This window comes from Lithobates pipiens, unplaced genomic scaffold, assembly GCF_037356315.1.
Source record: "Lithobates pipiens isolate NorthernLeopardFrog02 unplaced genomic scaffold, aLitPip1_a1.2 Scaffold_1, whole genome shotgun sequence".
In the NCBI taxonomy this organism is placed as follows: Eukaryota; Metazoa; Chordata; class Amphibia; order Anura; family Ranidae; genus Lithobates; species Lithobates pipiens.
The window spans coordinates 204122032-204194120 of NW_027507685.1; the positions used below are offsets into that span (position 1 = coordinate 204122032).

General features: G+C 44.6%; 1 protein-coding gene across 1 annotated transcript; it reads right to left on the bottom strand.

Moving 5' to 3' along the window:
* Positions 1 to 21082: 21082 nt before the first annotated feature.
* PSMD8 (proteasome 26S subunit, non-ATPase 8) lies at positions 21083 to 40314 on the bottom strand. Its single transcript, XM_077480725.1, has 7 exons — positions 40147 to 40314; positions 33192 to 33264; positions 29036 to 29138; positions 27076 to 27241; positions 26860 to 26960; positions 23586 to 23697; positions 21083 to 21518 (listed from the first exon to the last, which is right to left on the bottom strand). Exons 1-7 carry the CDS (start codon positions 40273 to 40275, stop codon positions 21381 to 21383), a joined length of 822 nt encoding a protein of 273 aa, XP_077336851.1. The 5' UTR covers positions 40276 to 40314; the 3' UTR covers positions 21083 to 21380.
* Positions 40315 to 72089: the final 31775 nt, after the last annotated feature.

The following is a 72089-nucleotide window of genomic DNA, read 5'->3' on the forward strand; positions in this document are numbered from 1 at the left end:
TAGCGGACTCTCCGAACGCCACTTTCCCAAAAAAATCCCTCCCAAACCAACAGGCCAAAAACGGCAGAAAAAATGCCAGGTGTGCTCCAAAGGAGGAGTGAGAAGAGACACCACTTTTTATTGTCCCCAATGTCCTTCCCAACCAGGCCTCTGCATAGTTGACTGTTTCTGCCGTTACCATACTTCACTACATTATTATTAGTAAAGTATGGTAAACATAACCCTCACTTCCTGCCATTTACCTTCACACCCCTTATGCCTCTACTTACTCTAACTGACCCTAGCTTGTTATTCGAAAACGCTTCTGCCTAACGATTCTGTACATACCTCTGCCTGATCTGGAACTGACCCTTGACCATCCTTTTTGCCTGCCTCTTGGACTGATCTTGTACCCTGCCACTGGACTAGTGGGATTTATAACACAGGAGTCTCACATATGTGAGGGGCTCCAGAATTGTTTTTCTGGATGAAGAAAACATTTTTTTTGTTTTCTCATTCCTAGATTAGGGTCTGGAGACTCGGAGGCTTCAAAGAGATTTGGGTGGGAGAAGCCTCTACCCCTGTCCTCATTCTGTCCTGAATGAAGCCCTACTTCTGCCTGCTGCCTGTAGGACCTATGCCATCATGCATCTGCCTGTCGCATGAACTGACCACACCACATGGATGGACCACCAAATACCACCAAAAGAAAGCTCTATTTGTATGAAAAAAAGGATAAAAAATATTAATGTGGATACAGTGTTGCACTGAGTAATTGTCATTCAAAATGGGAGAGCACTGAAAGCTGCAAATTGGTCTGGTCACGAGGGGGGTTTAGGTGTCCAGTTGTCAAGTGGTTAAGTACTGTCATTGCACAGAAAGGGGCCAGAATGGTGTGAATGGGCCCTTTAGCAACGTTCACACTGTTGCACTTGTTATGCATGTGTCTTTTTTGGTGCATTAGGCAGCTCCTTCAAATGAATGCTTGCTGCCTTTGTGCAATGCATGTTTATGTACTCTTTTGCCGTGCACACATGATCGGAATTTTGGTCAGAAAAAGCTCTGATGGTTTTCCCGACGGAATTCCGATGGAATTTCGCTCAAGCTGTCTTGCATACACATGGTCCCACCAAATTCCAACCGTGAAGAATGCGGTGACGTACAACACGTATGACGGGACTAGAAAAAGGAAGTTCAATATTCAGTAGCCAATAGCTTCCGTCTCGTAGTTGAATCTGAGCATTCGTTAGTTTTTGCGCGTTGGAATTGCATACACACGAAAGCATTTTTTGGATAGGAACTTTTTCCGACCGAAAAATTGAGAACATGCTCTCAAGTCTGATGGAGCATACACACAATTGCATTTTCCAACCAAAAGTTCTCATTGGTCTTTTGCTGGCCGAATTTACGATCGCGTGTACACGGCATTAGGCCACATTCACATCTGGCGATTTTGGATCGCAGGTGTAATCGCCGTGATTCTGCCCGCAATTTTTGCCACATGGTGCAATTTTGCCAGCATTGTCATGTGACAGAATTGCATGGCAATTGCAGTAAACCAGATTGTGCAGAAGCTTCTTTTGGATGACAAGATTTGCGTGATATGGTTTGCCACGACTGGCGCACAATAAATTGGGTGACAATTGCAGCAAAACCGCATTGTGTATGAGGTGCCATTACAAATGACTGGCACACACTGGTGCATTTTGCCAGGATTGTAGTGCGATTTGTAATTGTGGGCAGAATGGTGGCAATTCTGCCCATGATTCCAAATTGCCATATGTGAACACAAGATAACTGTTATGGTGTGTTTACATGCGTTAACACATTGCAACAGTATGAACCCAGCCTTAGACCTCCCCCACGTGGCATTTATGTGCCAGCTGCGGCATAAATCCAGCATATTCCTTCAGCTGGTCCATGTGGATACTTGCATCCGCTCGCACCTATATAAAGCAATGACAGGCTGACAGCGGCTGTGGGTGTTCAGCTGTAATCACCCACGGAGCAATTACCTGCTTTTAAGGACAAATGGTCATCCCTGAGGAGTGGTCATCACTCGCTAAGCTGCAAGTAATCTCTCTTTGTGCGTCCAAAACCTGAGAGCGCTGTCAGCTTATCATTGCTTGGTATCCAAACCTAAAAATAAAGCACACTTTAGGGGATCGTTCACACCAGTGGTCACTGCAGCTGCTGGTGTGTGCTCAGAAATAAACAAATAAACAGTGGTGCTGCTCAGATTACAATGCATCGTACTGGTTACTCTTTTTTTTAAACTTTATTAAAATGTCACAAAGTGACATTTCATTCATTTTATTCATTGTATTCACAAATGTTGCTTGTTTAGTGCGTTGCACTTATTTCACTTTTTTTTCACCATTTGCAGCATCGCAGTGGTATGACCTGAACACATAGGACACAAGGCAATTCGCCTTATCTATGTGCTGGGAGTGCAGTGGGCAAACTACCCCATACAGCCTAACACATATGTATGAACAGGCCCTTAAGCCCAGCTTTACCTTGGTAAGTAATCCCCCCTCCATTTCTTTGCAAGACTAAAAATTACTTTATTGTAAATATGATGATGGAAGAACAATCAACTTTAAAAAAGTTTCCCTGTCCACATTTTACAAATATTTACCATGCTGTTCTCTATCATGCTTTTTTAGACCCCTTTCACACTGTGCCACCCATAGCGTCGGCGGTAAAACGTCACTATTTTTAGCAGCGTTTTACCACCGGTTTTGCAGTGTATTTCGGACGCTAGTGGGACACTTTTAACCTTCGCTAGCAGCCGAGAAAGGGTTAAAACCACCCGCAATGCGCCGCAATAGCGGCGTTTTGCCGGCAATATAGCCACGCTGCCCATTGATTTCAATGGGGAGCAATTGTGGAGGAGCGATAAACACACTGATCCTTCACCGCTCCTAAGAAGCTGCTGGCAGGACTTTTTCTGACGTCCTGCCAGCGCCGGTGTGAAAGCCCTCAGGCTTTCACACTGGAGACAATGAAGCAGCTGTTTGAGGGCGGATTGCAGGCGCTACTATTAATGCTATAGCGCCTGCAAAACGCCCTCGGTGTGAAAGGGGTCTTAGTGGCAAAAATGGGTAAAGCAAAATCTTAGAAAATCCAAACTTTTTCAAGAAAATTCGAAGAATTAGGGGAAAGCATAAGAAGCCCTGTAATGACCAAAATGCAAATGTACGTGAATTATCACCAAGTGCAACAGTAAACCCTACAGGGAATACTATCATTGGCTTTGAGTGGTTACCAGAAAACCAAAAACATAATGGCAAAAAATAAAAAGTGATTGCTAATACACCTAATGAAAACCTAATCCAAATGCCTATACCAAGTCAAGCAGAAAACAGTGCAGCCAATGCTGCTGATGGTTCAAAGGGGTCACCAGAGATTCAGGAGCAAGACAACAAAGAAATAGTTGGTAACATGCATGCTGAAAACCTACCCCAAAACCTTTTACCAAGTCAAAAAGTAAACCGTGTAGTCGATACTGCCATCAGTTCAGAAAAGGTACCAGAAAATCACAAACAGAAGGCCAAAGATATAGTTGCCAACATGCATGCTGCAAACCCACCCGAAAAGCCTAAAATAAGTCAAGCAGTAAACCATGCAGACAACACTGCTGTTGGTCCAGAGTGGTCACACCAGCAATTCAAAAGCAAGACACCAAGTAAATAGTTGCCACTACGCATGCTGAGAACCTACCCCAAAAGCCTTTATCAAGTCAAAATGTAAACCCTACATTTGATCCTAAAGTTTAGGATGGTTACCAGAAACTCAGAGACATAAGGCCAAAAAAGCAGATGCTGCTATGGGGCATGTGGCAAACATAAACCAAAACCCTATCCCCATTTAAGCAGTGGGACGTGAAGCCAAAAAGAATAACAGAGGTTTTGCACCTGCTGCCAAAATATTATTATTATTATTATTATTATTATTAATATCCTATGCAGATGCCCTCAAGAAAAACCTACATCAAAAATCTTCTGAGCAGCATTCGAAAGTTCAATCTGTGACCAAACAACAAGGGCCATGTGGCTGAAAAAAATTTTGGTTTGAAAGCTAAACATACAGGGCAAGTCATCCCAGCAAAGCAAATATTAAAAGGGTGTCAGAAAATAGCCAAAGTGAATGAAACGATCACAGGAAACAGAAAGTGTGAAACAATTCAAGAAACAGCTTTTCAAAGCTCTGGCAAGATAGACAAAGGAAGCATTCTGAAACGTAGCCATGGGGTCCAGCGCAGAAAAAAAATTAATCCATTAAATGTTGGCTGTGCAAGCAAAAATCCAAGTGCCCAAAAAGCAAAAAAATGTTACAGAAGTTCTTGGCAAAGTACTCCACACTACTCTGTATTAATACACACAGATGATGTAGAAGAGGCACAACCCCCCAAAAATCTGAAGACTTGCCCAAAATGTCCTATTCTCTCAAATCCTCAAAATGTTTCAATTGAAAAGGTACAAAATTAAGAAAACTTTAATTTCTCTAAATGTTCAAACAAAAGTAAGAGTTGAGACTAGTTTTGGTTAAGACCAAGGTGAACCAAATGCACCTGACTCTAAGCCCTTGTACACACGGTCGGAGAATCTGTCGGAATGAGTCTTATCGGACCGTGTCGTCAGATAATCCGACTGTGTGTGGTATGCATCGGACTGATTCCGTCCGAATCTCCATCTGACCCAATTTTCCAACATGTTGGAAATATTTCCCGACCAACTGGGCCGGTCGGACCTAATCCGATCATGTGTAGCGAATTTTGATCGGACCAAGTGCCACGCATGCTCAGATCAAATTCCTACATCAAAGCTATTGGCTACTAGCCTGAATGTAGTCCCATCGTAACGAAATTACGTCACTGCGTTCTTGGCAACCGCTAAATCAGACAACTTGGCCCGACCGTGTGTATGCAACAGTTTCGGACACAATCCGTCAGACAAAATCCGACGGATTTGGTTGCCAAAATCTCCGACCGTGTGTACGTGGGCTAATACCCAAATGCAACTAGAAGTGAACATAGTTCCTGGTCACCATGGGGACGATAAAATTGACACCCGCCTTACCCATGAATTTATTGAAGATACAAAGGCAAATCCACCACACTCTAATACAAAAATTCAACTAGAAGCGACCATAGTTCCTGGTTACCATTCTGAGGATAAAATTTACACGCAACTTACCCAGGAATTTATTGAAGATAGAAAGTCAAATCCATCCGACTCTAATACCAAAATGCAACTGGAAGCAAACATAGTTTCTGGTTACCATGTCATGGAGGTACCTGGACCTTCACCAAAGAATGGACAGTGTGATATGCGGGCCACCAGTCCTGATCAAGATGGAAGCCCAAAGTCAGAGAAAGCCAATGTGATTCCAGCAGTAGATGTCCAGTCAACCAAAAGGTATAATTACTTTTTTGTCTACACAAATTGTTCAATGATTTGTAGTTGCAAACATCATCTAGCAAAACTTCCTACGAATGTAATCAGATGGTAAGTTTAATAGCCAATGTAACCATAATTAGTGTCTTGATCATTCACATTATGATTTTTTTTTCAACTTGAGGTGTTACTAAATACAGGACCCTACATTCACTAATCTGGTCTCACACAGTACACAGAACATGAAAATGCAATTATTTTCGTAAATATAAACTGCTAAATACCTATTCTCATCCGCAGTATATAGCAGTCTTATGATGTCTATCAGTGTCTGGTTAAAGCTTGTAGGAGGTGTTTTCATTCTACTCTGACTGTCCTATGAGGCTGCAAGCTGTTGACCCTCTGTCTGGAAAGTGCTGATTGGCCCTGTGCCAATCACATGCACCCTCTCAAGAAAAAAACAACAACTCTCTAGCGATATACACCAAACTAAGCATGTGCAGAGTGCCCCCGAGCCCCTGTACTATCAGGAGATGGATTGGAAACAGTGGAAGAATGGGAGGATCAGGGAAGACAGGAGCAAACAGCCTTTTTACACAATGAGGAGGATTAACCCCTTAGGTTCCACAGTGAGTATAACAAGCATGCTTTACTGTATAAACAGACTGATTTTACTGTTGTGGGTTTACTAACACTATAAGGTCAAGCTCCCCTACTCCCCAACACACCCAAAGATACTTCCCTTCCCTGTGCCTTACCTCTCCATCAGAGCCAAGCCCTGTGTATAAGCTCTGTCTGATCTTGCCAGTGACTTCCTGGATTGACAGCACTACTTCTGTTACTGAAACCATCCCACTGTGAGCTGCAGTGTCTAGGAGGGGGAGCATGTGAGACTCAAATGACGGAGGTCTTGGCTTTCTCTGGGAAGATGGAGCTTGCATGTCTCAATTTGGGACTTGTTAAGACTGTTCTAAAGGAGACTTTAGTTGTATTTTATGTCCGAAACTTCAATTTACTTAAATTCGAATTCTGTTTAATTCACTGCAGCAAAATTACAGACAATTCCTCACATGAGGTCAGTTTTGTCTGATTATTGCATCACCTGTCTAATAGAAAACCAATTCAATTGAAATTTCAAAGGCAAGTATAAACCTGACTGATAGCTCTTAAGCCTGGTACACACTATGACCCGCTGGGTTGAATGAATAAAAACCATCAGCTCTGGTCGGAGTCGCTGTACTAACCACGCAGAACACTCCGATCAGCGCTCTCCACCATTGGTAGAAATCGCTGATTGGGAGTCAGTCGGCTGATGGTTTTCCAGCATGCTCGTCCGAAAGAAGTTAGCCAAATGCCTGGCTTCTTTCAGACAGGGTGGCCTACACACGGGCCAAATATCTGACGTTCATTTTTTTTTAACCGACTCCTGACATTCTGCCCCTGTGTTTGGGGCTTTAGGCTAGGTTCACATCTGTGCTGCAGCTGCAACCATCTGCACAGAAAAATGTGCTGCTGCTCAGAAGGTGCATGGGGGGTGGCATTAATTCTAATGGCACCCCCACGCAATGGAAAACACACTGAACGGACTCCCACACTGGGAAGCACACTGCGCTTGTGGTTTCAAAAAATGGAGCAAGGAACTTTTTCCTGCTTTTTCCAGAGGCACTGCCACCCATCCTAATGTATGGGCTGCGTGCCTGTGCAAAACACTCACAAAGCTTCAGAAGTGTGAACTTAGTCTTACAACAGACCTTCACCCTAAAGTAAAAACTTGTTTCTCTTTTGCCTTTTCCCCCCTTCCCTCTCTCACATTTGGATTTTTTTTTACTTTATTTTTTTTAGTGCTACAACGCAGCACTTCTGTTTTTCTCACCTAGGTGACCTTTGGTGTGATGTAAAAATATAAACGCAAGTTACTCATTAGGGGGAGAACCCCATGCGGCTTCCAGGATGGAGAAGGATCCAGGGGTCCTAGTAGAAGACAGACTGAGCAATAGCATGCAGTGTCAAGCTGTGGCTACCAAAGTCAGCAGAATATTAGCATGAGTTAAAAAGGGAATTTACTCCAGAGCTAAAATGATAATCCTGCCACTTTATAAAACTCTGGTTCGGCCACATCTGGAGTGTACCTGTTGGTAGGGATATTGGCGGTCTGGCAGGCTGGACTTTATGCTTACGGGGCATCACATCTAGATTCACTTTGACACTCCTACCGCATTCCCTTTCACATTGGCTAATCCAAGCCATAGGTAAATTCACTTTACTATTTGCTAATTGCTGCCTGGTGGATCTATATTCTTCAGAATCCTCTTGTTCTACGTTCATTCCCCTTTACCCTAGGGTGTGGTTTAATTATTTTTCCTAACTTCTTTTTCACACTTTTTTCTCCAGTATTTATTTTCCCTGTTAGTCTAGACATATATACTCACCTTGCTCACCATACACATTTTTTCTTTTTAGTATACCCCTTGGGTTCACACTGGTCATCCCAGTTGTAGAAGGGGGACCTTACTTCACCTTCATCGTTCCCTGACTTGTCCCGTCCTGTTGCCGCTTTGTCGCCGCCTCAGCTCCCGGTGGGATGGTTTCTTCATCCCCTGATGCTTACCACCAAGTATATCTACAATTTATATGGCTTTTACACAATCCTACCCATACCCACAGGTAAGAGGGCTAGGACCATAGATTTTGATATCTCTCTTCCTGTGTTCATTTATTATCATTTATTATCTATCGATTTTTCATTTTAGATATTCCCAGATAGCTGCTCCTGACGAGTGGATACTACTCCACGAAACGCGTAGAGCTTTAATATTTGATGTTGTGTCACAGTTACCATGCTTTTTACCATGGGCTTTATCCAGCTGAGCCATTGAATTATTATATTATGTTCATTAAGTCTGTGTATACTGTGGGTGTATTTTTGATACTAATTATAATCATGTTGTATATAGCTTATTATATTATGAATTTTTTTACAAGACTTGCATTTATCATGTTTGTTGTACCTTGTTGCGATGAATTCTATTACAATATGACGTTACTAATCATGTTTATTTATTTTGTATCATATTCTTGAATTAAATATATATCAATTATTGAATTATGCCCATTGTTGCTACTATACAGTACCTCCCTTTATCATGTTCAATGTCTCATCCTGCGCGAGTGGTGTGTTTCATATAAAGTCCCAATGCCCCTCTGTCCCTTATTTTTCCCCCTTTTTATATTTTATGCAACACAGGGGATCTGCTCCCCACATGCACTGTCACAATTGAGAAAAAAAAGCAAGCAGCAGTGCGAGACTTTGCCCACACAGCTGTCATTCAGTGACCGCTTCCTGTGAATGAATGCCTACAAGTACCATCAGACATTGCGGCTGATGGCTTGTAGTTCTCAATGGACTGCGAGGGTGCTGGTGAGCGCCCTCATAGTCCATTGATTCTTCCTGCCATTCATTAACTGGCTGTCCATACCCATAAGGTATGGGCAGACAGCTAAATGCCTGCAGGATCCAGGCATTGTACTCGCGATCTGCTGTAAAAAATAAATATGCACATTTATTTACCTGCAAAAAGATGTGCATTTATTTATTCTTTTATTTAAAAGGGAACTTATGCTATAAAGCCCAAACAAATGCCTGTTCCATAGGAAACCATGTTCCATAGGAAACCATGTTAAATGGACTGTAGTGCAAATCTGCAAAAAGCACTAAAACTGCATAGGTGTGAATGCAGCCTGACAGAGCCCTTAGAGCACCCTTCAGCTCCACTTTGTAAATGTTGAACACAGATCCTAATGGGAGTACTAATTGCATCTTCAAACAAGCTGCTAGCAGGTTTCAGCATTACTTAAAGAGGAAGTAAACCCTGATGGGTTTACTTCCTCTTTGATTCCCTGCAAAGGTAAAGCATAATGGACTACTATGCATCCCTTTGTGCTGCATTAGTGGCCCCAGTGGCAGTGTAAATTACCCCTTATGCTGCATTAGTGGCCAGTGGCAGCAAGAAAGCCAGAAAGGACCCTGCTGAGGTCCTTCAGGAGCTAGAGGGAGATAGTGGCTTGATGAACATTTACTACCTACATTTGTGAGTAGTTATATTTTACCTTCAATACATTTGTTGTTGGATAATGCACTGGGCCATTTTCTCCACAGTGTTCTGAGGACAACCCCAGTCCTAGAGGGCAGCAAGGCTTTAAAGTAATATCCACTTCTGACTACAGAGTTCTTTCACACCCATGCGCAGGAGAACATTGTTGCTGCCAATCAGCACTGTCCAGACAGAGGGTCAGGGGTCCCGCAGCCTCATAGGAAAATCAGGGGAGAATGAAAATTCCACTTACAAGCTTTAACTAGACACTGATAGCAGTCTTGTGACTTCTGATGGGAAAACATATTTAGCAGGTTATATTTACTAAAATAATTGCATTTCTGTGTACTGTGGGAGACCAGATATAGTGAACTTATTTGCATTCATGGTGCCAGTGCCACACTCTCTTCCTCTCCCGCCCTGTGAATGACAGCCAGTCAGAAGCCAGGACTAGAAATCATCTGTCCTGTGGAGATCACCTGTCAGAATGTATAACTTCCCACACTAGTGCAGGAGCGCGCTCAACCACCCCGCTGCAGTTTTGCATGTGTGCTATGGGATGTGTGATGTGATCAGGGCAGCAGCACGGCTCGGCTGTTGTATCTACAGTTGGCAAGTGCAATCAAGATGTCGGGATACAATCTACCTGTTAGATCACAATCAGCCGGTTGCTAACACCCAATATAGGTTTTCTGATAATTCTAATGCATATGAAAAAGGATACACATATATAGTGTAAAGCAGGCAACAAGAAGTATTATGCCTAATACTTGCTGTGTGACTACAGTAATGGTCACAGAACTGGGAGACCCCGACTTATAGGCTTCGCCAATCACAGTGGGTATGCCCCTGAAAGGGTCTTCAAGGTCTGTGTTCGATAGGGAAGGACCATGGCCCTGGACCTGTATAGCTCCCTATGGCTAACTACACGCATTGCACCAAGTGCCATGGTGAGCATCCATGCTGTATGCATCACTCCAAGCAACATTTCACGCCGACTCCACGGTTTGTGGTTGGAATACAGCTCCCAGGGTTTAATCGATTCAGATGCACTGCTTCTGTTGTATTATGAAGACAGTACAGAGTTGATTGAAGTGAAATAAAAAAACAAAAAAACACACCACTAGTTAAGCCAGGATGATTTCCCCCCCAAGGCGGGCGGAAGAAGTCAATTATGTTAACATCTTCCCGCCCGACATACGCTTATAAGCGACCTCTCAGCGGGTGTGTTTTAACACAGAACTGTGCTAAGAGTACTCGTGATTGGCTGTCACATGATCAGAAAGCTCCAAATCATAGCGGTCACATGACCCAAATGCCTGCATCCACCTCCCAGCATCTTGGAGTGCTTAAAGGGCCAGCAGGTAGCAGCAGGAAGGGGTTCAGACACTAGCCTAAAAAAAAAAAAAAAAAAAAAAAAATTGAGCACGCAGAGTGGGGTAGGGTTTTAGGGGCAATGTCCAGGGGGATGTTTCCTCAAAGCTTTGCCAGTATTCAATCCCCTGAAGGTGCCAGTTTAGAACTCAGGGTCTAGGACGATCAAGTCTGTGTCCTGTACTGTATAATTAGGAGAACGACTTTAGTTAAACTTTATATGGAATTTGTTGCCTAACCAATCCAATCCTCCATTTTCCAACCTGAGCTTAAAGAATGGCCATTGAAATTGCTCTGCCTGTTAAGGACAAGTCAGATGTATTTTCCTGCCTCCAATTTGCACAGCTAAGCACCAACTTTGTAAATAGGAACAATGCTTTTGACAGCAATACAACATTGTTCTAATCAATAAGTTAAAGCAGAAAGTGCTTTGTTCTATAAAGATTCTTTTTTTGAGGTCTGAAATGGAGGTGGTGGCCATACCCTTGACTTTTGGGCTGCATACTATTTTTTGGACAAAAAATAAAACACAACAAACTCATGTGTTGGTAACCTCAATTAGCCACTATTTAGTAAATGGCCTGCCTAAGAAAACACTCCAGGAGCCTTATTACCATCACCAGCCATAGCCTCTTTGGCTGTAGCCAGAACAAATATCTAACATTCTTCCATCTACATTAAACAGCAAGGACAAATTAACCCATTTGGCAGCACCAGTTGTCAGAATACCCAAACGTTACCTACATCAGATTGGACGCAGGTGTTATCTGGCCAACAAGTTATGAACAGGTTTCTCTGACAAAAAAGTTAAATGAACAATCTGCTTTTGGTTGACCAAAGGGGTACTAACACTGCTCGAATTTCAGCCGAGCCAGCAAAAATCAGCCAAAAGGTGAGCAGTGTATGGCAAGCTTTAGACCCACTTCCAAAAGAAAGCCTTCTTCCATAATGTACAGTATCTCGGGATGGATGGATGATGGCGTTTAAGCTCAGCCACTGGTCAAGTAGAACCATTATCAAAGTAAAGCCAGAATCAGAGGAGCACAAAAAAGGACGTTTTGACAAAAAAAAAGTCAACGTTAAGCACTGTGCAGTGCCTGCTCTAAAGGCATGAATATTTTAAACAGATAAAAAGGGCTGGCAGGTTCTCTTTAAAACTGAGACATTGTGTGACACTTATGTAAAAGTAAAAGACTGGGCTGATTTTCAAAAGACCATCAGAAAAACGGGAAACAGAAAATGAATGGGTCTAAATGTGACATGCAAACTAATTTGCAACCTGTGGGTGAATCTAATTTTGCACATGTGGAACATTATTTGCATATTTCATAGAACATGCATGTGAAGGTTTGCCAGGAAACACAAATAGGTGTAAAACCATGTCACATGTCAGGCATCATCACTTGCACATTCAATTAAACGTACATCAAGTTTTCACTGTTCAAAGAGTGGTTTCTCCAACCGGTTGGTAAAGACAAACCCCAAGTTAATTTTATTACCTATAGGAAAAATATTTCAGTGGAGTGGAGAGAAGGTTCAGAGTGTCATTATGAGATCCAGATGTATAGAATTCTGACATTTCTGTAGATCAGAATGGGTTTTAACATTTTTCCCAAATTTGTATAGGATCACACTAAAGGTCAGATCAGAAGACCGTATAAAAAAATTCTTTAGGGTTCTAAGCTTCTGTCTTATTTTTTTAAAGATATATAAGCTCTGAGCATCCAGCCTCATCCTTGCTAGACAATTTGAGTTACATACCCAGGAAAAGCATGTGGCCTGTGAAACCAAGACTACCGCTACGCAAACGTGACTCAAGATATGTTAAGACTGAACTAGGGGCAACAGCACTTTTGAAGGGACCTGGTCACAAACCTTAAAAAAAGAAAATGGGATTTTTGTACTGTAAAATCCTTTTCTCTGAAGCTCATTTATGGATATAGCTCCTTTAAATCTTGACCTTAAGGTTATACCTCCACCTTCAGGTGAGGACTAGGCAGAACATGTAAAACCAGCAAGACTACACAGCACCACCCAGGGGGCAGTCCCACTGGCTATAACCCCTCGCTACTTTCTGCAGCGGTTCGTCAAAAAGCAGTACAAAACATAACTAGGAGGGGTGGGTGCTGTGTCCGTCGATGAACTTCAGAGAAAAGGATTTTATGGCGAGTACAAAAATCCCATTTTCTCTTTCGTTCATTGACAGACACAGCTCCTTTAAATCTTGACCTTAGGGATGTCCCCAAGCAGTGTAAAAAAAAAAAAAAAAAAATAACAAGGGGTGGAAACAACAAAAAATAACTTCACCCACAACAAGAGGAACTCCTCAAACAGAGAAGTTGCCACCTTAAACGGCCGCCATCTTATGCATCTAAAGATGTGTTCACAACAAACTTGTAACCGAAGATGCGCTTACGTCAGCTTTGTAGAATTTAGTGAAAGTGTGAACGGACGACCAAGTCGCCACCTTACACACCTGGGAAACAGACGCTGGATGTCGGAAAGCCCAGGAGGTTCCAATTGCCCTGGTGGAATGAGCCGTGACAGGAAAAGGGGGCACCCGCCCCTTTAAGGCATAGGCACGAACCACGATCTGTCTGATCCACCAAGAGATGGTGGTCGATGAGACCGTCAGACCTTCCTTCGGACCAGCCACCGAGACAAACCGAGTCTAACCTCCGGAAAGGAGCCGTAGCAGGCAGATACATCCATAGAGCCCTGACCACGTGCAGGGAATGTAAAGCAACTTCTTTTGGATGTTTCGGCTTAGGACATAGGGGTGGTAACACGATGTCCTCATTAAGATGAAAGGTCTCAATCTGTCTGTTGGCCCTTGTTGAACAGCTGATTCCTACTGTTGCAGGATGCACCATGGTGAGCCTTTTACTGTTTTATGCCAGAAAAAGTATTGCACTCCATTGGAAAAAGTCGGCTCCACCTGCGATCGCTTATTGGAAGAAGCTGGTGAACGAGAACCTACCCCTGTACAAGGATACGTATTACAACAGAGGCTGCTCCCAGAAATACCAGAAAGTTTGGTCAAAATGGTTAGAGGAATCATCCACGGCTTAGATGGGTGTAACAAACTGAATAAGCGACAGCACCTTTCTAATCTAAACTCCTAAATAACTTCACCTCCTTCATGATGGTTCATAGTTGTGAGCGGGAAACACTATATATTATCTGTTTTATTTGCACAGATGTGGGAGCATAAAAGTTTGGCGTTTATGCCATCTCCCCAACCTCCATGCACAGGATCCACACCCCACCTAGAGTATTGGTGACTGATGATTGAATGTAATATCGAGCTGTACTGGTATGCGCATATATTACCCATGTGAGTCACTATTGTGCCTTTTACTGTGCTTTGTGTTGTTCATTTGTCTGTGTCTTTAACACCAATAAAAAGTATTATTTTTTTTTTTTTTAAATAAACAGGATGAAAAGGTCAAAACCACCTTTGGAAGAAACGAGGGCTGCAGACGTAGCACCAAGTAGGGAGACTTGCATGGCAAAGTCACCAACTCAGAAACCCTCCTGGCAGATGTAATTGCCACTAGAAAGACTACTTTGAGTCAACAAGGGAATCTCCCTAATATTTGCAAACGGCGGTTTCTGAAGAACCGATTTCAGATCTCACAGAGGTAGCGGTGGTGGAACCCCTTGCACAAATGTACTCACCAAATGAGCGAGTCGCCAAGGGATGTTGGAAAAAAAAGTTTCTGATCCACTCCTCGCTGTAAAAACAGCAGGATCCTGGAAACTGAGTATGTGTGCGGACATCACCCCATCTCCTCCCACATGGAGATGTAAGCCTTCCACGTACGATGGTGAATCTTCTCCTGGGTCCCTTAGTACCTGGCTTTCAACAGCCATGCCCTTAAAACCAGCGATGGTAAAGCAGGATGAAGTATCAAACCTTGCAATAGAAGGTCCCTTCGCATCGGCATCCACCACCAGTCGCTCTAGGTCGGTGTACCAAGGACACCAATGCCAATCTGGGGCAATTACTAGAATCCCCTCAGCCTCCACTCTGTAGCAGACATAGCAAGAGCTTTAGTTGGGAGGGGGGGGGAGGGAGGAGGCATAAATCAGCCGATAATGCCCTCATGGAGTCACCAATGTGTCTGCCCAGGTGTCTCTTGTCCTGGACACAAACCTTTGCACCTTCCAATTGAGCCCAGAGGTCAAGAGATCCACTTCTGGTGTGCCCCACTTTAGGCAAATGAGCTGGAATACATCCGGATGCAAAGAACATTGCCCTTGTTCCAGCATCTGATGACTTAGGTAGGCCACCTGCCAGTTTTCTACGCCCAGAATGTATATGGCCAACAGGGCCGGCACGTGCCGCTCTGCCCACTGTAGGATATGAGCTACCTTCTATGCTGCAAGCCAAGCTCCTCATTCCTCCTTGATGGTGGACATCTGACTGGATCCTGACTGGACACCCCTGCAGGCTCCGTGACCATGTGGCGAGGCACCACCTGATCGCTCGAAGCTCGAGCACATTGATTGGCAGTTTGGATTCTTCCCACGTCCAAAAGCCCTGGGCCGACTGTACGCCCAAAACTCCCCCCCAACCGGTCAGGCTGATGTCCGTTGTGATCACCGTCCAATGGAGGGGAAGAAATGATCTCCCGGACCAAAGAACCAGAGACCTCAGCCACCAGGGAAGAGAATCCCTGACTAGCTGGCTCACCCAAATTTGACAATTCAGGGATAACGGAGATTTGTCCCATTTTGACAAAATCTCTTTTTTGCAAGACTCGAGTGCCAAATTGAGCGTACAGTCCCACTTCAAAAGTGGCTACCAATTGGCCCAGGACTCGCAAGCACAGCGTCAACCACCTATGGTCCACCAACAACTTTACCGCAGCTTGAAGAGTCTGCAGCTTGTCTGAAGGGAGAAAAACCTCACTTCTGATGCATCCAGCAGTAAGCCCAGGTACACAAGGTGTTGAGTCGGCACTAACACCGACTTTTTTAGGTTCAGTACCCAACCAAACTCCCGCAGAGTCTGTATAGTGATCGTTACATCCTCCCTTAATTCTGAGGCGGAAGCTGTCCTCAGAAGGAGGTCGTCTAGGTAACCCACGATTGCGATCCCACGTTGCCTTAACAATGCCAGAATTGGGGCCAACACCTTGGTGAAGACTCGGGGTGCTGACGCCAGGCCAAAAAGGGAGAGCCACAAACTGGTAGTGCTCTTCCACGACTGCAATCGCAGAAACCTCTGATGCCTGAGGTATATGGGTACATGTAAGTATGCGACCTTGATATCCAAGGATGCCAAGAAGTCCCCCTGGTGGAGTGCAGCAACCACGGAGCGAACGGATTTCATCCTGAACCTTTGGACCTTCACAAAGCTGTTGAGGGCTTTGAGGTCCAGGATTGGACATACCCCTTCCTTCTTTGGGACTACAGATTGGGGTAGAATCCCTGAAACCTTTCCAGCGTCGGTACAGGTACTATCACCCTGCAGGGCAGGTCATTTACTGTCCCGAACAGGGCTTCCCAACGAGCTGCAAGCAGATGAAGGTTGGCGGGAAAGAATCAGTTTGGTTGACAAGAAAGAAACTAACTATCTTGTATCCCGATGAAACTAGTTTGCAGACCCATTGGTCAGACAGTAGTGAGGTCCACCGAGCTGCAATCTCCCAAAGGTGACCCCACCCCACCCCACCCCCCCTCCCCCCCGAGAGTCAGGTGGGGGAAACCTTCATGCGGTAACATTTTTGATCGCAGACTTGTTTGGCTTGCGAAACCAGGGAAGCTTTTGTCCTTCAGCCGGCACCTTGTTGGACTGGGAACTCTTACCTGCTGACCCGGGCGGGCGAAAAAGCTTTTTCCGAGCGGAAAAAGAGGGCCCTTGCCTACGGCGTGGCTCTTTACCCTTTCTGGACTGTGGGAGCAACGTGCTGTTCCCACCAGTAACATTTTTTAATAATGTCATCCAGCGAGGCTCCAATTAGCCTCTCACTTTGGAAGGGCAAATCCGGCAGTGCTGTTTTTTTTTTATTTTTTTTTAACATGCCTGGTCTGCAGACCAGTATTTCAGCCAAATCGGGCACCATAGCACCACTGCTGATACTGATGCTCTACAGAGCAGGGGGACCATATCCAGGGATGCATCACAGACAGACATAAGGCCATGCACCAACTGATCTGCCAGTCCTACACAGACCGGGGAAGTCTGTTTCTTCAATTTACGGTGCAACAACTTGCGACACCAAGGCAGTGGCCAGAAGAGATCTTAACGCGGAGTACTGAAAAGGCACCGAGAAGGAGGGCCTTGGCCACTCTAAAAAAAAAAAAAAAAGAAAACAAAACACAAACGAGATTTTATAATCACTTAAATGCTAGTTGGGTTTAGGCTGGAATTCTACTTTAAAAAGGATAAGTTCACCTTTTTTGAACATGTCACATGTTCCCAATGCTGCAGCTGCTGCCTGCCTTCACTGCCTGTGGCAGCAGTACAGGAAGAAGTCCCGTACTAGCTGTCACTTTTTAAAATGAGCGTGGCCACGCGGGGCTCCACCCATACGGCCACATCATTCATTCACTACAAACTTGTAGTTCTCAATGAACTACTATGGTGCTGTGGACCGCCGTGATAGTTCATCGAAATGTTCCCGTCAGCGTATCTGCTTGCCCGTACAGGATGTAGGGGTATACAGATATACTGACAGGGCTGCAGGTGACCTGCATGGCACCAGTGATCTTCTGATTGCCGATGCAATGTCTTACAGGCTCCAAAAGAAAAATAAATGCACATTTTTTTACATGCAAAAAAAAAAGTGCATTTATATATTTTTTTTCTCTAAAAGGTGAACATTCTTTATGACTGATGGCTTACGTCCATTAAGCTTGCCTGTTTAAAGTTATATACCGGGATGGTGCCTGCAGCCCCAGGTATCATCCAGTATTGTTTTTTTTTGGCAGGCAATGCAGTTTTTTGTAAAAGCAATCCTAGCGGCTAATCAGCCACTGGATTGCTTTTTATAGGTGGCAGAAGCGGGTCCCTCCTCCTCTACTATGCCTCTCTGCACTGATGGCCAGTGTTATTTCAACCTACTCTCCCTATTGGTGGGCAGCAGCAGTAATTAACCCCTTTGTGTTGCATGAGTGGCACCAGTGTTTTACTGCACCGCTTTACTGCATATACAGACTGATTTTTCTGTTGTGGGTATAGTAACACTTTAATAAAAAATGTCAGTGTTAATTACCCCTTTATGTATAGTGATCGTTACATCCTCCCTTAATTCTGAGGCGGAAGCTGCCCTCAGAAGGAGGTCGTCTAGGTAACCCGTGATTGCGATCCCACATTGCCTTAACAATGCCAGAATTGGGGCCAACACCTTGGTGAAGACTCGGGGTGCTGACGCCAGGCCAAAAAGGGAGAGCCACAAACTGGTAGTGCTCTTCCACGACTGCAATCGCAAAAACCTCTGATGCCTGAGGTATATGGGTACATGTAAGTAACCCCCCCCCCCCCCCACCGCAAACATGGACCGGGCCACTGCCTTCTTGTAGATGAACTTATCAAAATAAGTCAAATACGGAAACACCTTAGGCGTGCGGGCTGGTTTGCAGGACCCAAAAGGGACCACCACCTCTGCAGATGCCCCTGCTGCATCCTGTATCTTCAGGGTATCCCGCACCACTGTGATAAGTGCTCCTACTAGCGCTTTTTCCTGCGCTAACCTGGACAGAGTCATTCTCACTATCCGAACGGTCCCGGTCTGCATCCTCCGACACGTCAGAACAGGGGCCGCCTGTTAGGCTGATTTAGAGCTTTCCCCTAGAAGACGGGGGCATTTTTTTTTACCCCCCTTGCACGCCGCATTCACCCAGGCAACAAAGGTCGCCTGGACCGCAGACAAAGTGTCCATAGGCACCGCGTTTTGTGAGGGTGAGCCGGTTGCAATAGCAGGGATGTCTGGGGAAGAAGCGCTGGCTTCTGACACCATGCTGACCCTCACTCACCTGCCACAACTTAGGGACTTAAGGCAAGGTACACAAAATCCCACCCTCCTAGCTGCTCGCAGACTGAGAGGCCCCCCGCAGGACTCACCAACCTAACCGAGTACTGCGATGTGCTGCTGCTGTCCGATCTGCCCTGTGTCAGTCACGAAGTGCCACCGTCCGTTCTAGCAAAAATCACCAAGAAAATGGCCGCCGAAACTTCTAGAAAATGGCTGACAGCGATACACTGCATAAGGCTACAGAAAAATGGCCGCGGCCCATGCTGCGGCCTCCCCTCATGGCAAACAGCCTGAACACCTCACTGTGACAGGAAAAAAAAAAAAAAAAAGAGCGGACCCTGACAGCCAGCGCAGCCCCCCCCCCCCCACCAAGGCCTGGAGCCCCCCCGGCCAGGTACATGCACCGCATAACCAGGTCACACAGCAACCTGAGCAGGGGGAGGAGGGATAGGAAGAGAGGAAAGGGAGCGTGAGAGACCCCCTAGCCTACCTTCCAGGGAATGCCCAGCTGCTCCATCCTGCCGAGGCGGGGGGCCATACTTACCCCTCCTGTCGGGACTGCTGGACGCATCCCCCACAGACCCATCACTCGAGAAGTACGGGGTGGCTGTTGGCCACTGCACACTGTGACACAGACAGCAGTAGCCCAGTCATATGTGTGCCCCAGAGCATATAGCTCACCGGCCACCCCTGGACCAGAAGGAGCATGTCATGGCCGACCCAGTGCGTAGCTAGGGTCTGCTCATGCTTGATGGCCAGGCTGGGGAGACTACAAGGATCTTTATTATCCAGCCTGTCACCAAGCCCAGCTGTTGATTGTAAATCACAGGATCAGAATTGCAGAAAAAATAAATAAATGAAAAAATTCCCAGGACTAATGGTCCCCTCAGGGAGCCAGGTCCTTCTACACTAGGCAGAAAAAAAAAACTGGGCTACAGGAAGCAGAGTGAGGGGTTATAGCCAGTGCTGTGCAGTCTTGCCGTTTTTACACGTTCTACCTAGTCCTCTCCTGAAGGTGGCAATATAAACCTAAGGTCAAGATTTAAAGGAGCTGTGTGTCAATGAACGAAAGAGAAACAAATGCAGGCGAAAAGCACAGAAAATCATGGTTTTAAAAAAATACTTGCAGTATTTTTCCTTTCAATAAACTTACCTTTTATGTACTTGCAATGTGCCTTCGAACGTGCTAAGGAATTTGAACACTTCAGAAAGAGCAAAGCCATAGTCCTTCTCTTTAGGGAGTGTAGTTAAGCGACTAAAGATTTGTGCATTTTTTTTTCCTTAAAATAACAAACACGTCATACTTACCTGCTCTGTGCTATAGTTTTGCAGAGCAGCCCTGATTCTCCTCTTGTTGGGTCCTCCACCAGCACTCTTGGCTCCTCCCACCCACTGAGTGCGCTTGCTCCTGAACCCAGCTCTGTGTGTCCATAAGACATAATAGCAGGCTCGGCCCTGCTCCCTACTCACTGGCTCCGATTGACAGCAGATGGAGCCAATGGCTTACTGCTGTATTTGAGCCAATGAGGAAAGAGCCTTGGCTCTCGTGAGCATCGTTGGATCGAGATTAGGTATGCAATTAGGGGATCTGCATACAGAACGTTTTTTTTTTTTTTTTTTTTTTTTTAACCTTAATGCATTCTAACCTTCTGCCTTTACAACCACTTTACCTTCTGTGCTGGCCAAACTCCCTACATAAATGTTCATGTAGCTGCCAGGGGAGGAGTGAAGGGTAATAGTATAGACCATGGGTAGGCAACCTTGGCACTACAGCTGCTGTGGATCTACAAGTCCCAGGAGACATTGCAAGATTGACTGGCAGAGGCATAATAGGATTTGTAGTTTCACCACAGCTGGATGCCAAGGTTGCCTACCCCAGGTATAGAAGGTCACATGAATGACAGCTCAGGGGGCTGCTGAGATTACATGGCGGTGCTCTGCAGAAGCCCCAGGGCTTCTGGATATCTATACAAGGGACATAAAAATGTGCAAAAAAATTGACATTAAAATGTGTAAATAATCTTATAAGAAAATGGTGGGAAATAATGGTCTGGCACCCGTGTCTCTTTAAAAGCTATATTACCAAAAAACACTCATCTATAACCTACCAGCTGCCCTTTACACTAGTGTTATGTCTAATGACCACTAGATGGGGGTAATACATAAACCCTAAAAGCCAGCAAACTCTGAAAAGTCACCTACCTTTAACTACTTTAGCAACCAGCAAATTTAAAACAAATACTACAAACGGTTTGTATTTTGGCTCCTTTACTGAGCAAAAGTAACAAATACATTGTTATCGCTTTAGAAACAAAATAATAACTCCTGTGTGCACCAGGTTCCTCACAAATGAAGATTTGTTTTAAGTCACGGTGTAAGGTAAGTTCTTCATCAGTCAGGCCTGTTGAAGGATGTTTCCGCATTATTTTAGAAAAGATCTTCTGCCCCAACCTAAATTGTCTATAAAATACGAATAAAACCGGCGAGTGAGCAGAGAAGACCAGAAAAGAGAACACAAGTGGGAAGTTGGCTGCGCTGACATCCTGTCTTTATACGATCATCTCCAGCTGGCGAGCGTACTCGATCACTTGCTTGGCTAGTTCTGTGGAAGGGATTGTGGCCTCCTCCGGATTCTGCTGTTGACTGCTGAAACTGTAGTAGTTGTTTGGGCCCAAAACCCAGCCGCGCTGTAGACCACAAGAAAAAAATAAAAAATTACAATTGAGGTAAAAAAAAAACTGTTTTTGTTTAAGATATCAACCATTAGCCCTACACTAGTTGGGTTTAAGGCTGGGTTCACACTGCTGCGGGGGGAGATCCGGATGCGATTCGCACCGCAAATCACATCCGATCTCCGTAGCGATGAGAGTTCAGCCATACAGATAGTACGGCTGAATTCGCATCGCTCCCGCAGCAAACTCGCACGGGACCCTTTTTTTGGTCCGCAAAAGAATCGGATCGCATGGGGGTTCACACCATGCGATCCGATTTCTGTGCGAGTCGGCAGATCGCACTGCGATATGCGGACGGATCTGGGGGTGTCATTAACATATCATTGACACTCCCAGCCGTCCGCATAGGGCAGTGTGAACTGCCGGCGGGAGTAATGCGATGCGGGAAAACGCCGCGGATTCGCGACGTTCCCGCATCGCAGCGGTGTGAACCCGGCCTTAAGGAAACAGGATTCTAAAAACACCACATTTCAGTGAACACATCTATGGCTTGCTTGTGCATCTAGTAAGTTACTGTAGAGAGATCTGCAAATTAGCCACTAGAGGGAGATCTGCATTTTACGATGTTCTGCCGTATAGTGTCCGGCCATCAAATAGTGTCCGGACCGTACTGCGCATGCGCAGTATGGAGCAGACGAAGCTTCGGAAAATCTCTGAAGCTGAACGGCGCCTGCGCCGTGAGTGGAGGTGGTAGCCCCACCATCCAAGCGAACATAGGGTTGTGAATATTAAAGGGCCCCTCGCGGGCGAGCTTCGCTCGCCACGCTTCGGGCTCAGCCTCACTGCGCTCAGCTCTTTTTTATTCCTACTCTATGTCCACTTGGATAGTGGGGATAGAACCTGGACTCAGGGCGCAGGCGCCATTCATCCTCGGCAATTTTCTGAATCTGTGTTGCTGTCACTTAGAAAGGAATTTTTTTTTTGTGTGTAGTGGTGTAAAATTGGTGGGCGGAGGGAGAACCAGTCATAAACCAGTGTAGCTGGCTTGTAAAAGACAAATTTCACTTTTTGCACCATGTTATGCCTCTATTTAGTGGGTAACCTGGTGCAAATGCCTCTCCTCCCACTGTCAACCCTGTGACATTAGTCCTTCTCTGCTGCTGCCAGGGTTACATTTAAGAGGAATCAGTGAGTAATTGAACTACAAGTCCTGTCTGCCACAGCAGCAGGCTGGTTCTCCTCAATGACAAACTGCTATTAATCAGCAATAGCTCACTGAATCTTTCTTCATCTGAAAGCATGTACAGAGGTATCAGCAGAGAGCTGGAGAGGAGTTTACAGGAGCTCAACATTGCACCCACGATCCATTGATCACATGTGCAATGCTTTGCAGGCTCCTGAGAAAAATACATTTATTTTTATTTTTTATTTTTTTTTAAAGGTGAACCTAGTCTTTGAACATATACATTGGTATAGAAACATTTACTCATTACATACTCTGGTTCTACTTTCTGTGTTTGTACTTTGATGCTTCATCAAATCTGGGTCAACCAACTGAAAAAAATGCAGTTCATGTGGTCCATATTTTATAACAATCATTTCAGTAGACCATCTGCTCTGCCTCTAGTAGGTAATCTACATTAAAGGCCATATATAAAACCTGTGAAAGTCAGTCATACATACTGTGTATCTGCTTCTGATCCCCTAGATGAGGGGCCAGTTTATTGTCATTCAGACTTTAAGGGGGCTGGATTGTGGCCATTGGATTTAGAAATTGTCCTGGTATCAGTGGGAATAAACAGGACATCATTGGTGTCTGTGGGAGGAATGGTGCACCATCATTGGTGTCCGTGGGAAGGGGGGGGGGGGTGGGAAGTGTCACAAGGGCTGGATAAAGGCAACCAAAGGGCTGCATCTGGCCCTTGGGACACAGTTTGGAGACCATGGCCCTAGATGATATTTTATGCATCACGCATGATCTCACTACTGCAAAATTCCCTGGCTCTATGCAATTACATCTAGATATTTTCATCACCTAGAATTGGAAATATACAGGAGGTCAATTAATGTAAAGTAATGTACCTTCTTTGCATAATCTGTCATTTTCTTAGGAGTGTTGAAAAATAGTATTCTGGTCGCTTCATTAAACAGGATCTTCTCATAGGCCTTCTCAATGCAGCCCGCAATCTCATCCCTGAAATATTAACAAAGTCATCACATCACCTTACAAATTCCAAAGTAAGCCTAGACTCGAGTAACAAAACCATGGGAGAGAGAAAAAAAAAAAAAAAAAAAAAAGGGGAGGAGGAGGAAGGGCTGAAATATTGACTTCCTTTGATATAGGAAAAGAGTGGCAGAAGAGCACAGGGAAGAAGAATCAGGGAGAGGGGGTATAAGATAGAGAATTGGTCACTCCAAACAAGCAATGAATCTTTGTTAGAGTTTATTTTTTTTTGTTTCTAAAACGTAAAATTAGAACTAAAAATGCAAAAACTTCTAATTTTGCATGGAGAAAGGGAGAGTGATAACCCCGCCTATGCCATCTGTGCCCCATTGGGGAGCTTTCCCGTTTCTTCCTACTCCAAAGCCAAAACAAGAGGCGATAAGGACTCCCCAGTTGTCACCAGGGTCACAGAACCAATGTCCCCGCTGGAATATTTCCCTGCTACTACTGTTGTGGTGTCAACTTAACATTTCAGATTTTCTTTCCCTTTCAATTTGGATAATAAAACTAAAAACTAAAGAGGAATCAATACAAAGCCTACAAGCAAGAACCCCAATTTTGACTATATGACTTTTTATATGACTATTCAAGTGGTTCTAAAGCCAAAAGGTTTGAAGAGAAAAAATAAAAACATAAATAAATAAAAAAATAAAAAAAACACCCTTCCACTAGTTGTGCCCCCCCCCCCCCCCATATCGATCCAGGGCTGCACCACCCGTCTGCAGCAGCTCTGGTTCTCACTCTCCCCTTTCGCAGGCTCAGAGATGACAGCAGGGACTATTGGCTCCTGTTGCTGTCAATCAAATGCTACAAGGATAGAGCAGGTGGTGGGCCCAAGCCACGATGTGTATGTGTATAAACGCACATAGCCTGACTCAGGAGTGAGCCCGCATGTGTGCCACCATGAGAAGGTGTCTTCCTCCTATGGTGGTACAGAGAAGAGAAGCCAAAATTGCCAGCATGGGAGCCCAGAGGAGGCGGTCAAGCCTCTCTGTGCAAGAACGTTGCACAGAGGAGGCAAGTATAGAACACTTGTTATCTATAAAGAGAAAAAAATTAAATAAAGCTTTGCAAACACTTAATGTTTTTACAGTAACAGACCCTCAAATGGATTACTGCCACAGTCAAAATCCATCACTGAGGGGGTAACTAGGTAGAATTACAAAAGATTTCAATAGCTTGGTTTTACTTTACATAAATACAAAGAAAGAAAACACTGCGCTATAGTTTGTGAAAAGATGGCCACAACGGCCACAACAGCAGCCAACACCAAAAACAAACGAAGTTCAACAGATAAAATAATAAAAACAGTGTAGCGCTTCAATAATAATAAATGTAATCAACATAAATTAAAAATAATAATAATGTAACAAAAATCGCATGAATCTAAGTGCCTGAAATTAAAAGTCCAACATTAGGCGTTCAATCCACTATGTTGATGGCATAGGAGTGACCAAACTGTCACAGAGAAGGGAAATGGTGTACTAGACGAATGTGTTCATGCGGGTATACTTGATTGTAAACATCAGAGAAAAGTAGATAAATACTTCTTACCGGAACAGTTGGACTCACACAGTCATATGACGGTTGAGTCTAGAAGGCTTGAGGTCACAATCTGGGACCAAAGAGTGTAAGGAGAGAGGTCAGTTGAGCTGATGGAGGGGCTCCGGGCGGTTGTAGGCTCAATGATGGATCCTTTCAGATGGAACGTCAAGGTGTTCAAGCTCAAACGCAGCCCGTTGTACCAATACTCCAACCTCCCCCAAATGAGGAGGGGGGTGTTTGTGAAGTTTTAAACCAAAGCAATGGAAGAAAAGAAAAAGAGGCTCCACATGGTGCGGGTCAAACGATAAAAAGACGTTGATTTATTGAAGTCAAAAGGTAATAAATGACTTGGTGATCACATAAAAAACAAAAATAAGATTAAAAGCAATGTGGGGTGCCAACAGCTCGCCCGACGCGTTTCGACATATGTGTCTTCAACTGGGGCATGATGCCCCAGTTGAAGACACATATGTCGAAACGCGTCGGGCGAGCTGTTGGCACCCCACATTGCTTTTAATCTTATTTTTGTTTTTTATGTGATCACCAAGTCATTTATTACCTTTTGACTTCAATAAATCAACGTCTTTTTATCGTTTGACCCGCACCATGTGGAGCCTCTTTTTCTTTTCTTCCATTGCTTTGGTTTAAAACTTCACAAACACCCCCCTCCTCATTTGGGGGAGGTTGGAGTATTGGTACAACGGGCTGCGTTTGAGCTTGAACACCTTGACGTTCCATCTGAAAGGATCCATCATTGAGCCTACAACCGCCCGGAGCCCCTCCATCAGCTCAACTGACCTCTCTCCTTACACTCTTTGGTCCCAGATTGTGACCTCAAGCCTTCTAGACTCAACCGTCATATGACTGTGTGAGTCCAACTGTTCCGGTAAGAAGTATTTATCTACTTTTCTCTGATGTTTACAATCAAGTATACCCGCATGAACACATTCGTCTAGTACACCATTTCCCTTCTCTGTGACAGTTTGGTCACTCCTATGCCATCAACATAGTGGATTGAACGCCTAATGTTGGACTTTTAATTTCAGGCACTTAGATTCATGCGATTTTTGTTACATTATTATTATTTTTAATTTATGTTGATTACATTTATTATTATTGAAGCGCTACACTGTTTTTATTATTTTACTTTACATAAAGTTAGGGGGAAAAAAAAAAAAAAATGTAAACTACAATCTCTCCTCTACCTTTGAAAGCAAAAGATAGTAAAAAGAAGAGGGAGCCGTCTCCGCCGAGAGGAGACAATGATTACCGCTAGTAGCCGCTTGCAATAATCAGAAGCAAATTGGGCAGGTTGTACCCAAGTTTACTGATCAATCAACTTGGTACATTCAGCCTGCCCATTAATGGTTCGAATCAGCAGGAACCGGCCAACATTTGAACCGTGTATGGCCGGCCTAAGAAGCAGATTCCAGTCCAAATTCAGGTACTTTCTCTACTTGTAGAGCGGTATTGATCTGTGTCATATTTGCCTGGAGCTCAGCTTTAAAGTTGCAGTAATCCTTTAAATAAATCTGACTGTGTGAAAGCAGAAAAACTAGTACAGTGCAATCCAGATACTCAACTAACCTTATGGTGTCCAGCAGGATGTCAATGAAGAATGTGTAGCTCTCTGCAGGAATGTTTCCTTTGGCCAGAAACACTTTGTTATAACTTCCCTCCATCAAGTACTGAAGAACAGGAAGAGACAGGTTAGAAGTGTGATGCTGCTGTGTACAAGGTGCAGTCTCACATGCAGGGATGACTGCTATAGTTTATTAGGAGAGAGGGTAATAACAGGGATACCTGCTCTAAAGACACTGGGTGCTTTATGTACACATTGGCCTGGATATCTTTAGCAGGTAACCGTTCCAGCTCTGTATGAAACTCGGCCACTCTGTTCTGTGATAATAGGAAGAGGAGGTTCAATCCGAGCAGCTGGTGTTTATAGGCAGATTCTGGAAGCTCGTCTCTACAACAGCAAAAAACAGAACCAACATTAAAAAGATGAAACATGTCAGTATATAACAATGGATAAGTTAATGTAACATAATTAGATTTATCATATCAGGAGTCTGTAAAGAGAATGAAAGACAAAAGCACTGGCAGTGCATTTTTTTTTGGATAAGAAGATTAAAGCCTTGTACACACTACTATTTTTTTTTTTTTTTGACTGAACAAAACCGACGGTTCAGGTTGAAGCCACTGTACTAACAACCCAATGTTAGTACAGCGATCTCCCCTGCTTTTCTATGGCATTCTGACAGGGGACCCTTTCCCCCAGCCAGAACACACTGGTCAGCGCTATCAGACATTGGCTGAGAGCACTGATTGGAAGCCGGTCCACTGATTTTTTGTTCTGGCATGACCCTTTGACAAACTGATCAAATCGGACTGTCTAACCATGAAACCGCCCGATGTCGCCTGACATTCGGCCTGTGTGTACTAGGCTTTATGTATAGATGCACAGAAGTGTTTCCACTGCCAGCAGATTACTGCACCCACAAGTTAAGCCAGCCATAGACAGTTCAAATCTTGGCCGGATCAGCAGGAAACAGCCAAGATTCAAACCATTTATTTTTGAGTAATAGACATATTAATAGAGCAGAGCGCCCTTACTATGTATGGGCAGGATGAATGTACCCAAGTTGATCGATCAACGTTAGCAGCTGGCAATAGTCCTTGTCTTGTCCCTGCAGAGACAGCTTCCCCCACCAGGAGAACACTATGTTTATTGGGGGGGGGGGGGGGGGGGGAGCGCGGAAGAGATCAGATTTTTTCCCTGCAACTCATGGTTGCGAGAAAGAAATTCGCACAGTCTATGGCCAGGCTTATGAATGCTTGCATACAGCCACAGCCAGTATCCCAGACAAATCAGTGACAGGCGCCGTGTCTCACATGTATAGTCACAGGATGAAGGATCCTGGGCATGACCTGTGTGTCCAGGGACACTCATTCATCCCTGTGCACATATATTTGCCTGAATGTGCAGTTACATCTATCTGTGCCACCTCTCTGTGGCTGTCGATTTAAACTGTCTGCTTGCCTCGGCTGTAGATAATCTACAACTCCCTGGTGCAGAAATACGCTGAATTCTATGCGCCCGTTTGCCTGAGCCCTAAATGTGACCTTGCTTTGGGTGCAGTTTTATGTTTTTTTAAGAAAACCTGTCAGACGACCTATGTAGGCCATAGTTGCTGACCTTCTGTAAAAAGTGCTAATTGACCGAACGTTGTGCTGATTGATTAGCTAGCTATAAATGGCTCAGTTGTCTCTAATAAGCTTGTGGATGGAGGAATCCCCACCATCAATTATTTATTCTGCTGAGGTGGTAGCCAAGGCTATCTGCATATGATAGGATACAGTCACGATTTGGCCACCAATTTTTCCACCAAGCTCAGTCGATTCTTAAATCTACTTTTGTCAAACCAGCTTGTAGGGCTACCTATGGCTAGAATTTCAGATAATTCAGCAAGAATTGTCTGGGATTTGAGCCATCTATGCCAGCCTTTTTAGGTCAATATCTTGAAGAATCGGCTCGGGTGAGGACATTGGTGGAGGGGGGATCTCTCTGGACAGGTAAGTAATGTCCTTATATTAAAAGTCAGCAGCTACAGTATTTGTAGCTGCTGGCTTAATTTTTTTTTGGGGGGGGGGGGGGGGGGGGGGCTCCTCTTTAAGGTGCCTGCTGTACAGTCAGGCTTGCTTTTTGTGCTTTGTATTTTTTTTTTTTGAGCAGCAGTTGCATGTAGCAACCTTTTCTTACTTGTAATCAAAGTAATAACACTTCAGCTGTGCCATGTATCTTTCAAATGATGGGATGTCCTTCTTTAGAATACTCCACTGTGCGCCAATCTCCAAAACATCCCCTATAAACAAAAATGGTAGAACTGTAAGCATAAAAAACTTCATGAATAATCTCAACCGATTAGGGCAATAATTTGACAAAATCTAAAAATTTCTCTGTGTAGAGAGCAACAACTCTAATTGTCAATCAACATCAGATCATCAGGGTTTAGGTCATCAGTGGCAGTCCTACAACGATACACGAGCACCTGTCTGGAAATAAACTGATCAACTTCAGGTTATTACTATAGGACCACAGCTGAGTGACACCATATTATTGTATCTCACCTAACATAAAATCACAGCCCAACTAAACTTTCAGTTTAGATTGGCTAAATGAATTCTATGTGAATCAAAGCAAAAGATGTGCAAAGTTTTACAGGTCCACTTCCTGGGATTAAAAAGTAAAACATCAAATGCGTATTAAAAGTTAATAAAACTTCCTCCTTGGAGCTTCCTTTTGAAATTGACCACTGGCCTCGCTAGCATTGCGTTTGTATACTGCAGGGACCTATAGTATCCTGTAGGAATCTTCTCAACGTGCAACTGCTCAGAGTGCTGCATACACAGTAAAAGCCACACCTCTCCACAGCAGCTGTGTCCCTCTCTGAACAGTTGGGATGTACAGTTGTAGTTTAAAGAGTAAAAAAAGACTCCTGCAGGATTGCTTAAGTTCCAAAGGGACACATATAGAACAGAAAAAAAAATAAAAAAAATAAAAAAAATCTATGAGAAGAAAAAATAAATAAAAAATTCAAACACCAGCAAACGCATGTGCGTTATGTTATGTTTGTATCCAATATATAGGAAAACAATTGCTTTATTACCACTTTAAAGAAGCAGCTGAAGAAAACCTGTCCCCTGCCAGTATGCTGAAAAGAAGGACCCATGCTCTGTGTGAAAGCCGTGTTCTTTCTGTACCAGAAACTTAAGCTATCCAATCAAATGGGAGCATGGAGCTACTATGCAATTGCATGAGCTTTGCCAAAAGCAGAACTATTGGGTCTGACACAGCCTTAACAAATGCACTGCTTTGGGAGCACACAGGAGAACCCGGCCAGCCTTCTGCCATACCACAACAGGAATAGGGGGCCCGTGCGAGTGCACCCAGACTCCCGCCACCAAATTCAAAGAGGTGGGAGCGGGTACACCCCCAACACTGCAGAACCCAGGCTACAAAGGAAACTGAAGCGCAGGTAAGGGATCTACCGCCCAAGCAGCCCCTGAGATATGAAGTCTCAGGGGCTCAGGAAACACAAATGACTGGCCAAGTTCCTGGAGGACTGCCTCTGAAAGACCTGGAGGCAATATGTTTCCTGTGTCAGTAGGAGGAGCTCCATCTCTGGGGGGGCTGTCCTGGAAGACAACTGGGGAAAGCAGGATTTCTACGCCAGCTGTGGTTACTTTCTTATAACACTGTAAGACTTTGCACATCGTTTTGATATATTTGGAACATAAGTAGCAAATTTGGGGGTTTTTGTTTCTTCATATATGTGGGAGAATATAGTGCTTTGTTTGCTTTTTTTGTGTATATAGAAAATGTAAAAAACACTTTTTCCTTAATAAAAATGAAAAGATAAATATAAATATATATAACATTTTACACACACAGTATCTCACAAAAGTGACACATTTTTGTAAATATTTTATTATTTTCATGTGACAACACTGAAGAAATGACACTTTTCTACAATGTAAAGTAGTGAGTATACAGCTTGTATAACAGTGTAAATTTGCTGTCCCCTCAAAATAACGCAACACACAGCCATTAACCACTAGCCGACCAGCCACTGCAGTTATACTGCGGCAGGTTGGCTCGGCAAATCACCAATACTGTACGCCGCTCCTTTAAGACACGACAGCAGGCGTGCACGTCCCCGGAGAGTACCCGCAATTGCTCGTGACAGAGCGTGAACCGGGATCTGTGCGTGGAAAGATCGCAGATTGCCGCCATTATTAGAAATAAATGAATATATAAATCTATGCCCTATTTTGTAGACACTAACATTTGCGCAAACCAATCAATACACGCTTATTGCGGATTTTCTTTACCAAAAATATGTAGAAGAATACACAATCGACCTAAACTGAGGAAAACTGTTTTTTTTAATTGAGATATTTATTAATATTGTGTTTTTTTCAAAATTGACGCTCTTTTGTTTATAGCACAAAAAATAAAAATAAAAAAAACGCAGAGGTGACCAAATACCACCAAAAGAAAGCTCTATTAGTGGGGGGGGGGGGGGATTGTTTGGGTACAATGTCGCACAATTGTCAGTTAAAGCGACGCAGTGCCGAATCGCAAAAAATCGGCCTGGTCAGGAAGGGGGCAAATCCTTCCTGGGCTGAAGTGGTTAATGTCTAAACCGCTGGCAACAAGAGTGAGTACACCCTTAAGTAAAAATGTCCAAATTGGGCCCAAAGTGTCAATATTCAGTGTGGCCACCATTATTTTCCAGCACTGCCTTAACCCTCTTAGGCATGGAGTTCAACAGAACTTCACAGGTTACCCCTGGAGTCCTCTTCCACTCCTCCATGATGACATCACAGAGCTGGTGGATGTTAGAGAATTTGCCACCTTCCGTTTGAGGATGCCCCACAGATGCTCAATAGGGTTTACGTCTGGAGACATGCTTCGCCAGTCCATCACCTTTACACCCAGCTTCTTTAGCAAGGCAATGGTCATCTTGGGGGCGTGTTTGAGGTTGTTATGTTGGAATACTGCCCTGTGGCCCAGTCTCTGAAGGGAGGGGATCATGCTCTGCTTCAGTATGTCACAGTACAAATTGGCATTCATGGTTCTCTCAATGAACTGTAGCTCCCCAGTGCCAGCAGCACTCATGCAGCCCCAGAACATGACACTCCCACCAACATGCTTGACTGTAGGCAAGACACACTTGTCTTTGTACTCCTCACCTGGTTGCCGCCACACACGCCTGACACCATCTGAACCAAATAAGTTTATCTTGGTCTCATCAGACCAGAGGACATGGTTCCAGTAATCCGTGTCCTTAGTCTGCAGGGTTTCTTGTGCATCATCTGTATGGTCTTGGCCACCGTGCTGCAGCAGTTTCACGGTCTTGGCAATTTTCTTATAGCCTAAGCCTAAGCAATCTTTATGTAGAGCAATAATTCTTTTTTCTTCAGATCCTCAGAGTTTTTTGCCATGAGGTGCCATGTTGAACTTCCGGTGAGGGGAAAATGGCTAATTGGGCCCAATTTGGACATTTTCACTTAGGGGTGTACTCATTTTTGTTGCCAGTGGTTTAGACATTAATGGCTGTGTTGAGTTATTTTGAGAGGACAGCAAATTTACACTGTAATACAAGCTGTACACTCACTACTTTACATTGTAGCAAAGTGTCATCACATGAAAAGATATAATAAAATATTTACAAAAATGTGAGGGGTGTACTCACTTTTGTGAGGTAGCGAGAGATAGACAATCTAGATAAAACAGGCGCTGGGATGTTTTTCATAACACAGATACTCTGGGAAATCATTAAGTTAAAAAGCGGTACAAAAACAAAAGATAAAACCAGTAGTCAGCCCCAACCAGATTTACTTCCTGCTGTCTTAACAGTGGAAGATAAATTTTGATTGGCTACCACAGGTTACTGCAACTGCTTTTAACCTAAATTAACTCAACCAAGTTAAAAGCCTAGAAAGAAATATATTTGATGTACAAATGTTTTCACCACCACCATCCAAAAAGTTTTTGTAAATAAAAAAAAATTTGCTTTTCATACTGAAGCAAAAGCCTGTGGAGGGCTGCATTTACCCACACTGGGATGCACAGGTGTTCCATGCATCCCCACGCATGTTGTCAATTTGGACGCAGTGACAGCAGAGTCTTTGTCTATGCAACCAGACATCCGTCTACGTTCAGGGCCGCGCACCCACGTGGAAGTCAGAATGGGAGCAGCATCCATGTCCGTGCTGCCGCTGTGTCTCAACTGACATTACTGCAACTCCCTGCAAATCTGTGCATCCTCGTGCGGGTAAACGCAGCACTTCACGGGAGCACTATGTAGTAAACCCTGTCTGAACAAGACCTTAAGGCTGAGTGTACTTACTAGCCAAGACAAGCTGCTGTTTGGTCAACTTAGTGTCTGTAGTCGGTAAGAAATTTTGCTCCAGGAGAGCCAGCTGTAACAAGAGGAAATTAAACACATTAGGGGGTCTGTACACCAAAGTAAATAACAGGATACATTTGGTTTTCTGTGCATGCACTTTATTTCTTAAAAATGGTTCTAAAGGCAAAAAGGTAAAAAAAGCTAGTGCATTGTCTGCATTAAGGTAAATGTGGAACCCAGAGTCGAATTCTGGGGTAGAAGTAAATATTTACCTACCGGTAGCACCAGCCATGTAGTTACAAAAGCTGCTAATAAGTTGTTAAACAACCCGTTTAGCTGCTTATTCCAATGACAGTAACATCACTGCAATTCATAAAAAGCACTTGGAAGAATTATAATGGAGGAGGATGCATCACATCTGCTCTTCTCTCAATGCCACCATGAGACAATGCAGTTTCCATTATACCACAGGAAGTTAAGTAAATGGGCGTTAATCTGCATAGCCTGCCAACTGCAGAAGTGGAGGGCTGTGGCAAATCCGGACACCCCTGGCCCACCAGTCACACTCCGAGGTCATAGGAGATGGGACAGACCAGGAATCTCCAGGCACTGTTACACTGTGTTTTAAGACTAGGAGTCCAAAGCCGGTCATAGATGGTTCAAATAAGATTTAAACCATGTACGGGCAGATTGATTATAATCCGTGCCCTATGACAATGTCAAACCTGTGACGAAACGTGTCGGAGGAGCAATGTACTGACGTCACTGCGTGCTACGTCCTGTTTGTAAGCACGGGCGTGTGTATTGTAGCTGGCCGCATTTTTTTATCTTTCTTTGTGGCCTAAATTGCCGTTTGTAATTTTAACATTAAAAACCCAAGCGGGTTTTACCTATGGTTATTTATTGATTTTTTTTTTTCTCCGAGCCACGTTTGTATCATCATGCACCGAGTTGTACACAAGCTTCCAGCGGAGGATTTGTTCTGTTAAAGTCTGGACCAGAAGATCCCCCCACAGATGCGGTGACTGGACCGATATCGGAACACCATTGAGGAAAAGGACCTGGCTAGGCATTAGCTACAGACATCACTTGTCTGTGCAGCTGGTAATCTCACACTTCTTATGGTGGTGGGTCTGCAAGCAACGTCACATTGATTTTTTGGAACTGATCACAAGCCAATTATTTGTTAGAAATTGGTTGATTGGAAGTCTGACTGACTGTCATTGGAATCTCTACTTAGCGTCACCAAACACTTAGAGTTACACTATATTTTTTGTGGGACGTTTAAGTTATGTTTAAGTTATCACTAACTGATCACTTATCACGTTTACAAGGTTAAAAAAGGTATAGAGCGCAATCGGTTTTTTTTATTTGTATTTGTGTGTATCCCACTTTGTGCTGTGGCTTATTTTAGGTTTTTTCCAGCGCAGTCTTTGTTATACTGATTATAATCAATAAACTTGTCGAATTTTGCATGCGATTGTAGCTAGCGGTTTTAATGGCTAGCAATGACCGTGTCTCCTCCTGGCAAGGATGACACCCCTGCTATGAGAACATGATAGCTCCGTGGGAGGGATTCCCCTATCAGCACTGTCTGTGTTGATGGAGTAAACCAATCAATTTTCTTTCCTGCAACCTGTGGCTGCAGGAAAGAAAATCAGTCGCTACAGCTGACTAAAGACTCCACTACAGTGAGCAGAGACATAATTACATCACCGCTCGCTGAAAACAGAACTACAGCAGGAAAGTGACAAGACCAGTGTGCATGCGACACAAAACCGAACAGGTAAGTGTTTTGTTATTGCAAAAGAGGCACAGCATGTCTTATCTGCCATAAAGAGCTACCTGATTGCAGTTTATCAGGCAACTGCTTGCAGATCGCCCCATGCACATATACAGCGATGGGGCAGCCACTCAATGCTGGATCATATACACGTTTTACAGCCGAAGGCAGGCCATATATGGAGCAAATTTCATCCAAACGAAAGAATCGCTCAATTCACCCTCCCCATCAACACAGTGTTGTGGGAAGACCCCTTTCACACTGGGGCGTTTTTCATGCACTTTAGCGTTAAAAAAAGCTCTTGAAAGAAGCCGCAACAGCAATCCCAATGTAAAAGCCCGAGTGCTTTCACACCAAGATTCCTTTCACACTGGGGCGTTTTTCAGGCGCTTCAGCGTTAAAAAAAGCGCCTGAAAGAAGCTGCAACTGCAACCCAATGTAAAAGCCTGAGTGCTTTCACACTGAGGCACTGCGCTGGCAGGGCGTCAAAAAAAAGTCCTGCAAGCAGCTTCTTTGCAGCACTTTTGGAGCGGTGAATACAACGCTCCTAAAGCGCCCCTTCCCATTGAAATCAATGGGAAGCGCCTGAAAAACGCTATTGGCAGCAGGGATTTGTGGTCGCTTTTAACCCTTTATTTGGCCACTAGCAGGGGTTAAAAGCGCCCCAATAACGCTCGAAAAACGCTGGTAAAGCGCTGCTAGTTTAAGCGGTGCTTTACGAGCATTTTACGGGCGCTGACATTGTGAAAGCGCTCTTAAAGCACTTGGGCTTTAACATTGGGACTGCAGATGAGGCTTCTTTCAAGCGCTTTACAGGCGCTTTTTTTAAGCACTAAAGCGCCTAAAAAAACGCCCCAGTGTGAAAGGGGTCTTATTGGCCCTAGCGATAATCGCAAGACAATCCGACAGGCTGGTTGTACCCAAGCTGATCAACTTGGTACATTCAGCCTGCCCATAACTGGTTCAAATTATGGTCGGTTCCTGCTGAATATATGGCCGGCCTAAGGCCTGGTTCACATCTATGCAGGTTGCGGTTACAGCACTTTGACGGGGCGTTTTGTAGGGTTGCACAGATACTAGTATCGGGATCAATACCGAGTATTTGCAAGTAATCGGTACTCATGTAAATGCACCGATACCTGAAACCAATACTTTCTGGCTCAGTTCTTTGAGCCGTCAGTGGGTCTCTCCTGCTGACAGCTGAAGGGTTAAAGAAGTCTGGTAACTGGAGCTGTCAAAAAAAAAAAAAAAAAAAAAAAAAAAAACCAGTCGGCAATGTTTATTAACATTTCTTAGCCCTGAAACACTAAAATAAAAAGAAACATTGGAGGTTATTTACTAAAGGAAAATCCCCTTTTCACTGCAAGTGCACTTGAAAGTAAAGTCACTGTAGATCCGAGGGGGACATGCGAGGAGAAAAAAATAAATAAAAAAAACAGCATTGTAGCTTGCACATGATTGGATGATAAAATCAGCAGAGCTTCCCCTCAATTCAGATCTAACCCTTATGCCCCATATACACAATTGGAAATTTTGGTCGGAAAAAGCTCTGATGGTTTTCCCAATGGAATTTTGTTCAAGCTGTCTTGCCTACACACGGCCACACCAAATTCTGACCGTCAAGAACACGATGACATGCAACACGTACGACGGGACTAGAAAAAGGAAGTTCAGTAGCCAATAGCTTCCATCTTGTAGATGACTGAGCATGCGTGAGTTTTTTGCACGTCGGAAGTTTTAAAAAAATTGAGAACCTTTTGCTGGTGGAAATTCGGCCAGCAAAATTCCAATGGAGCATACACACCATCGCATTTTCCGATGAAAAGCACTCATCAGTCTTTTGCTGGCCCGAAATTCCGACCGTGCGTACGCACCATTAGATTTAGAGTGACTGTACTTCCAAGTGCACTCTCAAAGCAAAGGGGATTTGCCTTTCGTAAATAACCCACAATGTTTCTTTTTCTTCATTTGCAGATTAAAGGGATGAACAAATGTTCCTCTGTTTAACCCCTTATAAACCATTAATTTACTCTAATCAACCTTAAAGTGGATGTAAAGCCACTCTCATCCTTTCTAAACTACTGCAATATTGGATATCTAGAAGGATATAGATGCCTCCTGCATGTATACTTATCTGTCAAATGTCTCCCTCTGTCTGCTATGAGACCCGAAAAACTGCAGATTTTGTGGGTGGGTCTGTTTTTCAGCGCTCAGTGGGTGGAGTCGTGATGTCAGTAGACTCCCCGCCCACCTCTACACTCCCCTCATCAACATGCATTTTCTCCTGTCTATTTCTTACACTGAACTTCTGCTATGATCACTAACATCCAGTCAAAACCCAGAAAAGTCTCCACATGACTTCAGCATTCCAAATCATGCTGAGGTGTGGAACAGCCAATCCTTGCAGAGCAGCAGAAGAAAGGCGTGGGGGTGGGAATTAAATAATAATGCATGTCTAAGGATAGTGCACGAGATATGTAAATCACTCACAGCAAGGGGGGGGGGGGGGGGGGGGGGGGAAGAACGGACAAAGATTTCAGTTTGTCTGTTTTATTTCACTGAAAAAAAAAAAAAAAAAAAAGAAGGATATGAGGATTGCTCAGAGCTGGATTAATTCTTTGTGGCAAGACTGGGCACAGCTGATCTGAAATCCCATACTCTATATTGTGCCAGACAAAAAAAAAAAAAAAATGTTGGGTTTACATCCACTTTAACTCCCTATTCTCCTCCATTTAAATTATTTTACTGCTTTTTGTTTACGTCTATTTGATAAAACAATAATTAAACTTTTTTTTGCATTGTTAGTGAATATTTTTACACATATTAACATATATTTTACACATTTCACATTGAAAAAGTGTAAAAAAAAAAAAAATGGTATCGGTTCATCCCTAGCATTTTGCCCCACGTGTTTTTTAATGCATTTTTGGGGAGGTGTCAGTTGTCTTGCAGGAGTAAACAGCAAAAACACAACAGAAAAAACAAACACACAAGCACTGCATTTTTTGATGCGTTTCCATTGAAGCCTATGGAACCAAAACCGCTACCTGCACAGATATGCAAATGGACCATAGTGTTTCACTTCCACTGGAAGTTTCAACTCCACCAATAGGAGTCGCCTATATCACACAGGCAGTGATGTGGACACCCAAAGGAGGGCTCCCTGGAGGTAAACAGGAGAGGGTTGTCACATGATTTCAGATACGTAAAATTGCCATTTGGACTTTGCACATATCCTGGTGTTGGGCTTTAACTTGCTGCCATCACAACACATACACTCACCGGCCACTTTATTAGGTACACCTTGCTAGTACCAAGTTGGACCCCCTTTTGCCTTCATTCTTGGTGGCATGGATTCAAGAAGGTGTTGGAAACATTTCTCAGATTTTGCTCTATAGTGACATGATAGCATCACTCAGTTGCTGAAGATTTGTCAGCTGCACATCCATGATGTGAATCTCCCATTCCTCCACATCCCAAAGGTGCTCTATTAGATTGAGATCTGGTGAGTGTGGAGGCCATTGGAGTACAGTGACCTAATTTTCATGTTCAAGAAACCAGTGGTGAGATGATTGGAGCTTTGTGACATCCTATCTGCTGGAAGGAGCCATCAGAAGATGGGTACCCTGTAGTCAAAAAGTGATGGACATGGTCAGCAACAATACTCAGGTGGGCCGTGGTGTGTAAACGGTGCTCTATTGTTACTAAGGGGCCCAAAACGTGCCAAGAAAATATGCCCCACACCATTACACCACCACCAGCCTGTACCATTGATACAAGACAGGATGGATCCAGACTTTCATGTTGTTTACACCAAATTCTGACCCGCCCATCTGAATGTCACAGCTGAAATCGAGACTCATCAGACCAGGCAATGTTTTTCCAATCTGCTATTGTCCAATTTGGTGAACCTGTGCGATTTGGAGCCTCAGTTTCCTGTTATTAGCTGACAAGAGTGGCACCCGGGGTGGTCTTCTGCTGCTGTAGCCCATCTGCTTAAAGGGTGGATGTCTTGTCAGTTCAGAGATGGTATTCTGCATACCTTGGTTGTAACGAGTGGTTATTGGAGTTACTGTTGCCCTTCTATCATTTCAAACCAGTCTGCCCATTCTCCTCTGACAACAAGGCGTTTTCCTCCACTAACAGCTGCTCACTGGATATTTTCTCTTTTTCAAACCATTTTCTGTAAACCCTAAAGATAAATCTGCATGAAAATCCCAGTAGAGCAGCAGTTTTTGAAATACTCAGACCAGGCCATCTGGCATCAAAAACCATGCGACACTCAAAGTCACTTAAATGCCCTTCTTCCCCATTCTGATGTTCGGTTTGAACTTCAGCAAGTCGTCTTCACTGCATCTAGATGTCTAAATGCACCGAGTTGCTGCCATGCGATTGGCTGATTAGCAATTTGTGTTAGCAAGCGACTGAAACGGTGTACATAATAAAGCGTCCGGTGAGTGCAGATCAGGGGTCTCAAACTGTCGGCCCTCCAGCTGTTGCGAAACTACAAGTCCCATGAGGCATTGCAAGGCTGACAGTTACAAGCATGACTCCCACAGGCAGAGGCATGATGGGACTTGTAGTTCCGCAACAGCTGAGGGTCCACAAGTTTGAGACCCCTGGTGTAGATGGTGGTAAACAGGGTGGGCCCTAAGACACGCACACACTATACATAGACACGGACGGGTAGTTGAAGATTCTCTACCGAAGGCGCCCTCAGAGCGCAGTGACCAGGCTTTCAAGGTAGGCCTGATCATGTGACCATTATGACAGCCTATCACCAGGGTCATGTGATCAGACTCCAGGTAAAGGGACACCGGGGCTGGGCAGGAAGAAACCCGATCATCCATACTACCATAGAGGTGGAGGAGGGGAGGTGAGCCCCTTTACAGGAATGACAGCAAGCCTGTTTGCTGTTCCATATTACTGGGAAGGGTGGGGGGTGCTGAGCTCACAGTACAAGCCAGCTGATGAGTGTCCCTTCATGTCTGTGACCCCCCTTAGGGTGGGGGTTTGGTTTGTTGGACATACAATGCTTTGTTTACATGTGTATTAGGCCCCTCCCCCATCATACTACACAGGTAGCGGGTGGGATCTGAGTATGTGCGACCACACAAGTACTGAGCTGTTCTGTGCCCCGCTCCCCCTCTGTGATCAGCCCTCCATGCTCACCTTCAGCTTGCCCAGCACGTCTCCGCACTTGCCCAGGTTGGGGCTCTTCTTATTCCACTCCGTCTTCAGCTGTTCATACATGGCGGCCACCTGCCTGATCCCTGCTCCGTCCGCCCCGTTCACCGCCATCTCTACAATGAATCGGCAACTGCAGGACAAGGCATGCCGCACCGTGCGTCATCCCGTACTTCGCTCTACGTCCTTGCGTCACGTCCGCCTGGCTCGGCACGGCCATTTTAGGAAAGGGCAGCCGAGGAAACTCGCCTCAGTTCTTCACACGTATCCCTACAGGTGCAACTACAGAGTGCAAACACGGTGTAACGAAAGATCTATGAGCCCGCACAGAGTAGACCTTCGCTCGCTTTTCAGCCACTTAGGCTGTCGCCAGTAATCAGCTCATAGGTAGGGGGTGCTGACGATTTCCTCAACAAAAATGGCCGCCTTGGTTGTTTATAAGTGGCGGCGTCTGAGGGAGGAGTTCTGTGCGTGGGAGGAGCCTCTAGTTGCCAGGTACTGGAACCAAATTGTATCTACTAAGAGCGGAGTTCAGTGCCATGATGAACAATTAACAGATGCTGTATACTTTATAGACACGTGACAAAAAATGTGTTCGCTTTCGTTTCATTCTTTTATTTAAAAAATTCGGATTTTTGAATATTCGGATTTTTGAATTTCCGAATTTTCAAATTACCGAATTCCTGAATTTCAGAAATGCAAAAATCTGATAATTCGAAAAGACGAAAATCTGAAAAAAAAAAAGAAATAAAATCAGTAAAATTCAAAATAATAACTAATAACAACTATTAAATTATAGGTGTTGGAATTTCCTTTCAAATTTGGCTGTTAGTGAAGGTAACAAATACAAATTTATCTGAAGTTACGAATTATCCGAAATAATGAATGCCGCATCTAAACAAATTGAATGGAACAAATTAATAATAATAATAATAAAAAGGTTTTATTATTGTTATTTATTATTATTAGATTGTTATGTTCCATTTGTTTAGATAAGGCGTTCGTTATTTCAGATAATTCGTAACTTCGGATAAATTTGTACTCGTTACCTTCACTAACAGCCAAATTTGAAAGGAAATTCCAATACCTATAATTTAATACTATTATTATTATTATACACAATTTATATAGCGCAAACAGTTTCGCAGTGCTTTACATTCTATAAGGGGGGACAACACAATTACAGTACAATATAAAAGGTACAGGGGGGTCCTGCTTGTAGAGCTCACATTCTAAAGAATTTAATAGTTATTATTAGTTATTATTTCGGATCTTCATTCTTTTGAATTTTCAGATTTTCATTTATTTATTTTTTGGATTTTCAAATTTTTCGAATTTTCACATTTCCGAACTTCAAATTTTAGAATTTCTGAAATTTCGAATTTCCTCAAATTTCCAATTTTCAAATTTCGAATTTCCGAATTCCGAATTTCAGAAATTTCGAATTTCGGAAAATCCAAAAATTCAAAAGAACGAAAATCCAAAAACAAGAATGAAAATTAGAAAACCCGAAAATTATAAAATTTGAAATGATTAACTAATAATAACTATTGCTAACTGTTAAATTATAGGTATTGGAATTTCCTTTCAAATTTGGCTGTTCGTGAACATAATGAATACAAATTTATTCGAAGTTTCAAATGATCTGAAATAACGAATGTCGTATCAAAATGAATGGAACGCAACAAATTAATAATAATAAAAAAGTTTTATTATTATTATTTATTATTAGTTTGTTATGTCCCATTCGTTTTGATGCTGCATTCTTTATTTCAGATAATTCGTACACTAACAGCCAAATTTGAAAGGAAATTCTAATACCTATAATTTAATAGTTATTATTAGTTAGTTATTATTAGTTATTATTTCAGATTTTCAGATTTTCATTCTTTTGAATTTTCAGATTGTCATTCTTTTTTTTCGGATTTTCACATTTCCAAATTTTAGCATTTTCAAATTTCTGAATTTAGAATTTTCCAATTTCTGAAATTTCCGAATTTGCAATTTTTTTTTTAAATATTTTGTTAATTTTTCAAAAAAATGCAACTTTAAAAAATTCACCATGCCACTTTCTAAATACTTTTGACTATCTAATGTCCAAAAAAGGGCAATTTTGGGGGGGTGTTCCGTACTGTCCTGGCATTTTTGGACCTTAAGAAATGAGATAGACCGTCAGGACATCAGGATTGATCAATTTTCAGATCTACAGTATACTGTACCATAGTTTGTGGACTCTATAATTCCAGGCTAAATAATATGCACTGATTTGAGTTTTTTCCACCAAAGAAATGTAGCAGAATACAGTTTGGCCTAAATGTATGAAGAAAGATTATTTATTTGCAAAATTTTATTACAGAAACAAAGAAAAACAATTTTCCTGACAGACTCCATGGCAGCCAACGTGTGGGTTTAGTCCCGCCTCCATTACCCTATAGGACGATACTCCCATAAATCTTTGCTCCCTGTCAGAGGCCGTGTTCTTTTTTTGTCCTCCTCCAAAGGACCTAGCATGTGTCTTTTTGTACCCTGAAGACTTGCATTTTTCCTGCGATGCGGACCGGCCGAGCGACTTGGAGTCGCATATTTCCAATAAGCTCTAGCTACTAGCAGAGTATGGAAAGGGGCATATGGAAGAGGCGCTGAAGAGGTGTATTCCTGGTCACTAACAGGTTAAACCGCATTCCAGTCATGAGACTAGCAACTAGCAGGTGACTATCGCCCCCCCCCCCCCCCCCCAGAAGTCCGGCATGTGTTTGGGGACCTACCTCGGCTGGTGTCCATGTACAGGAGTGGTGAGTTTTATTTTTCTTTCCATGGCAGCCGTTCTCTGTTGTTCTGTGCCTGTTGTTTTCGATATCCCTGTGTTTCCCCATACACCGTTCGTACGGTGTGTCTGGCAAGCTGGGCGGCTGGTTTCCTTGCGTTCCAGCCGCCCAGCTACTTCCTCGTTCACCGCTCGGTCGTTCTGCGCATGCACGGGGCCGGCGCGAGGACGTGGCTTGGTTTGCGCATGCGCATTGCGGTCTTCACGCATGCGCACTAGCATTTTCATGGCGTAATTGATGATGTCATTTAGACGGCAGTTTTAAAAACAGAGAACAGCTTGCAGAGCCTCTGGGATGCTTGTAAAGCCTGCAGTGCCATTCCTGTGTCCTGATTACTTCAGCAATATATGAGTCTGTGGGGGAAAGGACATACTATCTGTTTTTTTCCTAGCTGTTCTCTGTGTTTAATTGGTGCTGTTTTTATTCCAGCCCTGATGGACCCTTTCAGAATTTTGGATTCCTAGCTGCCTGCTAGTGGCCAGCCCTCTCGTAGCAGGTATTTGGTTCCTGGGTTTACCTGCCGGGGGGGGGGGATAGCGGAACATCAGTGTATATTCCGCTAACACAGTTGGTTTTTTCCTTTTCAGCCCTTCTGGGTCTACCCAACGCCAGAGTTCTCACCAAGGAAGTGATTCGTCGAAGTCCCACCGCCGGCATTCCTCTTCCAGATCCATACGTCATGGTTCTCCTGTGAGAACTAGTCACCGTAGCCGGGAACCATCCCGCCCTTCCACAGCTTACTCCAGTCATGCAGCTGAAGGATTATGTTGGGGGTGTAGGACACATGTTCCTGCTGACAAGTCCCTTTGTGATGCCTGCTATGTCAAGGCGACGGGCGAAAGGAGTGACTCTGACCAGCAACTGAAGTCTCTGGTTAAGAAGTTAGTCAAGGACAGTTTAAAGAAATTTGAAGCCCCCCATTTGTCTCCCGTAGAGTCTCCAAGGTCTCCAGGGAGGGATGTTCAGGCCCAGGACACGTGGTATTCCTCTTTGCCTAGCCATCTGTCTGCTGTCCTCTCAGATAGTGAATCCGAGGAAGAAGAGACTGGTTCTGGTTTTGATTTTTCCTTGCTCCCTCCTTTGGTCAAAGCCATCAAGGAAACGCTGAACTGGGAAGAGCCGGTAGTAGCTCCGGCAAAGCAAAGACATTTTTTTAAACAAGTAAAGAAAGAGTGTATTAGCTTTCCCTTTCACTCAGAGTTGGGGGAAGTGATCTCGGATTAGTGGAGCAAAGTAGAGAAAAATAATTCTCTTCTATCCAAGATTCAGAGGCTTTACCCTTTCAAGGAGGAAGAAGTTAAACATTTAGAGTCTTCCCCTCTGGTGGATGCGGCAGTAATGAGACACGTGACCCTTCCTCTAGAGCAGTGTTTCTCAAATCCAGTCCTCAGGCCCCCCCAACAGGTCATGTTTTCAGGATTTCCCTCAGATGAAACGGCTGTGGTAATTGCTAAGGCAGTGAAACTGATCAAATCACCTGTGAAAAATAATGGAAAACCTGAAAACATGACCTGTTGGGGGGGCCTGAGGACTGGATTTGAGAAACACTGCTCTAGAGGATACAGTCTCTTTCAAGGACGCTCTGGATAGGAGAATTGATTCTAACCTGAAGAGGATCTATCTTACGGCTGGCATGGCCTGTAAACCAGCTTTGACCTTAGCTGCTCTATCTAGAGCAATGGAAGTTTGGTCTGATAGTGTTGATGAGACGTCTCGGAAGACCTTACCAAGAGTTCTCCCATTCAGGAACTGAGGCTGGATTCAGCTTTCTTGGGGGAGGCCTCGATTGATATTATCCGGCTGGTGGCTCGAGTTATGCTCTCCTCTGTAAGTGTGCCCTGTGGCTCTGTCCTTGGCTAGCTGATCCCGCTTCTAAGCAGGTCTGGTGCCGTATTCCCTTTGATGGTTCTTCTCTTTTCGGCAATAAGCTGGCTAGTGCTATAACTCGGGCCACTGGGGGTAAGTCGGGGTTTCTTCCCCAGGACAGGCATCTGCAGAGTCAAAGGAGATAATTTCCAAGAAAGCAGGGTCAAGACCGTGCCAGGGAGGCACGCAGTTACAGGCCTGGACGGGAATTCTCCAGATCTTGGAGGTCTAGACAGACGTCTCTCAAGAAATCTGCAAAGGTCAGTTCGATGGGGGAAAAGGAGCCTACCAAGTCCATTTAAGATTGGGCCCGCCCAGACGGTCCCGGTAGGAGCTCGTTTGTTCCACTTTCGGCACGATCCAGGATTTTTGGACCGTCAGGACGGTCTCTTTTGGACACACTTGGGCGTTCAGCAGTGTCCCCAAACTCAAATGTGTCCCTACATCCATTCCAATGTCAGAAGAAAAAAAGACAAATTCTGTCAGCCTACATAAAATCTTTGTTGGATCAAGGCGCCGCTATTCCCGTTCCAAGCAATCAACGCGGCATGGGAATGTATTCCCCTCTTTTTTTGGTCCAGAAGAACGGTGCATGGAGACCTGTAATAGACTTGACGCATCTAAATCGCTTCATAAGAAAGGAGAATTTCAAGATGGAAACTCTGTCCACGATCCAACAGTCAGTGCAGCCAGGGGACTGGCTTGTCTCAATAGATCTCAAAGACGCCTATTTTCACGTCCCGGTGGCAACAGAGTTCCAACAATTTCTTCGTTTCTCCATAGGCCAGCTTCATTTGCAGTTTACATGCCTTCCCTTCAGTCTGTCAACTTCTCCTCGTACATTCTCGAAGGTCCTGCTAGCAGTCGTGGCATTATTAAGAATCAGGAAAATCCGGATTCATCATTACCTGGATGATCTGCTTCTTCTGGCTCAGGACAGAGATTGTCTCTTGGAACACAGGGATCAGGTCATTGTAACCCTCAAGGAATTCGGGTGGCTCCTGAATTTGGAGAAAAGCCAGTTAGTTCCTGCGCAGTCTCTCCTGTTCCTTGGAGCTCTTTTCATCATGGCAAGAGGTACCATCTCTCTACCCGAAGAGAAGGTTGCAGTAGTGCGGGACAGGGTTCGCCTGGCTCTCTCTTCTTCTCATCTCAGTGCACTTCATTGCCTAAGGATCATAGGCACCATGGTGTCCACTATACCGATGGTGAAGTGGGCACAATGGAGGATGTGCCCCTTTCAGATGGGCTTCCTTCGCCAATGGTCGGGAGAGAAAGTTCAGTCCATCGGTATCACTCAGACCATGAGAGGTTCCCTCCTCTGGTGGCTTCATCGAGAGAACCTGCTAAATTGCCACTCCCTTCTTCCAACCAAGTGGATCACAGTGATGTCAGATGCCAGCAACAAGGGTTGGGGGGCGCATTGTCTGACGGAAGTGGCTCAGGGCATTTGGGGCTTCCCCTCTCGGGGAATAGTGTCAAATGTTCTAGAATTACGTGCAGCCTTCCTTGCCTTGTTGGCTTTCCTGCATCTGATAGTGGGAACATCCGTAGTCCTCAGGCTGGACAATATGACTGCGGTAGCCTACATAAGGAAGCAAGGGGGTACCAGAAGTCGGTCTCTGCTCCGGGAAGTAGATCCAATCATGTGTTGGGCCCAGAAGAATCTGGCCAACTTAACGGCAGCCTATGTGCCTGGAGTTCTCAACGTCCAAGTGGACTTTCTCTCATGAGTCCACTTGGACAACAACGAGTGGGCTCTTCACGAAGATGTCTTTCAGTGGATTCTAACCTTGGGGATTTCTCCAGAAGTGGATATCTTCGCCTCCCGTTACAACAGGAAGCTAACAAAGTTCTATTCGAGGTTCAAGGATCCGCAAGCTTACGGGATAGATGCCCTAACAGAGCAGTGGTGGTTCCACAAGGCATACGCCTTCCCTCCAATCCCGATTGTCTTTCAGTTTCTGAGGAGACTCAGATGGGAAGAAGTAGAGGTAATAGCAATAACTCCGCATTGGCCCAACAGGCCTTGGTTTCCTCTCCTATCTTTCCTCAGTTTCCGGGATCCGGTTCCTCTCCCATCCAGACGGGATCTGCTCTCCCAAGGCTCGATTCTCCACCCATGTCCGGCTCACCTACAGTTGAGGACCTGGTTCTTGAGAGGGGAAGGTTGGAAGCACTAGGGTGTCCTAAGGAGGCCATTCCTACTCTCTTAAGTGCAAGGAGATGAGGCACTAATAAAGTATATGAACGGATCTGGGCTAAGTTTGTATCCTATTTGTCCTCCAGAACTAATTCCTACGCATCACCTGCAGTTCAAGACCTTTTGGGTTTTCTGCAATTAGGCCTGGACCTACCCTTGTCAGTTTGTTCCCTTCGTGTTCAAGTCTCTGCTATCTCCGCATTCACAGGGGTCTCGTGGGCCAAGCATGCCCTTATCCAACAGTTCTTCAAAGGGGCAGTGAGACTGAGACCCCAGAGGAAACCCAGGTTCCCTAAATGGGACCTACCACTAGTTTTGGACTTTTTTTTCCCATTTGGATAAGTCTCTTTCCATCAGAGAACTCACCATGAAAACTGCCTTTCTGGTAGCGGTCACCTCCGCAAAGAGGGTATCAGAGGTCCAGGTTCTAGGAGCCAAAGAACCTTTTCTAACATTCTTCCCGGACAGGGTGGTCCTAGTTCCAATTTTTCATGAGAATCAGGAGATCTCTCTTCCCACATTCAGGTCCTCGGGATCCTCGGATGTTCATCCACTAGATGTTGGTCGCTCATTAAAAGCTATACCTGGAAGTTACAGCTCCATTTCGTCAGTCAGATTTTCTGTTCGTTCTGTTCTGTGGGAAGAACAAGGGCACCAGGGCGTCAGTCAGATCAATTGCGGCATGGCTAGTTCAAGCAATCCAGTGGGCATACAGAGAAAAGGGCTTGGCTCCTCCTCAGGCGGTAATGGCACATTCAACCAGAAGTCTTTCTACCTCGTGGGCGGCCTCAAGCTATGTGGCTCCTGACGTTATTTGCAGAGCAGCTTCGTTGTCTTCAATCCACACCTTTATGACTCATTATTGTGTTGAGCCGGCGGCTCTATCTTCAGTTGACTTTGGTGTTAAAGTTTTGTCGGTTGACAGTGTCAAATAAATCTTTGTTTATTCAGCATTTTTTCCCACCCGGGTGTGTTTTGGCGAGTTATTTCCCACACGTTGGCTGCCATGGAGTCTGTCAGGAAAACTGAAAATTTATGTCAAAATACTTACCGTAATTTTCCTTTCCTGATGGACTCCATGGCAGCAGAATTTCCCTCCCAAATGGCTGGAGTAGGATAGTTACCGAACACAGCCTCTGGCAGGGAGCAAAGATTTATGGGAGTATCGTCCTATAGGGTAATGGAGGCGGGACTAAACCCACACGTTGGCTGCCATGGAGTCCATCAGGAAAGGAAAATTACGGTAAGTATTTTGACATAAATTTTCCGTTTTCTTTTCAAAATTTTTGGTCATTTTTTTTTATTTAGCAAAAAATCAAAAAATCCAGTGGTGATTAAATTCCCTCAAAAGAATGCTCTCTATTTGTGTGAATACAATTATAACATTTTTTTTATAAGGATACAGCGTTGCATGACTGCGCCATTGTCATTCAAAGTGTAACTGCTGAAAATTGGCCTGGTCAGGAAGGGGGTGAAAATGCTCAGTATTGAAGTGGTTAAAAATACAAGGTGTAAAAATGAATGCAAATTTTTTTTTTAAATATGTGTGAAAAAAAACAACTGGCACCCCAGAGAAGAATTTTTTTTTTTTAAATTGTATATTACCCTGCTCCCAGCATTTCACTTTGAAGTAGAACTATAGGCAAAACTTTTTTCTTCATTTTGGATAGAAAAAGGGAGGGTTATAACCCCTGCCAGATTTCTTTTTTTTTTCTCATCTGTGTCCCATTGAGGAAATTTTCCTTGACTTCCTGTCCCATAGCCACAACAGAAAGTGAGAGGAAATTGCCTCCAAAGTGTGGTTGTCCTCCAATAGGGACAATCCCTGGTTGTCCCTATTGGAGAATTTCACCTCTATTCCTGTTTTAATGATACCTAAAAAATGTAGGCATTTTTCTTTTTCTTTCAGTAAAAACGGTAAACAGGACAAACCGAGAATATAACGTGGGCACAGACAACAATAAAAACTGACAGGTGTTCTAATCCATTATTATTATTATTATTATTATACAGCTTTTATATAGCGCCAACAGTTTGCGCAGCACTTTACAACATGAGGGCAGACATTACAGTTACATTACAATTTGGTACAATAGGAATCAGAGGGCCCTGCTCGTTAGAGCTTACAATCTAAAAAGGAAGGGGCAATTGATACAAAAGGTAATAGGTGGGTGGATGAGCTGATGGAGGAAGTAAAATGGTGTTAGAGGCAGAGTAGGCTTCTTTGAAGAGAAGGGTTTTCAGGGATTGTCTAAAGATGGATAGATTAGGGGACAGTCGGACAGATTGGGGTAGGGAGTTCCAAAGGATAGGAGAAGCTCTGGAGAAAACCTGGAGGCGAGCATGGGAGGAGGTGACAAGGGAGCTAGAGAGCAGGAGGTCTTGGGATGACCGAAGAGAGTGTCTTGGTTGGTATTTTGGGACTAGGTCAGTGATATAACTAGGGGCAGAGTTATGGATGGCTTTGTAAATTATTGTTAGTACTTTGAATTTAATTCGTTGGGTGAGTGGAAGCCAGTGGAGGGATTGGCAGAGAGGGGTGGAGGACACTGAATGGCTGGTAAGGTGGATGAGTCTGGCAGCGGCATTCATTATGGACTGAAGGGGGGGGGGGGGGGATAGTCTATCTAAAGGTAATCCAATGAGGAGGGAGTTGCAGTAGTCGAGGCGAGAGATGACCAGGGAGTAAATTAGAAGCTTGGTGGTGTCATTAGTTAAAAAGGGGCGTATTCTGGAAATGTTGCGGAGGCTAAGGCGGCATGATTTGGACAGGGATTGTATGTGGGCCTGAAAGGACAGTGCGGAGTCTAAAGCCGCGTACACACGGGCGGACTGTCTGGCCTACTTAGTCCGCCGAAACACATTTCAGCGGACATTCCGCTCGTGTGTGGGCTTCAGCTGACTTTTTCAGCGTGCAGTCTGGCGGACTAAGTATTTCGGAATTTCAGTAATACTGTCCGTCGGACTCGCATTTCGGCGGACAATCCGCCCGTGTGTGTGCCAGTCCGCCATACTTTTGAAATGAGCGGACTTTTCCCGCCCGGAGAAAAGTCCGCTCATTTCGAGCGGGTGTCCAGGTAGGCGGGGCCCGCGAAGGAGACGTGGCATAAAGCCATGTGACACCGCCCCATTGTCCCTATATAAGTGGCCGCGCAGTGCGTCCCTGGCATTCCGGCCGGAGAGATCGTCGAGGCAACATCTCCTGGAGAAGAAGAAGAAGAACGGAAGGCGGCGGCGACAGAAGACCGGGCCACCGCCTGTAAAAGAGCTATAAGAAGGCGCGGTGGCCCGGCAGAAGAACCGAAGAGGGGGACAAGACCCCCGAAGTCGGGAGAAGAGGCCGGCGGCGAGGAAGAAAGCCGGACTCCTCCGCTAGCAAAAGAGCTACAAGAAGATAGCGGAGGAGTCCGGCGAGAAGACCCCCGAAGACGGAAGACCCCCGGAGCTGTGCAATAAAGTATTTTATCTCGTGTGCTGTCTTTTTTTTGGTACTTTTATTTTACAGGTGAATGGGTAGGGGTACATTGTACCCCATACTCATTCACATAGGGTGGGGGGCCGGTATCCCAGGGCCCCCTTATTAAAGGGGGCTCCCGGATTCCGATAAGCCCCCCGCCCGCAGACCCCGACAACCAACGGCCAGGGTTGTCGGGAAGAGGCCCTTGTCCTCATCAACATGGGGACAAGGTGCTTTGGGGTGGGGGGGCCGCGCGGCCCCCCCTTCCCCAAGGCACCCCCCCATGTTGAGGGCACGCGGCCTGGTACGGCTCAGGAGGGGGGGCGCTCGCTCGCCCCCCTTTTCCTGGCTGGCCGGGTAGCGTGCTCGGACAAGGGTCTGTTGTGGACTTGGGGGGGACCCCCACGCCGATTTTTTTCGGCGTTGGGGTTCCCCTTTAAGTCCATACCAGGCGGCGGGGCCAGCGACGTCTCCTTCGCGGGCCCCGCCTACCTGGAGACGCGCTCGAAATGAGAGGACTTTCCTCCACGTGTGTGGGCGAGTCCGTTCATTTCAAAAGTAGGGCGGATAGTATGGCGGACTTAGTACGCCGTATTATTTCGCTCAAAAAGTGCCGTGTGTGGGCAAGTCCGTTCATTCGAAAGTATGACGGACTGTCCGTCGGATTGTCTGACGGACTAAGTTGGCCAGACAGTCCGCCCGTGTGTGCGCGGCTTAAGGTTACCCCTAGCACCCTGGCATGTGGGGATGAACTGATAGATGTGCCATTGATCTTGACAGAGAAGTCAGGCGAAGGGGCACGTGGGGGAGGAAATATTAAGAGCTCGGTTTTAGATAGATTAAGTTTGAGGAAGTGGTGTGACATCCTGGCTGATACGTCTGTTAGTAGATCAGTGATGTGTGAGGAGATTGATGGGGTGAGCTGAGGGGTAGAGAGATAGATTTGGGTGTCATCAGCATATAAATGGTAGTGAAAGCCACGAGAGGCTATCAGCTGACCCAAGGAGGACATGTAGATCGAGAATAGTAGAGGTCCAAGGACAGAACCTTGGGGACCCCAACGGAAAGGGGAGTTGGAGAAGAGGAGGTGGAGTTGTAAGTGACACTGAAGGTGCGATGAGATAGGTAAGATTCAAACCAACTGAGAGTGCAGCCATGGAGACCAAGCAAATTGAGTTTTTTGAGGGGGGGGGGGGGGGGGTGGTCAACTGTATCAAAAGCAGCAGAAAGGTCCAAGAGTAAGGGTATGGAATAATGACCGTTGGTTTTGGCTATTAGTAAGTCCTTAGTGAGTTTTAGGAGGGCAGTTTCTGTGGAGTGCTGTGGGTGAAATCCAGACTGAAGAGGATCAAGAATCCATCTCCACTCTATCCAAAACTAAAATAAAAAATGCCTTTGGTTATACTTTAACTATACAGGGTTAGGTATTGATTCATCTTTGTTCAGACTACTGGCTCAGTAGTAATATATTCCTCCAGCCACTGAAAGTCAATGCTCTATGAAGCTGCCTTTACATTCATCCATTCATTTATACTTGAACTTTTCTTTTTTTTTTTTTTTTTTTTGAAAACTTATGTTTATTGAAGATTTTTAAACACACATATAACATACAAACATACAAAAGGAGCCCCAAAACAGAACCCCCAAACCCCCACCCCCCACCCAACAAACTCCTCCTTGTGCAGCCCTCCGCTCAACTTCTTAGCTCATTTTATGAACCCAACCGTATCTCCCATACAACAAAAATGACTCATACCGTAACCGACGATTTGAATACCCAGAATGAAGATGTAGACCAACCCAAATATAGCAGCACCCGCCCCGCCCCTCCCCCACCCCTCAGAGAGTGCACCTCCCGCCTAGCAATTAATTCACAGTATCTGCAGCATCAAGCCAGCATCTCCACACCCTCTCAAACTTAGTAGGACACCCTCTACTAAGATAAGTGGCTTTGTATAACGGCAAAGCTTTATTAATTAAACCCTTCCAGTAGGAAATCGTTGGAGGTGCAGGTTTCTTCCAGCATAACAGGATAGCTTTACGTGCATAAAATAGCGCCAAAGAAATCAGAGTCCTCTGCGCCTTTCGAGGTGCCAACTCCTCCACCAGCCCGAGCAAACACGTCGCGACCGTGACCGGAATCGGCACCGAAAGTACAGACTGTAAGACCTGCCGTTACACCCCTCCAGAACTCAACAATCTGTGGACACAGCCAAAACACATGATCAAAGTCAGCTCGGTCAGCTGTGCAACGCCAGCATCCCTCCGCACCCGTACCATAAATTCTGGCCAGTCTAGCCGGGGTGTAATATATTCTATGCAGTAATTTAAACTGAATAAGTCTGTCCCTAGCCGAGACTAGGGTCTGAAACGGGTAGCCCCACATGTCATCCCAATCATCCCCGTCAAAGTCAGGTACCAAGGCACTCCAGATGTCTCTACATTTTTGGATAGGCTTTGGTCTGTATACTTGAACTTTTCATTCGGTGCATCTAAAATGTATTTCTATGAACTGACCACTAGAGGTCCTCACAGTACAGAACTCCAAAGAACATTGAAAGGTGGGAAGACCCTGTAAGGAATCATGTTATATAACCTCATCTTTTTTCTTTCCCTTTTTGTATTTACATATTTATTATTCAGTAAAGTTCCCAGGATCAACACAGACCTCCAGATCATTCTAACTTGCACTGTTTTAAGTTTATGTCTTCCTATGCTAATGATTCACAGTGGTCCTCCTTCTAAAGGAGCCATTCACTCTCTTTATGTTGCATATTAATGTCTGCTGGATTAAAGCGGGAGTCCACCGGGACTCCACGTTTTTTTTTTTTTTTTTAAAGCCAGCAGCTACAAATACTGCAGCTGCTGACTTTTAAAATAGTGACACTTACCTGTCCAGCGCGCCCGCGATGTCGGCACCCGAAGCCGATCTCTAGATCGACACTCGAGTGCTGCCGCCGCCATCTTGGGTATGGGAATCAGGAAATGGAGCCTTTCGGCTTCATTTCCCGGTTCCCTACTGCGCATGCGCGAGCCGCGCTGCGCAATGAGGACGGTCCCCGCTGCCTCTGGGATCTGTGTGTTTCCCAGCAGGCAGCGGGGCACTTGCGGGAAGGGGCGGGCACTTGCGGAAAGGGGCGTAAGTTACGCCCCTTTCCGCAGAGAGCTATCCCGGAAGTGGGTGCAGTTACCTGGATTATCCAGGTAACTGCACCCCCCTCCCCCCTGAAAGGTGCCGATTGTGGCACTGGAGGGGGGGAGGGTTCCGATGAGCGGAAGGTCCACTTTAGGGTGGACCTCCGCTTTAAGGCAGCCCATTCTGTCAATGCACCACAGCAGATTTGAAATCAATCCTGCACTCTTTTTGTTCTGCTCCAGAGTGTGCTACTCTGTGTTGTGAAGCACTGCAAGGCAGATGCTTTGAGGAGCATTGGTCTAATAGAGTGGTCTCCAAAGTGTGGCCCACAGCCCGGATGCGGCCCTTTGCTTTTCTTTATGCAGCCCTTGGGGCACTGTTTCTCCCACTGATATGAGGCACTATTTCTTTCACGGACATCAAGAATGGGGCACTATTCCTTCCATAACCCCAACACCCGGGCCTTTTATCTTCCACTGTTACCAGTAATGAAGCACTATTCCTTCCACTGACACCAAGAATGGGGCACTATTCCTTCCATGATACCGACAGGGCCTTTTATCTTCCACTGTTACCAGTAATGAAGCACTATTCCTTCCACTGACACCAAGAATGGGGCACTATTCCTTCCGTGACACCGATAGAGCATTTTATCTTCCACTGATACCAATGATGTGGTACTATTCCGTCCACTGACACCAACAATGGAGCGCTATTCCTCCAACTGATACCAAAGATGGGGCACTAGTCCTCCCACTGTCACCAACGATGAGGCACTATTTTTCCCACAGACACCAACAGGGCATCATTCCTCCCACTATAAATGCTGATGGGGCACATTTCTCCCACTGAAACCGACGATGGGGCACTATTCCTTCCACTGGCACTAACGATGGGGCACTATTCCTCCTTCTACTGACCGCAGGCTCTACGAAATCTTTTTATTTCCTCTGACACTAGGGTATGTTTGTCTCCCACAGGCCACAGTCTGGCCCCTCTAAAGTCTGAAGGACAGTAAACTGATCCTTAGTTTAGAAAGTTTGGGGACCCCTGGTCTAATGCATTGTGATTCCATTCAAAGTAATGAAACCACAACTCACTGTGGCGTATAAATTGTAGGCAATTTATGACAAGTTATGACAAAACATAGGTCTAAATGCATCGCTTTATTCACTTATCCCCGATTCAGTGATCTATCACCCACAAAGCTGTCAAGCCACTTGCCAAAGTCTTTTGAGCTGCGCTATGCATATGCCTCTGTGTTTATGACTACTGAAAGTGTGGGAAGTGAAGGGCTCAATGACACTAGGCACCTGGGAAATGCAGGCTGCACAGGTGCATCTCATAGTTAACACCCAGAAATGTTTATTTTGTCTAAGCAGTACCCTGGAAAATTTACTTTTTTTTTTTATTTCTCCTGAAAAATAGTAGTGCACTTCCTGTGCCCGACCTCAATGCTGTATATCTTCTGCATGAGATCATCTAAGGCACTGTGCCCGCGACTGCTAGTCTTATGAAATTAAGAGTAACATTTGGTGCTGTCCCTACTGTGTTACTCAGTGTTCTCCTTGCCGGAGAGGAATCTGTACCTGAAGACCTGCACACTACCGCAGTGCAAAAGTGTGGCTTAAAAGGCTTTTCACTTTAATAAAATAATTAGTAGACAGTCTGGTTCCTGCTCCCAGACAGATTTAGTTGAGAAACAAGGCCAAGGTGGTGCCTATATTATAAGAGATCAAAGTCTTTACCAAGTAAATATAGACATAGTTTTATTTCTATAATGGGGAAGATACTGGAGAGTTTAATAAAAAGACCACATAGATGATTTTTTGCTGGAAAAAATATTTTAAAGCGGGATTCCACCCTAAAGTGGAACCTCCGCTGATCGGATCCCTCCCCCCCTCCGGTGTCACAATTGACACCTTTCAGGGGGGAGGGGGGTGGTGTCAAAGACAGGTATTTTCACCCACTTCCGGGCATAGACTCCCGTGGGAGTCTACGCCATTTCCTGCCCTGCCGCGCTGTCTGCTGGGACACACACGGGTCCCAGTGACAGCGCGAAGATTTCCTATTGTGCGGCGCGGCTCGCGCATGCGCAGTAGGGAACCGGGAAGTGAAGCCGATTCGCTTCACTTCCTGATTCCCTCACCTAGAATGGTGACTGCAGCAGCCGAGAGCCGAGCGATCCATCTGCCTCGGCTGCCGGCATCGCTGGAACCCGGGACAGGTGAGTGTCCATTTATTAAAAGTCAGCAGCTGTAGTATTTATAGCTGCTGGCTTTTAATATTTTTTTTTTTGGTGGAATCCCTCTTTAAGAAACAAACAGCATAGATTCATGAGAGACAGAAGTTGTCAGACAAGTTGTCAGGAGGTAAGTAAAACCTTGGACAGAGGAGTGACTGTGGACATGGTATACTTGCATTTTGCAAAAGCGTTTGACACAGTTCCTCACACGGCTCATCTGTAAGGTAAAGTCTACAGGCTTGGAAAAATCAGTTTGTAAAAGGATAGAAAACTGGCTAAAAGACTGACTTTAGAGCATAGTGGTTAAAGGGGTTGTAAAGTCAGAAGTTTTTTTTTATCTTAATGCATTCTGTGCATTAAGATCAAAAGTCTTCTGTGTGCAGCAGCTGCCTCAGCACCTCCTAGTACTTACCTGAGCCCCATCTCTGCCCAGCGATGTCCACAAGTGTCTTGGCTATCCGGGATTCTCCCTCCTCATTGGTTGAGACACAGCAGTGGCGCCATTAGCTCCCACATCAAAGTCAGTTAGCCAGTCAGGAGAGAGAGTGAGCAGGGCCAAACCACAGCTCCGTGTCTGAATGTACACTGGTAGCTGTGACTCAGCTTGGGTGCCCCCATAGCAAGCTGCTTGATGTGGGGGCACTGAACAGGAGGGAGGGGCCAGGAGCCTAGGAGAGGCACCCAAGAAAAGGAGGATCTGGGCTGCTTTGTGCAAATCCACTGCAACAGAGGAGGTAAGTATAACATACTTATAGAAAAAAAAAACAAGACTTTACAATCACTTTAATGATTCATACTTTGAATGCTCTAAGGTTATTAGTGATGTACCCCAAGGCTCAGTGCTGGGACCCTTACTTTTTTAATATCTTTATAAATGATATTTGGTCTGGGATTAAAAGTATAATTTCAATGTTTGCAGATGAAACCAAGATATGCAGTAGAAAAACGTCCTTACAGGATGTCTCCAATTTACAAGCCGACCTCAATGCTCTGTCTAATGGGGCAACTATGTTACAAAAGAGCAAAGGTAAAGCATAATGGGTTACTATGCATTGCATAGTAGCCCATTATGTGTCACATACCAGAAAACGAAGTCTGCAATGTCGCCGCTGTCCCCGCTTGCTGGAAGTGTCCATCTTCACCCCTCTGCCTTCCAGGGTCGCAGACTCCGGCTCTGTGCCTGACCGGAGTCGCGTGACGCCACTCCTGCGCATGCGTGCGGGAGCTGCGAGTCCCGATCGTGCCCTTTCTATGCGCCAATGACGTTGGCGCATGTGTATATTGTAAATATCTCCTAAACTGTGAGGCCTGGATTCTTTACTAAATGTATATAATATAACTGAGTACTAATATTTATAGGTAAAGTTGATCCAGGGAATATCTGATTGCCTCTCTGGGATCAGGAAGGAGTTTTTTTGCCTGCTGGAGCAAATTGGATCATGCTTTGCTGTTTTTTTTGCCTTCCTGGATCAACTGTGGGTATATAGATTGTGTATATGGGATTGTATGGATTCTTTTTTTTTCCTTTTATTGATTGAACTAGATGGCCTTTTTTTCAACCTGACTATGTAACTTTAAAATGTTGTGTGAACTGTTTTAATTATGTGCTCTGTCCTGCAGGACACGAGTTACTAGTTTTCAGGAGGCTGTATCTAATTATTTTTTGTTCATGGTTTTATTGTTCTTTTGTTTTGTCTTGTTTTGTTTATTTGTGTGTGATTTTTGTCCCCATTAACCACATTCATAGATACTCTTTTCCTCTAACAAAAGAATTGACTTACAAAAGGAATAGAGACTCTTCACAATGAAAAGTGTATGTAAGGTGAAGTAGTCCATGGCTGAGCAGGGATGAGAACGGTCACTATTCACCAAGCTTGGCCAGCCTGGAGGACCACCAGGACATACACTGGCACCAAGCTTTAAAACCAGGATGGTTATGAAAACAACCCACATAAAAGCAGGAGACCTCAGTTGCACTCCAAAGTCTTACCACCACACAGCAAGCCAAAAAAAAGTCAGCTGAAAAGCTGAGCTTTGATCCTGCACAGCTCAAGCTGGTGCTCACAACCTAAAGAGAGTGTTCAGGGCCATTATTTCTATTTAAATCCCCACAAGGGGACATTGTTCTCCTTTGCTGCACTTGCATAACCTGTTTTCTGAAAAGTTCTATCAGAAAACCACAAATCGGATCTATCTGGTATATGCTTATCTGTGCAAGCACAGCCAAAATTCCTAGACCCAGATGAAGTGGGAGTCTGTTTGGCTCCTGAAATGCATTTTTTTTTAACTATGTACCAATGTTATCATTAAAATCTTTGGCTACTGGATAATCGTTTGGCAGGGGTGTAGATAAGGGGAGGAAAAGGGGGTCCAACCCTTTCCCAGAGCGTCCGTGGCACAGTGCAGCAACTAGTGCTGACAGCTGCACCGGGCACCCAAAGCAGGAGCCGCTCCTGCAGCCTGTCAGGTCAGAGCAAGGGCTGCTGCTCCTCCCTGCCTCCATCCACATGGTCTGGTATGTCTGTTTTATGAAGGGGGGGAGGGAGCTGTACTGAGTGGGAGAACAATACAGAGGAAAGGGGGGAGGGGGGACACCACCTATTTTTCCTGTGAGTCGCCAAAGCTGAAATATCTTTTTCGCTGTTGTTTGGCACTCTCATTGGACTTTATATGTGTGGATTCTCAATCCTGCCCCCCCCACCCCTGTTTCAAAGGGGCATCCCCATTTTGCTGAAATGGAGTTAGTGACCTCGGTGTCCCATTAGGGAGATTTCCCTTCACTTCCTGTTGTCCCATAGCCAAAACAAGAAGTGAAAGAAAATCCGTCCAAAGTCAGGGAATCCACTGTAGTCACAAGAACTAGCGTCCCCATTGGAAGATTTCTCCTCTATTCCTGTTCTGGTGACAATCCAGAATTTGGGATTTTATTTTACTTTTGGTGATAACAGTAAACAGGACAAATCTAGAAGGTGGATAATTAGTCTAATATAGTAGTGAACATAACAGGAAAAGGCAAGATTGCCAATTCTGGGTACTTACATGGAATGACGTACAATAGTGCATAGTGAATGTGGGGCCAGGGCCAGAAAAGGTTTGTCTCTCCGGCGAGCTGAGGTAGTCTAAAGCCGCGCACCAGCGGGGCGCACACAGGGTCCCCAGAGCACAGATTGCCAGTCTTCATGGTGTATTGAAGTGATAATAATCAACAGATCTATGTTGAATAAGATAATATCCATGAATAATGTAGCCTTTTCCTGTTATGTTTAGTGCTATATTTGACTAATTATACCCTGTTTTTTTTTTTAGATATCCTTGAGCATCTTCCCCTGAGGAAGTGTTCATACACGAAACGCGTCAGCATTTAGGATGCAGTCATATGCCTGTTAACAGGAACTAATCTAGATAATAAAAAATATACTCAGGTCTCACAGACCCCAGACCGCGCTACGGAGGCTAGGATGAGTCTAAGAGTGAATGGAAGGGCACACAGACAATGTCGCCACCCCTATAGATCGCAGCCCCAAAAGGGGATGCAACCGGTAAGAGAAATATACATATTTAGACGGGGACCGGCGCCACTGTTAATTGGCTACAATGGGGTATGTACAGAGAATGAGTACACACACACCACTGGCCACCAAAAGAACACAATGGTTACCAGGGTAGGTAGCAAGCCTATCCAAAAAAGTAGAATGCAAGGGAGGAAGGGAGAGTAAGCAGAACAAAACCCTTATAGTAACCTCTACTGATATATATTACTAATAAGGTACCAATATCAATGATGATGCACGCCCGTGCCTATAGTAGACCAAAGGGGTAACCATTGTGTTCTTTTGGTGGCCAGTGGTGTGCGTGTACTCATTCTCTGTACATACCCCATTGTAGCCAATTAACAGTGGCGCCGGTCCCCGTCTAAATATATATATTTCTCAGGAACTAATCTAGACCCACCATCTACTTTTAATTATGTTCATACAATTTACATTATCCTGTACAACATGTGCCGCTCAGATGATGTGTGTGTGTGTGTGTGTGTGTGTGTGTGTGTGTGTATATATATATATATAAAAAGGTGAGTTGAAAATGATGAAACCATAGAGAAGGTGAACCCTTGTGCACATATGGTAATAATGGTAAACCACAAACCTATAGACAAAAGTAAGGAAAGAAAATATACAGAAACACCATGGGCAGTTCCAAATCACCAAGAAATAAGGAAAGAATGACTGGTTGAAAAGGCAGTGATAACATGGTAATTATCTTATGCCATGTACACAGGATCGGATTTTCGGGAGCGTTTTGTCGAAAATTCTAACTGTGTGTAGGCTCCATCAGACATTTTCCATTGGAATTTCCGACACAAAATTTGAGATCTGGATCTCAAATTTTCCGACAAATCCGTTGTCAGAAATTCTGATCGTGTGTACACAATTCCGATGCACAAAGTTCTACGCATTCCCGTAATCAAGCAGACGAGCCGCACTGGCGATTGAGCTTCAATTTTCTTGGCTCGTCATACATCACCGCATTCTTGACATTCAGAATTTCCAACAACATTCTGTGACCATATGTATGCCAGACAAGTTTGAGCCAACATCCGTCTGAAAAAATCCCATGGATTTTGTTGTCAGAATGTCCGATCCTGTGTAAGCGGCATTAGGTTTGTGCATAAGAGCAAGGCGCTCCTGTGGAATGCAGCCTATCCAAGTGTATGGCAAGGAAAGCTGTGTCTGGGGAGGTACTATATATATACACCCCACACACCTACCAGCGTCACACTAGCACGGTATGTGCGGGGAAGGGCCACTGGCCTGGGCGATTTGCATCCACATACCCCAGCTATGTCGGCTACGATGGAGATACTCATGCTCCCGCCATGACGCCTAATGGTGACGTCACACATGAGACACGGTGCGTGGCGCCGATGCGCTCTGGGGGCCCGCCCAATCCTCCAAGTCACCCCGCCCCATAAGGGTGGAAAGGGAGGGCATCCAGAGAGCATCTCAGCTCCCAGGCATGAGACATCAAAAACAACCCAAGCTAAAGGCAACCACAACTCACCACCAGTAGTAATGCGATGCAAGATGTGCTGCAAGATGTCATAAACATGGCATTGTAAATGTCCCGAGTGTGTGGACCCCAAATAAGGTGCACTGACACCCAGGGCAGACCTCACACATAGACGGCGAACACTGCCAATCCAAAAATCAAATGCCTCCATCCTTGTTACATGTCATGTTTGTGTAAATATATGAAATTACGTTTTTATTTGCCTTTGCATTATCGTTATGTATTCTAACATCTATTTATGCCAATAAAATATGTTTTATAATCCAACCTCCACAAGTCAGTAGCCTCATCTAAAGTCCTAATTTCCCTTTTCTTGCATACCTGCCCATCTTTCAGGTCCTTCTCACATCTGCACACATCCATAAGATTTTAATGCATTCGCAAAGATTCTGAGGTATTGGTATTCCATAATAGCCATCTTTGGGCATGGTCAGAGAAGCCATGGGTGAGCAGATGTGGCACCAAAACGACACAAGCACAGATGTGTTGTAGGGCTCAGTTGGGACCCGAAGGCCCACAGCACATCTGCATATGGGCAGAATCCAAGGGGGTCACAAACGTTATTTCTGCTTAGAGGAGAAATGCAGAGGTGCAAAATTTTTTTTTTTTTTAAACAAAACAATAAAATAAAACGTATATCCAGTTGGGAGAGCAGAAAGGGGAGGAGGCAGGACAATATGAGATATAGTTTAGGTTGAAGGTGTGCTTTAAAGGGTTTGTAAAGGCAGAAGGTTTATTAATATGAATGCATTCTATGTATTAAAATAAAAAGCCTTCTGTGTGTAGCAGCACCCCTAATACTGAGCCCCATCTCTATCCAGCGATGTCCACGAGTCCCTCAGCCATCAGGGACTCTCCTTCCTGATTGGCTGAAACAGCAGCAACACCCTTGATTCCAACTGCTGTCATTCAAGCTCAGTTAGCCAATCAGGAGAGAGAGGGGGCAGGGCCAGGCTGCAGCTCCGAGTCTGAATGGATACACGGAGCTGCAGCTCAGGTGCCCCCATAGGAAGCTGCTTGCTGTGGGGGCACCCAACAGGAGGGAGGGGCTAGGAGCTCCAGCCAGGGACCCGAGAAGGGGAGGATGTGGGCTGCTCTGTGCAAAACCACTACACAGAGTAGGTAAGTATAACATGTTTGTTATTTTTATAGAGAAAAAAAAAAACGAGTGTTTACAGTCACTTTAACCACTTCACCTTCCGAAGGTTTTACCCCCTTCATGACCAGGGTATTTTTTGCTATTCAGCGCTGTGCTACTTCAACTGGCGATCATGCAACGCTGCACCCAAATAAAATTTTCATCATTATTTGCCACACAAATAGAGCTTTCTTTCTGGGTATTTGATCACCTTTTTTTAATATATATATATATATAAAAAAAAAAGACTGAAAATTTTTGCATTTTTTTATATACTTTGTTATAAAACATGTCCAATAAAATCAAATTTGTTCATAAATTTAGGCCAAAAATCTCAATAAGTGCATTTTAACCCCTTAGCGCCGACCGCACATAAATATGCGGCCTCTTGGTGTTTGGAGCATAGGGGCTGCATATTTGTGTGAATTGCTGCCCTAACAGCAGTGCTAAGAGCGCACTCGCCCCCGAACAGAGTTACCGGTGCCTAAACGAAAGCTCGAAAGTTTTCGGATGACGTGACCGCCATGACAGCCAATCATGGCGGTCACGTGCTCTTAAGACCCACCCCGCCTGCCAGTGTCATAAACCTCTCAAAGGGCTGGGAGGCACCGGCGTGTAAAAGTTAATTGCTTTGGGTGAGAGTTATGGTGTCTATAAACTATGGTATATATATATATATATATATATATATATATATATATATATTTGAAAATTGATAGATCCTGAAGTACTGATGGCCTATCTAATTTCTTGAGACCCTAAAATGCCAGGACAGTACATATACCGCCCCCCCCCCCCCCCCAACATAACCACTTTTTGGAAATTAGACAGTCTGAGGTATTAGTAAGAGGCATGATGAGTGTTCTGAAGTTGTACATTTTTTGTCACAATTTTTTAACATCCTGTCATTAGAGTAGTTCAGTGTCACCATAGTGACACTACTACTCTGAGTGGGTGATCGAGGTTCACTGTTATAAGCAATAGTTTTAGCTGTCATGAATGGGTTAACATTCATTGGAGCTCAGTTACTGTTGACATGCTGTGATTGGCTACAACTAATCACATAGTACAGGTAGCCAGGTACCATGTGATAGCTGTGAGCCAATCACAGCTTCACCAAGCTAAGCAAGGAGTCATGAATGTAAACCATTCATGACTGCTTGGTCATTGTGATCACATAATTACTGTGTAAACAATCAAAGTGATTGATCCCATGATATGCCGTCCACTCATAGCTATCTGGTACTGATAATGTTCATCCCCTGTGTCCAGCAAACACAGAGGTGACTGTAGCTGCTTTTGAGGGGGTACACTGTGTGCCTGGGGTTGCCACCTCATCCCTTTAAACCCAAATAATGCATTAAATTAGCCTCAGAACCTGTGTAATTCATATGTGTTCGGGTTTAAAGGGATGAGGTGGCATCTCCAAGTGTGCCCATGTACAGCTGACATACAAGTCCGTGGCTGTGCCTGTACCTGCCACCTACTTAATTACTTATGGTAGGTGGTTAAAGAATGTAGCCCCGATCCACGGTACTCCCAGGATTAAAGCCGCGTGGATCGGGCTGTCACCATTGCCCTCACACTGGAACCATCATTCCCCTCTCCCCGGCTGCAAGTGAAATATTTGGAACAGCTTCACAGCCAGAGAGGGAGAGAGATAGAGGACACAGGCCCTGTCTAGGACAGGGGTAGGCAACCTTAAAGAGGTGAAGATCTACCTGAACAACATGGAAGAAGTCAAAGATCACCGGGCACAGTGTGGCCTCCTCACACCTGATTTAACGTGTTGCTGACGGCCCCAAGTGTTTGTACTACGGGGCAGTGGCTCCTTCTGGCAAAATCATGTACCTGTACGTAATTTTTACTTCTGAGTTTGAGGCGCTTACGATAGAGACAGAATGGTGGTCTGCCTCTGTAAACAAGGCAGATCGCTGTTCTGTGACAAGGGAAGAGAGCAGTGGCGGCTGGTGCATTGTGGGTGCACAGGCGCCACCCTCTCTATCCATGCATGAATTCCTATGTCGGGGATGGGGATGGTTTTTTGAAGCACATTAGAGATTAGATTAGAGATAGAGGCTGTAATAGGCTTCAAAAAGGGTGGGCTTGGGGCTCAGAGCACTACGTTCTGATTGCACCCAGTTGTGGGACGATAGTGAATTCATTTTCGCTATTTTCACACTAAATCTTCTCCCCGCCAATCAGGAAGCAGGTGTGAGACCTGTTTTCCAATTGGCCAAAACGGAGCCAGGGAGGAAGCCACAGAAGCCAAAGAGGAAGCCTGCCACCCTGGAGCTGCTGTCGGAACCCTGCAACCGCTAGCCTGGAGCCGTTCCCCCGGACCCTTCATTCGCTAGCCTGTGGCTGCTGCCCAGACTCTACATCCTCTAGCCTGGAGCCGTTGCCCGGGCCCAGCACCCGCTAGCCTGGAGCTGCTGCCCCGGACCCCGCCACATTGGATGACACCCCCTATCTATCTGGATCCATCTATCAGGCAAATGGCGGACCAAACAGCAAACACACGCGAGGGGGTGTTGTTAGTGTCGTGCCACCGGGGGAGTGGTTGTTTGCTGCCCCCGAACAAAAAACACATCAGCCACCACTGGAAGAGAGAGATCCTGTGTTTCTGCTAAGCAGGAACACGGATCTCTGTCTTTCCACAGTACAAGCACATCCCCCACACAGTTAGAAAGCACTCCCTAGGGACATATTTAACCATTTGATCGCCCCTGATGTTAACACCTTGCCTGCCAGTGTCATTAGTACAGTGACCATGCATTGTTTTTAACACTGATCACTGTATTGGTGTCACTGGTCCCCAAAAAGTGTCACTTAGTGTCCCATTTGTCTGGCGCAATGTCGCAGTCCCACTATAAGTCACTGATTGCTACCATTGCTAGTAAAAAATAAATAAATACAATTCCTCAAAAATATCACATAGTTTGTAAACACTATAACTTTTGCACAAACCAATTAATGCATGCTTATTGGGATTTTTTTATTTTTTATTTTTTGCAAAAAACGTGTAGGAGAATACATATTGGTCTAAATTGATGAAATTAGATTTTTTACATTTTTTTTTTCGTTTGATATCTTTTATAGCAGAAAGTAAAAAATATTGCTTTTTTTCCAAAATTGTCTGTCTTTGTTTATAGCGCAAAAAATAAAAAAAACGCAGAGGTGATCAAATACTACCAAAAGAAAGCTCTATTTGTGGGGAAAAAGGGGACATCCATTTTATTTGGGTACATTGCCGCACGACCGTGCAATTGTAAAGTAATGCAGTGCTGTACCACAAAAAATGGCCTGGTCATGAAGGGGGGTAAACCTTCCGGAGCTGAGGTGGTTAAACCTCTAATTGCCACACTAACGTATCACAATCACCTGCATTGCACGGCAATCATGGGTTTAAACCAGGGGGTGAGAAGGCAACATATTGCCTCCTCACCACCTGTCAAACACACGCAAATCACTTTTCAGATGAGCAGCAGTGCCTTAGAGCTTGTTTACACGTAAATCCGGGGTATGGCAAAGCAGGAATTAAGCCCCCTGTTGCTTTTGTTGGGTACTACCGCCTGCCAGTCGTGACCAATTCAATTAAATGGGGCCACTCTGCAAGCGTCCCACCACTGCATGCTTCTGTGGGGTCCAAGGGGTTAGTGGAGGTGGGGAGAAAGTAACACAATGCTGCCTGCTTTAACCCCTTGTTTGCTGTACTGCACAAGGTTGCAGGGCCCAGATGCTTAGTGCTAGAGAGAGGAGGAAGCGGAGGCAGAAGCCCGGTCTCATTGTAGTCTTGAGGGAAAGTGAGAGGTGACCATCAGAGTTGGCTGCTGTTCTGGAGAACTGCCTGCTGTACTATCAGAGAAAGATAGAGAGTGGGCTACCACATCTACACTGAAGTCACAACCATCGGAGAGCATCATCAGTTTCGTGAGAGATCATCATTGGTCCTGAGTCACCGCTGATGGTTCCAAATGCTATAAGTGTATTTGTTGGTGAGAGACCACTGGCCACAACTTCCTTGCCCACTTCTTAAGGGGACAGTGTCTCCTTACCTTAAGATACAATCTGGGTACTTATGTCCTGCACTGTGGGAACCATTTAAATCTCAGTGCTCCATTGCAGGAACTTTGGGACCAAACGGTTAAACTACACTGTCCAGTGGGAGGTGTTTGGAAAGACCCCTGGACCTTTAGCTTCCAGTACTGACCCTTTTGTTAGGACCTCCCTAGTTTCAGATCTCAGGTGCAGAGACACTTGGTCCTCTTAGCCCTTGTACACACGATCAGAGATTCTGACGGAATGTGTCCGATCGGAGCGTTTTGTCAGATATTCCGACTGTGTGTGGTCTGCATCGGACTGTTTCCATCGGACCAAATTTTCCAACTTGCCGGGAATATTTTCCGACAAAATGCTCCGATCGGACATACTCCGATCATGTGTAGAGAATTCTGATCGGACAAAGTGCCACGCATGCTCAGATCAAATTCCTACATCAAAGCTATTGGCTACTAGCCTGAACATAGTCCCGTTGTAACGAAATAACGTCATCACGTTCTGAGCGATCGGATTTTCTGACAACTTCGTCCGACCGTGTGTATGCAACAGTTTCGGACAAGATCCGACGGACAGAATCCGACGGATTTGGTTGTCAGAATCTCCAACCGTGTGTACAAGGGCTTATTGTTTGTGGTGTTGTGCCAATGTATTATCTGTTTTCTGTTATTTATTGCTACTATAATACTGTTTTTGTTGCCTTGTTGGGAGTATTTCTCAAATATATCCTTATTTAGCCTTGGTGTGTCAGAGGGTGACGCATTACCAGAAAGGTCTTGTCATCCAGAACCAGGGCACCCATACATCAGCAGCTCCTTCAGGGGCAAGAGCTATGAGAACAAATTAAGCAGGAACTAAACTCTCCTATCCTTTTCAGCCAAGGAAGCTGCCATCTTGGCCTCTGTATGATCTGCAACTGCCGTGGTGCTGGACATGTGATCAGTTATGACATTTGACGGTTTGATAGTTTGGTTGAGAGCAAAAGCAAATGTCACAGATAGCATTCCTGGCTCACTGGGAATGTAACTGTTTTTTTAATCTGTTAGATCGATGGGTTTAGTTGTGCTTTAAACCTGCCCATACATGGGTCGAATTCTGAACTAATTTTCTTTCGAAAATCAGAAATTTTGCGCGTTTTGTAATCCGATGGTGCCACCATTGATTTTGAAATTCTACCAACTAAGGCTTCAATTTCACCTCATGTTGCTACAGAATTTTTTTTTCGTGGCTGGGAATCTTCTTTTCTTTCCAGGTCACAGTTCATGCACATTACTTTTTGGATTATATTTCTTGCACGATTCTCCCATCATTGATTAGAAATATATTTGTTTTTCAAAAAAAATTTTTCCAAGATGTCTGATCACTCAACTTTTATGGCCGCACGAATATTGGGCGTTGCTGCAGCCCACTAATGGTGCGAAATTCAAAAGAAAATTCTTAGTTATGATTTTCGTAAGAAAATTCTTTCGGAAATTCAACCCACGTATGGCCATCCTTACACTGGCCATACGCTAGCCGAAAAATAGTTAGAAAATCTGTCATTTGGACAGTTTGTTAGTTTATCGTCCAGTTAATGGGCACAGATCGAAAATCAGCTGTGACATTTTTAAGCCAAAAAAAAAACGAATGAAAAGTTTGGAAAAGTTCTGCCGAACAGATGATAAATAGAAAAGTTCATGGGATTTATTTATTACATGCAAATCCACTTTGCACTGCAAGTGCACTTGGAAGTAAAATCACTGTAGATATGAGGAGGATATGCAAGGAAAATAAAAAATAGAATTTTAGCTTGCACATGATTGGATGATAAAATCAGCAGAGCTTCCCCTCATTTCAGATCTACCCCTTAGCCCTTGTACACATGGTCAGAGATTCCGACTGAATGTGTCCTATCGGACCGTTTTGTCGGATATTCCGACTGTGTGTGGTCGGAATATCTGATGGACCAACTTTTCCAACTTGCCGGTAAAACTTTACGACAAAATGCTCCGATCCGACATACTCCGATCATGTGTAGCCTACTCCGATGGACCAAGTGCCACGCATGCTCAGATCAAATTCCTAGACCAAAGCTATTGGCTACTAGCCTGAACGTAGTCCTGTCGTAACGAAATAACGGCATCACGTTATGTACAATCGGATTTTCCGACAGCTTTGTCAGCTTTGTCCGACCGTGTGTATACAACATCACTTCCGGACCTCTTCCGGAATTAATCCATCAGAATTACTCCGACGGATTTGGTTGTCGGAATCTCTGACCGTGTGTACAAGGGCTTAGATTTAGAGCTACTGCACTCCCAAGTGCACTTTTAGGTGCACTTGCAGTGCAAAGTGGAGTTACCTTTTGTAAATAACCCCCAATGTGTTGCTCGCCCACTAGGCAAATGTGACAAAATGAAAAGTGAAAAACTGATATATTTATGTCCATTGAACGTTTTATTGATCAAAATTTGGTCATTACATAATGGCAAAATTGTTTGCTCTCATGACTGTGTGTTTTTTTAAAACGCGTTTGAACGATTTTTTGACAGCTGTATGGCTAGCATTAGACTAATGCTGGCTGTACACTAGCCACAAATTTCTTTTGAAAATCTGTCTGTTAGTTTGTTTATCGTCCAGTTAATGGGCACTGATAGAAAATTAGTTTAAACTTTTCCAGCTTGGAAAATTCTGCCGAATGAACGATAAATTGAAGGATTAATTTGTTTCTCTCTCAAACTTTTTGCACTAGGCATATGTGACAAAACTAATGAAAAACTGATTCATTTATGTCCATTGAACAATTTATCGATCAAAATTCAGTCATTACATGCAAAATTGTTTGCTCTCATGGCTGAGTGTTTGTTATTTGAAAACGAGTTATTAGTTAATATAACTATTTTTCCTATAGTGCATGGCCAACATAATGCAGGCCATACACGGGTCGCATTCCGAAAGAATTTTCTTTAGAAAATCTTATCTAAAAATTTACGTTCGCATTACACATCATTAGTGGGCTGCAGCAACGGCTAATTTCCGTGCGGTTATCGAATATGAGTGATTGGGCGTGTTGGAAATTTTTTTGATTTTTTTTTTCACACTGAGGCAGTTTTCAGGCATTTTAGCAGTAAAAATAGCACCTGTAAAGCACCTGAAAACTGCCTCTCATGCCTCCCCATTGTGAAAGCCCGAGTGCTTTCACACTGGGACAGTGCGCTTGTGGTACGTAAATTTTTTTTCCTGCAAGCAGCATCTTTGGCGTGGTGTGGGAGTGCTGTATACATCGCTCCTACACCGCCCCTGCCCATTGGAATGAATGGGCAGCGCTTGCCTAAAAAAGAGCAACACGGGCACTCTTAACTCCATCTTAACCTCTCGCATGTCAGGAGATTGTGACAGGCTCTCTATGAAGCTAGTTCACCAATCTCCGGAGCCACTCCGGTGCGAATTGCACAGGAGTCCTGGCATCTTCTGGTCCATCTCAGGTACGAATTCAGCCAAAAATTCGGGCTGAAATCAGACCTGAACTGGACAAGGTCATTCACTGGATGATGCCGATCGGCATCAGCCCAAAGCCCCAATCGCCGCCTGTCATCTCCAGCCAGCAAGGAGCTTGGAGTGGAGATGTCAGTGTGGCCTGGTCTGCAGGAGTGTACTGGAAGAGGAGAAGAGGAAAGGGAATGTCTGCTATGGGGGATGGTGCACGGGCTGCAAGCCGAGATGAAGGAGTTCAGGCACAGGGTGGAAAGGCAGCTGGAGGATGTTCTGCGCTCCTCTCCCATTACCGTCCTGCAGTGTGAGAACTGGAGGCTGCGGGAGCAGGTGGACAAACTCTGCTGTCAGGTGGAACTGTGGAGCACTGAGTCGGGTGGCGGGATTGAGCGGGGACTGACAGACCAGGTACTCCAACCATGCGCTACTCGCTATGTCCGGCAAGGCAGTTCAATGAGGGGGCAACACACATTACAGGGCAGTGTGTGCAGGAAGGGGGGCAATTTGTACGGGAAATGGGTGTAGGGTTAAAGAGTGGACGTGTATACAGGAATGGTGATGTAGGGTTAAAGGGGAGAAGTGTATTTAGGAAGGGGGGTATAGGGTTAAAGGGGGGCAGTGTGTGCAGGAAGGGGCTTTTAGGGTTAAAGGGGGGCAGTGTGTACAGGAAGGGGATTTCAGAGTTAAATGGGGCAATGTGTATAGGAAGGGGGGTGTAGGGTTAAAGGAGGGCAGTGTGTGCAGGAAGGGGGTGTAGCGTTAAAGTGGGGCAGTGTGTGCAGAAAGGGGGTGTAGCGTTAAAGGGGGCAGTGTGTGTAGGAAGGGGGGTGTAGGATTAAAGGGGGCAGTGTATAGAGGAAGGGGAATGTTGGGTTATAGGGGGGCATTATGTGCAGGAAGGGGGGCAATGTGTAGAGTTCTTGACTAGGGTGCAAAGTAGTCTAGCACTGGCCCTGTGCTGTGTGAACCCAGCCTCAAAGAAGGCTAAATCAATTTTTACATAAACTAAGAGCTACAGATGCCTGGAGAACGAATAATCCAAATAAGAAAGACTTCTCTACTCTTACTACACAGCCAGACATAATTCTAGAATAGATTATTTATTCATCTCTCATGCTTTAATGAAATTAATTGCAGAGTTAAAATGGTACAATTCACTCTATGAGACCACACACCAATTTACTTGAAAATTAATTGCGCTAAAGGAAACTGCTCAACATACAAATGTAATTTGAATGAAATTTTATTAGAAAATGAAAAAATTAGAGAAGAAATAAGATTACCAATATCAGACTATTTGGATAATAATAAAAACTCTGAGGGTTGAGTTATTAATGACAAATACACTGTTAACTTTGCAAGGGAATTTTAAAATTCCTCAGTGCTTAGAGAACGTAGCAAAATGTCACTTTTTACAGAATACCCAATTACATGCAAGAAAAACAAAACAAACAAAAAAACTGCAATTTTGCTTGTACAAGATTGGATGATGGAAGTCAGCAGCACTTCACTAGGGATGGGCGGACGGTTCGGCATGAGCATAAGTTAGGGCTGAACTTTGGTTGTTCGGATGTTCTGCGAACACTGATATTATGCGGTGTTCAGGGAAAATTCGGAACACCGTTAAAGTCTATGGGACATTAACATGAAAAATCAAAAGTGTTCATTTTAACCAATTGCTGACCGCCTCACGCAGACATACTGCGGCAGAATGGCATGTACAGGCAAACTAACGTACCTGTACATTGCCCTTTAAGAGACAGCCTGCATGCGCCAGCGGTGGCACGCATGCGCGCCCGTGGCAAGCTCCATGAGTCGGGTCGTGGGTCCTGCGGACTTGATGTCCACGGGGATAACTGCGATCGTCTCACGGGGAGGAAGAACGGGGAGATGCTAATGTAAACAAGCATCTCCCCATTCTGCCTAGTGACAGTGTCACTGATCTCTGCTCCCTGTGATCGGAGCAGAGATCAGTGACGTGTCACACGTAGTCACGCCCCCTCATAGTTAGAAACACTCCCCAGAACATACTTAACCCCTTAACTGCCCCCTAGTGGTTAACGCCTTCACTGCCAGTGTCATTTACACAGGAATCAGTGCATTTGTATAGCACTGATTGCTGTATAAATGGTCCCAAAAATGTGTCAAAAATGTCTGATATATAATGTCGCAGTCACGATAAAAATCGCTGATCGCCACCATTACTAGTAAAAAAAAAATATATTAATAAAAATGCCATAAAACTATCTCATATTTTGTAAACACTATAACTTTTGCGCAAACAATCAATAAACACTTATTGTGATTTTTTTTTTTTTACCAAAAATATGTAGAAGAATATGTATCAGCCTAAACTGAGGAAAAAAAAATGTTATGTATATTTTTGGGGGATATTTATTATAGCAAAATGTAAAAAATAATGCATAATGCAAAATAATAATTTTTATCAAAATTGTTG

Bases quoted from the DNA above. Each gene is read 5' to 3' on its own strand.
- PSMD8 (XM_077480725.1), bottom strand. From the start codon at position 40,275: ATGGCGGTGAACGGGGCGGACGGAGCAGGGATCAGGCAGGTGGCCGCC. The intron at 27,242-29,035 runs GTAAGAAAAGGT...TTGCTGTTGTAG, and splicing joins TGTTATTACTTTGATTACAA to AGACGAGCTTCCAGAATCTG. The intron at 21,519-23,585 runs GTACATTACTTT...TGTGGTCTACAG, and splicing joins TGACAGATTATGCAAAGAAG to CGCGGCTGGGTTTTGGGCCC.